The sequence below is a fragment of the Cucumis melo genome, chromosome 9 (genome assembly GCF_025177605.1).
Source record: "Cucumis melo cultivar AY chromosome 9, USDA_Cmelo_AY_1.0, whole genome shotgun sequence".
Taxonomy (NCBI): Eukaryota; Viridiplantae; Streptophyta; class Magnoliopsida; order Cucurbitales; family Cucurbitaceae; genus Cucumis; species Cucumis melo.
The window spans coordinates 6,643,662-6,715,750 of NC_066865.1; the positions used below are offsets into that span (position 1 = coordinate 6,643,662).

The following is a 72,089-nucleotide window of genomic DNA, read 5'->3' on the forward strand; positions in this document are numbered from 1 at the left end:
AGTTTGCAGACTCAATATGTTTATCAATTTGGGGACAAGATCGAGTAAGGAGCTAAGAACATAATCACACAAAATGGAATTGACTCATTCCCGACTTTTGAGTAAGTAGATGAGTGTTCCCTTAAATGGTGTCTTCGAGACTTGAACAAAGTGCTCTACCCTTTCTATGGCATGAGAGGAGTTTCTGCTTATTGGTTGAACCATTAACAGGTTGTTCATTAGAGGAGAACTGATATTTAAGAACTAGAAGTAACCCAAGGGTAAAACGGTAATTTGTCCCAGCTAGCGTTATGGACACTTGTGAATGACTAGCTTACTATTATTGGTCTATATACGTGGATACATAAATATATCTACAGTAGAAAGAGTTCAGTTGTGAGTCCTTAGTGGAGTGTACATAGTTAATGAATATCAATTAATGTGGTTAATGAGTTTAACCAATTAATCTTATATCGCTGTAGTTTCTGGTCTCTAGGTTCATTAGGTCACCTTGCGAGCTTGTAAAGGGTAATGAGGTTAATATATATTGATCGTAATTTGAAGTGTTAAAATTTACTTTGAGAATTAATATAATGTATAATGATACATTATAATATAAAGTTTATATTATAAATATAAATTTTGAATATGATTCAAAATTAATTTATGAGAAAATAAAATATTTGAATCAGTCCAAATATTAATTTAATGTGAATTAGATTCATATTAAAACTATAGGTTAAAATTTAATGCATATATCATACACATTAAAACTATAGGTTATAAGAAAATTTAATATAAGAATATGATTTAAATTTGGATTAAATTAAATATCTTATAGTTAATTTAACAATTAATTAACTGGAGAATAATTAATAGTTTAGTTTAATTTTATTCAGTTAAATTAAGGAATTTTTTCAACAATAGAAAAATTTGACAAACTATTTATATTCCATAAAACAAAACTACTAAAAGAAAATTTTTATTACACCTGATTTTTCTATGAAGTATAAATATTTTATCAATTTTTCTTAAACTAAAATTATAAATTACGGGACTTTTAAAAAATATAACAAAGCGGCAAAATTTTACAATATATAGAACAATTTTGAAAATGGAAAAAGCCCACCATGAAAAATACAAAAAGTGCCCCGTCAACTACGCCGCCAACGACACGCATAATATATTTGGTATACGATCGTTCATATTTGGCTATTGTTTGGTACACTATCGTTTAGATTTGGTTACGCGATCATTTAGATTTATTTATTTTTTGTATACGATCGTTTATATTTGCTAAACGATTTTTTGTAAGATTCTTTTGATACACGATCATTTATTTTTTTTGTACACGATCGTTTCATTCCTAATGTACGTAATGTTTTCTTTGCTTCGTACAATGAATTTTGGAGTTCATTGGTAGTTGGCAGAATTTTTCTTCAAAGTTCTAAGTAATTCTAAAAAGCTGGTATCATTCCATCCATACCAAACTTTTAAATTATACTATTTAATTAAAGTAGACAACTTGGTGTACTTTTTGCATCCTTAGTACAATGGTTTTTCAGCATCAATAAGCAACTTCTCAAATCCATTTAAGTCTTTTGAATACTCCTCATGAGCAACTTCAATCGTTTCTTTAACACTTCCAACATCATTCTCTTCACATGTAGGTGTATCAAATTTTGAAAATTCTCCATAGAAAGATGAGCTAGAAAGTTCTTCACCATGCTAAAACCAAAATTTATAACTTCCATCAATACCATTAACATATAAATGATCTCCTTTCTATCATGCTTTTCACAATTCCCACATTTCAAACAAGGACAACAAATGTAGGAGGTAGTTGTATTTGAAAATCCAAATTTGATGAAATTTTCAACACCCAACTCATATTTTTTGAATAATCTACTTTTGTGCATCCATGATTTATCTATAATTGTAAATCTAGTGAGAAATAAAGTAAATTAAATTAGTTGAAAAAGTCTTGTCGAGATTATTAAAAAAAAAAATACAGAGATTGAACAAACATTCGCTTAATAAGATTAAATTTTCCCCCAACTAATCAAATAAAGAAAATAAATTCCTACACAACATTAGGTTTTTCAAGCCCCCATCACAAATTTCCCTCCCAACGAAACAAATAAAGAAAATAAAGTTCATTTCCATTGAGACATTAAAACAAATATTTTGTGAGAGCCACAACCATTGAAGATCCATATGTTTTTTAGTGTCAAGTAAACGTATACTTGATGGTGTTTTAGTGTCAAGTAAACGTATACTTGAAAACGTATACTTGATGGTGTTTAAGTGTCAAGTATACTTATACTTGACGGTTTTTTAGTGTCAAGTAATCGGACTATACTTGACAGTTGATTACTTGACGCTTTTAAAAACGTCAAGTAAATGTTTACTTGACACTGTCTTAACGTCAAGTAATCCGATTTTTGTAGTAGTGAATATAAACCCAAGATAAACTTTGAATTTAATATAAAAGCCCAATAGGAATACTAGAATATATTTTTAATATTGAAAACAAATATTTTTAGTACAAAATAGGGATGTGTAAACTATAACACAAGGTTTAAGTTTATAGAGATTTACCTTTTGATGAAATAATGTATGAGACCAAAGTGTTAGCCTATGGTATCCCTTTGGATTCGTGTGGTAGCAAAACGAGTACTAAGGCTAGAATGGGAAAAGGATGACAAAAGAGGAAGGAAAAAGATTTAAAAAAAAAAAGAAAAAAAGTACAGCAGACAACTCTTTTGTTGTTTGAAGCAAAGATTAATTCCATAAACAAACTGTATCCCATCATCAACTATTACTTTTCATCATTATAATTGCCTACCCATTTTACCCAGTCAACAAGTCCATCTTATGAACTACATACTGTTTTTCTTCTACTCATTGCTTTGCTTCTACTAGACTGCTCTACATATTCCAATCAAAATAGTTTAAGAACAGAATCTTTCTTTAGCTTCATCAGCTTACTATCTTTACTTAACTAAATTAAGCATATATTCTATTAATAATACAAATAGAAATGCTTTTAATGGAAGGAAAGTACAATACTCAAGATGATATGTATCTCATAACGAATTGCATATATATATATAGAGAGAGGGAGAGAGAGATTTGACCATCAAAGCATAAATCACTGAACTTACAAACAACAGATAAAATAACTACTAGAATATCATTCCCATTCTAATCAAAGAGTTCCAAGATTAATGCTATTAATATAAGCCACTATAACATCATAGATCAAAAGTTAGAGGAAACATACCAAATTAGAGATGGCCGAATGGGAGACGACCGGATGATAAGTCCAGTGGACGACGAACTCAATACAGTCGAAGACGGAAGATGACGTTCGACAAGACGTTCGACGGAACGATGTTCGACAGAACAACGTTCGACAAGACAAATCGATAGGCAACGACACACGGTTCACAACAGATGATACACGAAGAAATTGAAGAAAAATTTGGGTAGGAGGCGCATGCGTCGGTAGGAAAGGTAAAAAGAAAATTTAGGGCTTAATTTAAAATTTTTAATTAATGAAATATTTAATATTTTATTTATTTTAATTACTTAGTAAATCTTGACGTTTTTAAAACGTCAAGAAATTTGGAAAATAACTCCCTCCGCCTTTTTATAAAAATTCTTGACGTTTTAAAACATCAAGAATTTAATTAATATAACTTGACGTTTTTAAAACGTCAAGAAAAAGTACATATTACTTGACGTTTAAAAAATGTCAAGAATGTTGAATTTATAAATATTCTTGACGTTTTAAAAAACGTCAAAAATTTAATGGATAATCTTTGACGTTTTTAAAACGTCAAGAAAAAATACATATTAATTGACGTTTAAAAAACATCAAGAAATCTGAAAATTGGTCTTTCATAAAAATTCTTGACAGTTTATTCTTCTAATCACCCATTTCTTAACTGTTCTTTTCAAAAAACGTTAAGAAATAAAAACCACAACTGTCAAGAAAGTCTTTTTTTCTAGTAGTGCTTCTTGATAGAAGTCATAATGGTGAAGTGGTCTAGACTTACGTGGACCCTATGATATGCTTCCATATCGTTGAGTTGCATGCACCAAATTGTGTGTTGTGACAGTTCGTATGCTTCAAACCCAACCATCATTGTGCTATACAAACCCTACATTACACCAAATTGATTTAATAGGCAAACACGATCAAGATTGGCGTAGAATTCATTTGGACTATATCACAATGTAGTATTCGCGAAATGATCTTTGTGTACGAGGAGAAGCAACACACGAGCCCAATGTATCAGATGACCTATTTTCCTTGGTACACATCAATTACAAGACGATTTACCACACCTGATGACGATTATTATTATTGCATGGTAAGAATTTTAATATGATTTATTTTATAATTCTATAATATGCACATTATTTAATTATATTATTTGTAATCGTTTAAAATAATTTTGTTCAAGACGTACATGCTTATTTGTTGAATAAAATTCACAAGATTTAAGCTTTATGTGTAATCAAATCTTGAAAAATATAGAATATATTATTCAATAGACCATACGATTCAATGTTGGCGATACAGATAGAAGACGCATTCGACGTAGACTACGATAACAGAGCAATGATGTCACAGAGGTTGATCAAGATAATACTTAGTTTGTAAATCAAATTTTAATATAAAATTCAATTTTAAATGTAGAATTATACGAAAATGCATTTTTGTTTGCCCCAATCATGGTCATATACAATTTTTTTTAACTTAAAAAAAATTGTAGGAAATCTTGTAACACTTCTAATTCACTACTTCCAAGTTCCAAGACACATCCTTCAACACATCTTTCAAGTATGCATTAAGTTGTCAGTATGATTTCAAAATTTAGATCATAAGAACGGCTATAATTAATTACTTTAAAATGTGATGAAAAATCAACAAGGTGAAGAAGGAATTTTAAATATGAGAAAACTGTCAAAATAGCACAATCTTGGATAGAAAAAATAAAAATAGTAAATCCCAAAATTATTTTGATTTATGGCAAAATCACTTGCCATATTATTTTTTCCAATTTTTTTGGCTCGAGTATACCCTTTGAACGATATACCTCTACGGATGACAATTGCTCATATACAAATACAATATATTTGTTGAGGTCAAAAAAATCAAATAAAATATCATGGGGCACGAATACAATCTATTTGTAAACACAATCACTTCTGGTAAATCTTAACTAAATACAAAAATATTTTATTGTTGCAGAATATTCAACCAACATCCCCTAAAGATATGGTTTTGGTTTCAACATCCACTAGTTATTGGGATTTAAATCAAGTAATTCATGATTTTTTCTATTTCATATTATTTATAAAAAATATATTAAATAATATATATTACAAATTTTTAATAACAATTCCAATCTACATTTTATATCATCCCCTAAAATCGTCAATTTGAATTCAAATTTTACCTCGTATTCCTAAAATAACTACAAAGATAAATTCAACTATTTTGTATTTTTTATTCTTCAAAGTATTTATCAAAAAATAGACATAAATAGTACATAATATATATTTGATATTTCAACATTATTTTTAACACTATTTTCCACTCGAAACCGTTAGCTTTAATTCAAAAATTTAATATTATTTTTAAATCCAAATTTTACTCGTTAATTTTAGATTGTTAGTTTGAATACCTAAAATTATGTCAAATATAATATTTGATATCTATCCCAATCTAATTCTTCACGTTAGTTTTAATTCAAATTTTTTAAATTATTTTTATCCAAATTTTACACTTTTATTTTAGATGATTAGTTTGAATCCTTAAAATTATGCCAATTTTAGTATTTGATATATATCTCACCCTAATTTTACACGTTGATTTTAATTTAAATTTCTAACATTATTTTTAAATCCAAATTTTACACGTTAATTTTAGATTGTTAGTTTGAATTTCTAAGATTATATCAAAGATAATATTTGATATATTTCTAATATATATTACACTCTAAAGCGTTAGTTTTAATTCAAAATTTAAACATTATTTTGTATTATTTATGAAACAATAATTTAAGATACAACACTAGGATGATTCAAATTGATTATGCAATTGTCCTATAATTGTGCTGAAAATTAAATATTACCAATTTAATAATATTTAGCACAATACTTTTCAGTTAATTATTTTCACATATTTTGAATAATTTTGCCTATTTTTCCAATTATTTTCACTTACTGAAGATTTAAAGGTACAGGACAAAAGGAACTAACTGTATTTTCTTTGAAGAAAATTTGAAGAACTCACAAAAATTTGAGGAGTTTGAATCACCTTTGAAGGAAATGATGAACAACAGAAAACGTTGAATCCCCTTTGAACGAATGGCAGAAAGCGGCATAAATCCTCTTTGAAGATGTTTCAAATGGAAGCGAACGGACAAACGCATAATACGAAGGGAAGTGAACAGACTTGAAGTGAAGGCAAGTAAAAGGAAACAGACGAAAGCAAACTCGAAGTAAAGCGACAAGAAAAAGATTTTGTTGATAATTGTTACAATGACGAGCTAGGTGATACATCCCTCCATTGTCTGGCGATTTTAGAATGTCTAGCAGACATGATTAGAGAAGATGAAGAGATCCCATATATCAGGGTCGACTGTGAAGGCATTTGGGTAACACATAAACATTTGGTAATATAATGTTCCTCCAAAGTTTCCCATCATTCATTCTTGTCATTGAAAAACATTCATTTTAAGCTTAATAAATAATATTATTGTTTCTTTCTTTGCATGGCACTTTTAATTCCAAGCTGGAAGACCTACTTGTAGTATTCAATAGTCCACTTGGCAGTTCTAAGCTCCGTTTTTTAGTATTTCCATTGAGCGATTAGTGATAGTTGTAAACATTTTCTTTTACATCTTGTTACAAACTTATCAAATCTTCATGTATGTTGATCTATATGTTTTGTCAACTTTCTGATGGATCTCACTAATGGATTATTGTTGTTTATGATTATTGCTTTTTCATTCCGCCTAAATAATTGATATGTTGATGAATAGTGTATTATACAAAAAATTATGTGTCATTTCATGCAAGTGGACCATCACTTACCAAACAATGACACTTGGAAAACAAGCTAGATTGGAAGCTGGTTGCTCGAGCGTACCGAGTACCGAGGGAGTTATTAATAAAGGTAAAGGTACATGTGGACCTACGGGGATGTCTAAGATCACATGGATTAGTTGTGATGGACACAAGAGAGTGGTTGAATACAATGAGCTCGGTCAGCCCATTGGTGAAAGCGTAACCAAGTTAAAGAGTTTCATTGGAACAACCGTGCGAGTTCATATTCCGATCAGTTACCAATCCTGGAAGGATGTACCTACAGAGCTCAAAGATAAAATTTGCGAACTAATCGAGGTAATTTTCTCACCCTTAGTTAGTAACGTTGTTCGCATTTTTTCACTAACGTTCATTATATAATGTCATGTAATAAGGTGGTTTCGTAGTAGACCCCATATCCAAAAAGAGTATTTTACAAAATGCGAGTATATGTTTTCGAAACTTCAAGTCATTGCTAACTACAAAGCATATATTACCATATAAGGAAGATTTGGAGAAACTAAAAAACCCACCAATAGAATACTCTTTCATCGATCATGAGCATTGGAACCTATTTGTCACTTCCAGATTAACCGAACAATTTGAGGTAACTATAATCACCATTCTCTTCATTCATATATGACAGTAATTATACTAAAATGTAGTTTATGTGTGAAGATGGTTAGCAACAAGGGTCGTGAGCGGAGAAAGAACAACAAGTACAACCACCGAATGTCGCGAAAAGGTTATGCAAACCTTGCCGAAGAAATGGTATGCAAGGAATAGTATATATGAGTTTGAATAATGCAACATGTAATGTGTTATAACTAATCATAATGTTCTTTCCTTTTTCAAAAAGCAAGCACATCTAGTGGTAGGTTAATTGATCGTGCTTTAGTATGAAAGAAAGCACGAACTATTAAAGATGGAGAGATTCCGGATACAAACACAAAGGAGGTGACCAATAAAATCGTAAGTACTTTCCTCTTGTAAGGGTGTTTTTTTTGTACTTACTAAAAATACTATAACCTTTTCATGATAGGACAACCTACTTGTTTCAAAACATGCTACTCATTCAACGAACAACATAACTTGTGACATACTATCGCAAGTCATCGGAGGGAATGATCCACCGGGAAGGATTCAAGGGGTGGGTCAATACATCACACCGAGTAAATACGTCCACACTGCAAGAGAGAAACGAAAGAAGGTTAGTAAAGAAGAAGATTATGCTGAAGAGCGAGCGAGAATGGGTGCTCGTATCTTAGAACTGGAAGCGGAATTAATGAACCATAAGAGGGTTCCTGAACTGGCCACAAAGGAGAAACTGACGAAAGCAAGATCAAGAGTCAAATGGCTTCTAAAAGCATTGACATGTCAGATGATGCAAATGACCATGACGCAGAAGAAGAAAATAGACAAGTTCTAGAAGAAGAAGTTGAAATAGAGGACTTGACAATAGAAAAACAAGATAAGGTAAAAGGCATCTACTTTTATTATTTTTACTCAAACGTTATTTTTTTAATTATTAAATATTTGATCAATTAACACTTATGTGCGGCGAAGGTTGGTGATGAGAATAAAGATGTTTGTGCATCAATTAGGACTTTGACAAAGTGAAGGTCAGTATGAATTTGATTCCTATAGTTCCCAAATTCTTAATGCAATATATTAATATGATCATATTTTCTTTCACTGTATATTATAGGATGGCACTTCTTGTCGACTTGCGATTGGGACTAAGGACAATGTCGTCGGTGCTGGAACTATTTTCGACTACGACATGGACGGTAACAACGTGAAGGTATCAGTGGACATGGTTGTCGATGGTAATTGCTTCATCCCTATTCCAACAAGGGAAGGTAAGACTATTCTTTCCTAAGAAGTTGGTTCACATTTGTTATGGCCTCGTCATTTAGTCATTCCTCTAGATGAGAAGGTAATGTGTTTTTTGAAGGGATGAAAACCCTTTACAGCAGAAAATTACAGAAACTCAATTTTAATTGGAACCTTAAAAATACCAATACATTGGCAAAAAATTACAAAAACAATTTTTATGGTTAAACATGCTTTGAATAAAAAATACAGAGAAGAAAACTTACGCTCGTTGACGACTCTGAATCTACCAATCACCAATTTGGGCACCACCACTTGGAAACCTTCCAATTCTCTTCAAGAGATGGTTTGTGGGAACCAAAAATTGGAATAAGGGAATGGAGATAATTTTTTTTTAGAGAGAATATTCTTTGGTCAGAGAGAATTGGGAGAGCAAAATTTTTCACAGAACTTCTTCGCAGAACCCACTCCTTGTTACGCAAAGTATTCCCACTTCTTCGGATGAAAGAAGTGGGAAGTTGGAGATAATAAGTGGGAACGTGGGAAAACCACCCACGTTCCCTATTAACTTAATAATATATATATTAAACTAATTAATTAATTTAATTAAATAATTAATTAATTTAATAATTAATTAAATTATATTTAATTAATATTTTCATTTAAATCATATCTAAATGAATATCTATCGCATAACCTATAGTTTTAATTTAATTAATTTAATTAAATCAAATTAAACTAAACTATTAATTAATTCTCCAATTAATTAATTTCTAGATTAAATATCTTATATTTAATTTAATCCATAATTTGAATCATATTCAAATATAAATTTCTCTCATAACCTATAGTTTTGATATGTATCATATACACATTAAATTTGAACTTATAGTTTTAATATGAATCTAATTCAAATTAAACTAATATTTGAACTTATTCAAATATTTTATTCTCTCGTAATTTAATTTTGAATCATATCCAAAATTAAATTTATATAATAAAGTCTAATAAACTTTATATTATAATGTATCAATATACATTATATTAATTCCCAAAGTAAATTTGAACATTACAAATTACAACCAATATAAATAAATCTCATTACTCTTTATGAGCTAAGAAGGAGACCTAATGGACCTACAGATCAGAAGCTACAACGATATGAGATTAATTAGCTAAACTCATTAACTACATTAATCAATATTCGTCAACTGTGTGTACACTCCACTAAAGACTCACAGCTGAACTCTTCTCACTGTAGATATATTTCTGTGTCCACGGATATAGACCAATACTAGTAAGTTAGTCCTTCACAAGTGTTCGTAACACCAGTTGGGTCAAATTACCGTTTTACCCCCGGGTTACCTCTAGTCCTTAAATACCAGTGCTCCTCTAATGAACAACCTGTTTATGGTCCAACCACTAAACAGAAACTCCTCTCGTGCCATAGAGAGGGTAGGACCTTTGTTCAAGTCCCGGAAACACCATTTAAGGGAACACTTATCTACTTACCCTAAAGGTGAGAAGGAGTGAATTCCATCTTGTGTGATTATGTTCCCAGCTCCCCACTCGGTCTTGTCCTTAAAATGATAAGCATATTGAGTCGGTAATTTGGCCACTCTCACCCGTACAAATCAAAGGATAATCCCTCGCAAACAAGAGTTCATAATACACTCAAAATTAAGACTAAGTCATCTAGGTCATCTTAATGAAATAGAAATCCAACTAGTTAACGGAGTTACATCTAGTGATTACTATTTCGTGGTCCAGTCTTATGCAAACTCATTGCATAGGATACCCTCACTCGCATGTCGCATACATGAACACATTGGATCAATGTGTTTGTATCAAATACAAAGTGAGTCGTATCCATAGTGTTAACAGGATAAGGTACCCAACCTTAACCCTATACTATAGACCCTTTAAGCTGATCTTGAACATTGATCCCCATATGTCTCTACATACTGTTCAAGACTCATCAAACAGCTTAGGATGTTAGTTTATTGGATTTAGATTATTAAGACAAAACTAATAATATAATCAATAACACTGATTGAAATTATATTAATAAAACACTTTATTAATGGCAGTCAATTGATTATATTTACAATCTACGAGTTTTAGGACATAAAACCCAACATTTTTCACATATGGATTTGGTTTAAATATATTTCATATGGATGACATTTTATGTTTGTGGCAGATGAAAAGTGTGTACCAAGCTGATCTGCGATTACCGTCATTGACACTGAATTACAAAGAGGGCACCAGTTACACTACGATTATTGCTATAGCAACTTGATTATATTAGGTCAAAAATTCAAATTCACTTACATGCTAAAGTTTTTGGGTATCAACGAAAATGTTGCATATTCCTCGAGACACTCCAAGAATTTTGTCAAATGCAGCCTATATCAACTCAATGCATTGATGCATTCATGTTGCAAGTTACCTCTTTTGCACATCACTTTCATAGTATAATAACATGTACCAGGCATTAAAGTCGATTGTGCTGTTCATATTTGTAGTCACCTCTACAAAGTGATGGAAGAGAAAGGAACGTTAGGATCCTACAAGTTTGTAGACGCTGGCTCTGTTACTAGTAAAACTTTGGGTTTTAACGACACTACAAATCAAAACATTGTGTCGTTAAAAATAAAAAAGGGGTAGGGTGGGAGTAAAATGTGTCGTTGAAAATAGAAGTGACACACTATTTCTTAACACAATTCTATTGTCACAATTTAATTTTTCTTGGCACATTTAAAGTGTCGTTAATTAACGAAAAATTATTTGTGTCATTAAATAAATTTTGAAATAAAAAAACCAAAAATTCAAAATTTTCCAATTCCCTCTTTGCGTGACATTCAAAAAGAGTTTTACAATTTGCTCAACATTTTCTCTCTCTCCCTACCAAAAAGTGGGAAACAACATAACTCATCTCCAAATCTAAGAGACTGTCATCAAACCCATTAATCTCACACCGTCGAATAAGCAAACGTCGTCGAACAAGCGAACATCGTCTAAGGGACTGTCATCGAACCCTCCAATCTAAGAGACTGCCGTTAAAGAATCTTGACTGCTTTGATTTCTCTTCTCCCCCGGCTACTAAAAAAATAGGTTTCAGACTACTAATCAAGATATTATGTCGTTGAAAATAAAAAAGACGGGGTGAGGTACAATTGCGTTGTTGAAAATTATTTATTGACACAATTTAATTTTTCTCGACACATTTAAAGCGTCGTTAATTATCAACAAATTTTTTGTGTCATTTAAAAAATTTTGAAATTTAATGTTTCCCTCTCTCACACAATTAAAATTATATGACAATAGAATATTTTCTCTCAACATCTTCTCTTTCTACCAAAAACGCAAAGCCTAGGCTCTCTCTACTTATATCATGCATATATTCATTATTTTTATAATTTTATACAGAATTAGAATCTAGACTCTATTACGAACCCAATACAATGAAAAACACTTAAAATGAAGTCCGAACAAAGAAAAACGGGTAAATTGAAGATCAGAGACCAATTGGTAAATAACAAAATAGATTCAATACTTCCACGCGTGTAAAACACCTCAAGGTCGCGAGTTCGAATCCCAACCGAGCGTATTCTTTTATTCCCCATTTTCGAAAGAATTCACGAGCGCACCTTCTTCGCTCTTCAGCCAATCTACACATGCCACGTGTCGTCTTCTCCTCACGCGCGCCCTTTGATGTATCTCATAGCTTGGAAATCATTTTTTCTCACATATTTTCAATGGCAATCTTAAATATATAACAACTTTCCTAAAATCCTCTCCTTTCCGTCAAATTGAGTGAGCGCCTGGCCCTGAACTTATGAGTTCGAAACCCATGAAGCGGTTATTTTCATTTCTTTTCTATATATAACTCATTTTTCGTAAATCTTAATCAATTTTAAGTTATATTGATTCATTTATAAATCCAACTCCAATTTTCACATAAATTTTCTCTAAATATCATTTTTTTCAGAACTCTTCCATCTCATTCTGCCATTTCTTCTTTAAAAAATATTTCGACAATCATTTATTTCAATGGAGAAAAAATTCCAACAAGATATTCCATCAATCTTTTATTAATAGAGGGGTAATCTTCTAAAAGGTACGAGGATCATGGATATTTAATTTCTTTAAGAGTTTCTTCCATTTTTCTGTTAATTTAGCATGTTTATTCTTTAATTTTTGTTCAAGAACGAATTCAATTCCATGTGATCTCTATGAAACAATCTTTTAATTTGCTCTTGATTGTTTAATTAGTATGCAAGATACATTTTGTTTAAAAAATTAAAGTGCAAAATTCAATTAATTATCTTTGTCTACAAGAAATATTTTTTGATCGAATTGAGGGTAATCTTCTAAGAGCTTGTAGATACAACATTTAGTCATTTATTTATTTACTTTATTTTACTTTATTTTTTATTTTATTTTGAAAGTTGGATTTGAATTTGAATTTAATTTTTTCTTTTTTTTTTTTTTTAAAAAGATGAATATCAGTTTCTTCTCTATTTTCCCTCAACTCACCCAATTTTCTCTCTCACTCGCACTTTCTCCACTCTCCTCTCTATTTTCCCTCAACTAACCCAATTTTCTCTCTCACTCTCATCTTCTCCACTCTCAGAAGATCCTCACTGCCCGAAGAGGATTTTTTTGGGAGGGTATTTTCGATTAAGATCAATTGGAAGGGTCGAAAAAAAAGCTATGGAAACTATGAAGGTAATTTTTTTTAATTTCCTCTCTTCCCCTTCCCTTTTGAGGGTTGAAAAAGAGCTAAGGAAAACTATTCTATCTTCAAAGGTATTTTTTTTTTAATTTCCTCTCTTCCTCTCTTTCCCTTCCCTTTTGAGGGTGTAATCAATTAAAACCATGTAGTTTTTCAAATTTGTTTTTGTTGTAATTTCGTTAATTAATTTTGAGTTGACTTCGATTTTGTTAGGGTTAGGCATGTTATGTTAGGCTTAGGCCAATTGGGTTTACTGTATTTTTATTGTTACTTCAAATTTAGGCAAATTGGGTTTGTTATGCTTTTATTGTTACTTCAAATTTAGGCCAATTGGGTTTACTGCTTTTATTGTTACTTCAAATTTAGGTCAATTGGGTTTACTGCATTTATTGTTACTTCAAATTTAGCAGGCCAATTAATTTCAATGTACTTCGAATTTGTTAGATTTAGGTCATTTAAGCTTAATGTCATTACTTGCTTTAATTTTGTTAGTTTTAGGTCAATTGAATTTATCGTTGCTTTAAATTTAGCAGATTTAGGCCAATTGATTTTCTTCAAATTTGTTAGGTTTAAGCCAATTGTGATTTAATTTGACTATTGTTATTTTTTTTGGTTTACTGTTTATTAATTGATTAGACTTGTAAAAGACAGAATAATTGTTAGGTTTGATATTTATTTCACAAACATATTATTTCTCAACCTGTATATTATATCCGATATATTATTGTATATTATATCCGATATATTATTGTATATTATATCCGATATATTATTGTATATTATATCCGATATATTATTGTATATTATATCCGATATATTATTTTATATTATATCCGATATATTATTTTATATTATATCCGATATATTATTTATATTATATCCGATATATTATTTTATATTATATCCGATATATTATTTATATTATATCCGATATATTATTTTACATTATATCCGATATATTATTTTACATTATATCCGATATATTATTTTACATTATATCCGATATATTATTTTAGATTATATCCGATATATTATTTTAGATTATATCCAATATATTATTTTAGATTATATCCGATATATTATTTCCAATATATTATTTTATATTATTTCCAATATATTATTTTATATTATTTCTAACATATTATTTTATATTATTTTCAATATATTATTTCCAATATAGTATTTCTCAACTTGTATATTATTTCTAACCTGTATTATTTGTAAATATATTGTTTGCTGTATTATTTGCCAAATCATTTGTCAAACTGAACCTGTATTTGTCATATTTTGCTATTATTATTATTATTATTATTATTATTATTATTATTATTATTATTATTTATTTTTCAATTTGTGTAATTGCAAAATGCATGAAAAATTAATTTGTTTTTTGCCATATGGATATAAAAATTTGAGACGGGAAATAAGTAATGTTCATTTATAGATTTTATGGTTCTTGGCTTGCAACTAGTATATTAAATTTTCCAATTAGTAACTTCATTTTTCCTCAGATGATTTTTTTGCTTTTTCGAACTTCTGCAAATCTATGAAATATCATGCTATATAAGTTTCATTATCATCTAATTTTAACATTTACGAATAGTGATAGACTAAATTTAAAACTTTGAGGATAAGATACAAAACTAGGACTTCTCAATTTAAGCCATTAAAGATTTACTTATGTGTTGTATGTCAATGATGGTGTTTTCTTGTGCTATGGTTCCCAGGAAAAAGCAAGGATTATTTAGATCAATATATTGTCTACTCGATTTTTTAGGTTGAATTTGATAGAAGAGGAACTACAAGAGATATTTGATAGCAACACTTCCCAATCCTCATGGTAAGAAAGTTTTGAAACTTACTTATTTTGCAACTGGATTTTATATATTATTTGGATTTTTAGAGTATGTAAAATTTTAAAGTGTTTGTTATTTGTTACATTGTTTGTTGTTTTCTCATAACATTGGTTGCAACTTTTGTTCTTGAAATAACTTTGAGAATGATGTTAACTTAATTTATCATGAACTCCGTTAGGGATCAAATAATGAGTTAATATATTGTATATGAAACAATAGTTATATAACTTACGTAGTTTGCTATTCATTATTAGGGCTTCCGAACTTGCAAGAAAGAAGAAGCCTTTGTGAAGGGTAATCAAGATAGGGGGTGGGGATTTAGTAAAAGAAAGAGGTAAGCGTGCTTTATGTTTTATAACATAACTTAACTATTTTATTTTAAGAATCATGTTAACATGTACTTGGGAATGTTGCTTTGACTATCCTGCAGTGGTAGCCATTGAAAATCTATTTTGTGCGATCCGCTTAGACATATGTTTCAGGAATCGTGTTGACATGTATTTAGGAACTTGATACTTTGTTGTGTTACTATTCTGCAGTTATGGTAGTCATTGTAAAACTATTTTGTAAGGAGGAGGAGGAGGAGGAGGAGAAGGAGGAGGAGGAGGGAGGGGAGGAGGAGGGGGGGGGGGCTAAGGGTAAGATTATGCTAAGTTTCAACTTGATGCAAACTAGAACATTGCTTGGTATGTAAAGATTGAATCGAAACTTACATTTACAACATTTATATACTATGCTTATGCCTATGCTTATGTAGTCAGTGTTTTTTTTTTAATCTTTTATATTCTTTATAAGTCTTTTATTAAAAACCTTGGTTGTATAAACTTTGGGCGCTTATTTTGAAAAATGTATTGGTTTGCTTATTAAGAAGGTGATTTTTGTTTGACATGTGCTTAATATTTATGCTTATGCATTTTCTGTAATGAATGTTGACGAAGGTTCATTTTCTTCAAACTTGTAGGTATTGAAGAATCCATGGACCATGATATCAATCAAGTTTTCATTTATGCATTAGTTTGATTAGATTAGGTCACACATACATGTAATATTACAGTAAATTTATCTTTTGAATTATTGTAAAATCTTTACCGATAATGTAAGTTATATGTTTTATTATCAATATAAATATCTTTCCAAACATATGTAGGTAATGCTGAAATTTAGTATTTAATTTTTTTGAAAAATGAAATATATGACAGAAAAATATGTGTTGCGAAAATGAAGAATAACGACACCAAACATGTGTTGACATATAAGCCTTTAGTAAACAAAAATAGTGTCGTTAAAGCACATTTCTTGACAACAATTTTGTGTAACGAAACATTTACAACGACAATATATTAGTGTCGAGTTATATTGAAAGGTGTCACACTTAAAGCGTCGTTATAAGAGTATTAATCACAATATATTGATGTCGAGTGATAGATAACGGCGACACATTTAAATTGTCAATGTAATAGTATTAATGACAATATATTTGTGTCGAGTGATAGAGTACGGTGACACATTTAAAGTGTCAATGTAAGGGTACTGATGACAATATATTTGTGTCAAGATATAGATAACGGTGACATATTTAAAGCGTCAATATAAGGTTATTAATGACAATATATTTGTGCCGAGTAATAGGTAACGGTGACAAATTTAAAGCGTCAATATAAGAGTATTATTGACAATATATTAGTGTCAAGGTATAGATAACGATGACACATGATTTGCGTCAATGTAAGGATATTGATGACCATATATTGGTGTTGTGTTATAGATAACGATGACATAATTATTGCATTAAGGTAAAGGTATTAACGACACAATTTTGGTGTCATCTAAGCATATTTAATGACACGTTTTTCAAAGTGTCGTTAAATAGACTTTCTTGACAGTGGCTTCAATGACGCAAAAATTGTGTCGTTGAAAGTCTTTATGACATAAAATTTGCATCGTTGAAGCCCAAATTTGTAGTAGATATTGCTTGGGACCGACCATCGTCAGATTTTGATGTTTCCATACAATTCAGGGTATGTGCATAACTTTTTTCAGCTAATGCACCTAATGAACTATATGACCTTCATTCTAAGTTTAATTCACACTTACCTGTCAATATAGAAACCATTGGTGTCTAGTTGCCATCGATTTCACAAGGGGCACTGCATATTGGATGGATCCTTTGAGAAACTGAATTAACAATGATGCCTCTGATGTCGTCCAGATGTATGTTGGAACTTTTATTTATGATAAAACAATAATTAGTTAATATGTTGCATATGAGACAATGATTGTATAACTTACGTAGTTTGCTATGCATTCTTAAGGCTTTCGACATTTCAAACAAGAAGAAGCCTATTTGGAAGATAGTCAAGGTATGGGGGGAAGAGATTTAGTAGAAGAAAGAGGTAAACATACTTTATATTTTGCAACTGTAACATAGGCATTTTGTTCTTCTTTTTCTCTGATGGATAGTGTCTGAAGCAAGGTGGCATTGTGGAGTGCGGGTATTATGTCATGCGATTCATGGGTGATATAATATTGTCAAGCAATAGGACAATCATTGAAGTAGTAGGTATTTCATTTTACCTTTTTGAACTACTTATGTTATTTACAACTATTGCATATTAAATCATTTTTAAATGATGAATAGATGGAAGGATCAACCTCAACATACTCACAGGACGATTTAGATGTTGTAAGAACATAGTGGGTTGAATTCGTAAACCACTATATTTTCTGTTCCCAATCTCAAAGGTAAAATTGGTAAACGAGACAACTTTATATGCTTTTTCGTGTGGATTTGATTACATAACGTGTTATTGCTATCCTGCAGTTATGGTAGTCTTTGAAAGGCTCTTTTGTTCGATCCTTTTAGACATATGTTTTAAGAATCATGTTTAGTTGCGTTAACTATCCTGTAGTTATGGTAGTCATTGATAAGCTAGCTATTTTGTTCAATCCGCTTACACATGTTTTAGGAATCGTGTTGACATTGTTTTGTTCTGTTAATTTCTCGTTGACCTTGTTTACTTGTAAAGTTTTATTTGTAGTATAGGTGTTTGTGGAAGGGAGGAGGGAGGAGGTAAGTCTATGTTTTGATTTATTAATGACATTGGAAGTGGGGAGCGGGGTGGTGGGAGTGCTAAGTTCACGTTTAAGCTCAACTTTGACTTTAGAAGGGGTGAGAAGGGAGAAAGAGAGATACCTTTATGTTTAATAATGACCTTAGAAGGAGGGAGTGAGTTGCTAAGTTTAGAAATGACTTTTTTTTTTGGGGGGGGGGGGGAGTTGGGGCTAAGGGTACGTTTATGCTTAAGTTTCAACTTGATGCAAACCAAAACATTGTTGGGTCTGTAAAGAATGAATCAAAACTTACATTTACATTACTTATATACTATGCTTGTGCTTATGAAGTCGGTGTTTTTATTTCTCTTTTGCGTCCCTTATGGATCTTTTACTAAGAAAGTTGGTTGTATGACTTGTGTCGGAGGGAAGTGATACATTTGTTTTTAATAATGACCTTGGAAGAAGTGAGTGAGATGCTAAGTTTATGCTTAAGTTTATAAATGACTTGGAAGGGGGGCTAAGTAAAGTTTGACATGTACTTAATGTTTATGCTTATGCATTTTCCGTAATGAAAGTTGACTAAGGTTCGTTTTTTTCAAATTTGCAGGTAGTTGAAGATTCCATGGATCATGGTATCGATCAAGTTTGTTTCTGCATTAGTTTGATTAGATTAGGTTGTACATATATATAATATTACAGTTAATTTATCTTTTGGATTATTGCAAAACCTTTACCGACAATGTAATTTATATTTTTTATTATCAATATAAATATCTTTCCAAACAAATGTGGGTAATATTAAAATTTAGTATTTAATTTTTTTGAAAGAAGAAATATATAACAGAAAAATACGTGCTGCGAAAATGAATAGTAACGACACCAAACATGTGTCTACATATAAGTCTTTATTAAATAGAAACAATGTCGTCAAAGCACATTTCTTGACAAGAATTACGTGTAACGAAACATTTACAATGACAATATATTATGTTGAGTTATATTGAAAAGTTAAAGCGTCGTTATAAGGATATTAATAACAATATATTCGTGTTGAGATATAGATAACGATGACACATTTAAAGTGTCAATATAAAGTTATTAATGACCAGATTTTTGTATCGCATGATAGACAACGGTGACACATTTAAAGTGTCAATGTAAGTGTATTAATGACCATATATTTGTGTCAAGGTATAAATAATGGTGACACAATTAAAGCGTCAATGTAAGAGTATTAACGATAGTATATTAGTGTCGAGGTATAGATAACGGTGACATCCGACTTGCATCAGTGTAAGTTATTAATGACAATATATTTATGTCAAGGTATAGATAAGGTGACACAATTAAAACGTCAATGTAAGAGTATCAACGATAATATATTAGTGTCGAGCTATAGATGACAGTGACATATTTATTGCGTCAAGGTAAAAATATTAAGGACACATTTTTGATGTCATCTAATCATATTTAACCACACATTTTCCAAAGTGTCGTTAAAAAGCCTTTCTTGACAGTGACTTTAATGACGCGAAAATTGTGTCGTTGAAAGTCTTTATGACGTAAAACTTGCGTCGTTAAAATCCAAATTTGTAGTAGTAGAAAACCATGAAGTGACAAATAAGTTGATAATATTTTTAAGTTCATGGAAACTGTGAACATTTAAATTACTTTTGCCAGCATTTTTTGAACCATATATTAAAGGGTCAATAATTAGATAATTTAAGGGGGACAAAAAGTTCAGTTAGTCTTTCATATTCTCTAATGGGGGGAGATGAACCATCAAATAAATTTATGACCCAGATAATGGGATGATTATCCAACTTCTTGCCTTTTCAAACCATTTCTTTAGTGATTTGAAAGGTTTTCTGTCAAAGAATGAAATAAAAAAGAATGAAATAAACTGTATTCAATTTAGATTCTAAGTTATATATACAAAATAATTCTGCATTGATTAAAACCCCAAGGAACCTGATTTTTTATCTTCCTCAGGATCAGTAGTGAAACTCGCTTCAATCTTCACTGTAGTAAACCACCTCCCTTCATCCCCAACCAATTTCTCAATTTCCCAATAAAAGATCTGCATATAAAAAGAGTGAAAATAAAACAAATCAATGACAAACTACCTCAATTGAAATGCTTTTATTCTTTCTATGTAATCAAGTATTTTAGATCTATTGTAATTTCTGAAATCTTGTTTCGTATGGGACATCACAAGGGTGCTAAGGTTGTTTCAATTTCCAATAAAAAAAAGTTCATTAATAAATTTGGCGATAACTTACATGATCCGAACTTGTGAGAGTATTGGGCTCCATATGAATCAACAAGAGTAAGCTTTATCAAGCTCCATAGTGTTCGCAAAAGAGAGAATGGACTGGTTTTCTGGGTCACTTTTTTTTTTTAACTCGGCTTCATGAGGAAGACAATGAAGATGCTTAAAACTTCTCTAGTCACAGCTAGATAGCCTCTGTAGATTTTCCTCAAGATCCTTGGAACAATTTTGAGCCGATTTCAGAAATCCACTCCCTTGATAACACTTGCATAATATCACGTAGACCGCTGAATTCGGGATAAAACCAAATTTTAACATGTCTGCATGTAGCATCATCAGGATGTGTTTAACTTGGAGGAGCCCTTGTAACATGACTACATAAATCACTTCATCTGGTTGCAAACCGTAACGTCTCATGTCTGAAAACAACTTCACTGCCTTAAAAAATTGCCCATCCTGACACAATCCATGGATTAAAGCCGTATAAGCGACATGATTTGTGAGTGAAGGCTTGCTTCCTCCTGCATCAACATTGCACCTGGGGGTCTGAAATTCAATCTTTTCCGTGAAAAGTCTGAGTGCATCTGAAATTCTGCCATCTTTACAAAGTCCATCTAATAAGCAACTGATAGTGTAACAATTTGGGGTAATGCCATTATCCAACATATCACTATAGAGCTTAAGAGCCTCTTTCATGCTACCATATTTGCAATGCCCATCTATCATTGCTGTATAAGTAACCACATCGGGAGAGAGGCTTTTGATAACCATTTCTGAATATATGCCCATAGCAGCTTGCAAGTTCCTTATCTTGCAATACCCATCAATCAGCGTTGAGAAAGTGATCACATTCGGTTCAACACCATTTTCAGTCATTTGGGAGCAGATTTCCAGTGCCTTTTCCATTTTGCCTTCTTTGCAGTACCCATCAATTAATGAGTTATATGTAACAGAGTTTGCTAGAATTCCCTCTTTCGTCATTTTCTCAAATATGTTACCTGCTTCTTCGGTTCGAGTCACCGAACAGAGACCTCTAATAAGTATACTGTATGTAAACACATCGGGCGAAACTTTATATCTTTCCAGCTCCAAAAAGAAAGCCATTGCTTCAGAAACATCTCCTACCTTACAGTAAGCATCAATCAAAGAATTATAGACATTTATGTTAGGAGTAACACAAAATTTTATCATATTCACAAAAAGATTTCGAGCAGCCTTCATCTCTCCAAATTTGCAGAGTCCATCAATTAAAATGCCAAATGTTACAACATCTGGCACCAAACCTTCACCCAGCATATCTTGATACAATCTAAGAGCTTGTTTTGCATTGGCCAACTTGCAGTACCCATCCATCAAAGTGTTGTAAGTATATAAGTTTGGATACACACCGACTTCCCTCATTGCTCTATGCATACTCTCTGCTTCCTCCATTTTGCTGTCTGAGCAAAGCCCACGAATAAGAATGGTGTACACGACAACTGTTGGCACAATTCCTTTCACTCTCATTTCATCGAACATTTCTTGTGCCCTTAAAAGATCTCCCTGACGGCAGCAACCATCAATTAGGGTGCCAAAAGTGATAACACTAGGAGACAACCCATTGGAAATCATTTCTTCATAAATCCTCCACAACAATTCAAACCTCCCAGTCTTAACCAAAACATTTAAAAGTACATTACAAGCCTGTATCGTGAGTGTCGCCCCAACTTTGTGGTACATCGACAAAGCTTCTTCTACAAGCTCCATCTTACATAAGACAATAATTAACTCGCCATAAACATTGGGACTAAATTTTGAGGATTTTAAGCGACTCAACTCACTGAATACTAACTGACATGCATGGTAAGGCTTGTGAGATTTTACGAGGTTTTGTACGAGATCTTTTAGCAAATACCTGGCATGGGAAAGTAGCTCAGATCCAACTAAGACATGAATGATTGCTGAGTAAAGCTGAATAGTCTTTTCTGGTGCCGCATTGAAGAATTCAAGTGCTTTCCTAGGGCTTCTACAGTTAAGTACGGTGGTAAGTAGACTGTCAGATGTTAAAGATGACAGAGAAACAACTTGAAGCATGGTTCCATTAAGTCCAATGCGAACAAGAACACTTTTCAATGGGAACTGGGTCATCAACATCCTCACATTTCTTTTGCAAACTGTCCATTGCATATCACAAATAGGTGTTTATCTACAGCCACCCATCATCAAGATAAGTGTCACATTTGTTGTTAATTACGTGTAAAAGCAAACCAAAATCAAATACAATAAATGTGGAGGCATTAGTATAAACTTGAAGTAAAAATATACATAGTTTCAAGGACAACAAGGAATAAATTGAATGGCAATCACCAACAAAATAAGATAAGACAATAGATAGTTTATAGAGAGTTGAATTCCGAAGTTCATTGCCAAATATATAAGGAAAGACTGCAATAAAATTATCTCATCTCAGTTACAGTCTCAATTATCTTTATTTCAAGTAGATTAATTGTAGTGTTCCCAAAATTCAACATTTAACTAGGGAACATTACCAACACCTGACCTTTAACTAACTCTACTACTTACAATAGTTAGGAAAAAAAATTGCCAACATAACAACATAAACGTAAACACTACCAATTTAAAGCACATAAACAATTTGAAATTTCATACAACTTTAGAAACTAATATACAAAACACCATAATCAAATTCAACAAACTTGCTAAAATTGACCAATTCAAATTAACATGGAACTCAATAGAATAAACAAACAAAAACCTACTAAAAAAATCCCATCTCCACGTAACTAGTAGTCAACCTTAGACTTCCTATTTAACATCACCAAGGTTGCAATACTCGTTAGCACCTACAAAATCCTATGGGTCAGTACACACTTGTACTGATAAGTAGCCCACACTTGAAGCACCTAACAACATATATACAACCATTGCAAAAACATACTACCACAATAAATGTCAATTACATCATGCTAAACCAATGAGTTAGATCATCATATATAAGGAAAATACAGTTTTAAATCAAACTTCTCAAATTCGATAAATTTTACCAAACCTTTCTCAACAAATCCCTCAAGACACGTTGCCAATTTGATCGTGTCAAGGGCCACTGACATTCCCTGCAGGCCCCAACGAAATATATCAAGGGTCATCATTGCCCTTCATTGACCCCATTGACTCCATCCAGGGTCATTAACGATCTCTGTCATTCCTAACTGATATATCCAGGGCCACTGACCTCTCTATCAGCCCCAACTGATATTACCCAAGCCCACCGACCTCTCTGTGGGCCCTAACTGACTCCATCAAGGGCCATCGACGTTCTCAAGAATTCTATTATTTTCCATTCTAAACTCATAGCACCAATCCTAATTAAGCCAAGACCAACAATGCTACTCTATTAACATGCTTTATGCCCAAAACCACATAAACAGTAACATGCACTCAACATTAAATCATGTGTATGTTCCAGCATTCTCAAAACATGCTTGTATCAACCGGCAAAAAGTAGCATTCCAACAGGTTATACATTTAAAAATTAATACGAACATTAAGGCATGCCCAACCATATCAGAACACATAACAGTTTCATAATAACACAGGTCATAATCATACATAATAGAAATACATGATGCATCATGCTAGCGTACAAGCAAACAAACCCAACAAGGAGAATTCTAGTTACCTAAGCGTTCTAAAGCACTTCTGAAATGACCAAAAGACTCCTAACATAATAAAACCAAGGTTAGAACTTAGTTCAAAACCTTACTCAAAGACTTAAAAAGTATACGGAATGAGTAGTCTTGCAAAGCTAAACTTAAATCTCTACACAAGCACCTCGAATCGAGTCCAAATTGTAAATAAAGAGTACCCATAAGTCAATGACTAATTTACAGCACCTAAATCTAATCTGAAAGGGCCTCTAAGTAGAGCTATAACTCAGAAACTTACCAAGACAAACTTGGCTCCTTGCTGCAAAGTATCCGAATCGAAACTATTCTAAACCTACAAAATAAAGGATTTCAAAGAATTAGAGACCAATCTAAAAACCTTTAAACTAGTCAGAAAGGAAAAAGAAATTCAGAGCATTTAGCCACTAGAACTCATGAAAACAACATGAACCCTAATTGGTATCCAAATACACTTAGCCGTTAAGAAATGGGTAATTCGGATCCAACATCGAAATACAATGGGTAAATGTTGAACCTCGCCGAAAAGGAGGAAAACGCTGAAAAGGGCTGCTGGAAGGCCGAGAACTGAGTGTCGTCAACCAGAAAAGTGAGCGTCTTGTTAAGTGCCGTCGCCGTCAAAAGCCACTGCCGCTGCACTGAGAGCTCAGGTGCGAGAAAGAGAAATGTGGTGGTTCAAATCACCCACCCTTCTTCCCCATCCTAATTTTTCTCCAATTCATTGCAGTTTTGTACGCAAAGCACACTAAAACCTTAAATAAGGTGAATTATAATAGTCTGCTTAAGGGAAATACAATAGCATGTATTTGTGACGTATAATATTTTAATTTGAAAAATAAATAGTAAATACGACTCGATTAAATAAGGGTTTTGAAATATTGTTTATGTAACTAATTAGATATTTTTAAATAGTATTTACTTATGTACATGTGCATTATAGCACTGCATAATTTTCGTCTCAAATGACCCATTACTTATTTTTAATTATGATGGATAGTAATCTTAGAGACAAATAATCAAATGTATAATAACATTTAAAAAATTTTCAAATGTAGCAAAGTCTATCAATGATAGACTTGGTCTATTGATAATAGACTCTGACAATATGATTGATAGATTCTGACAAATTTTGCTATATTTGTAATTTTTTATAAAATATTGTTATACATCTCAATACTTTGAATTTAGTTGCTATATTTGCAATGGTCTCTTTTTTTCACTAAACAACTGTGTTGTTTAAATTTTAGGAAAATCTGTGGAAATGGCAAATATAAGAATGAAAATTAGAAAAATAGCAAACTGTTATTTTTTTTATTTTTGTGTCTGAAATAGTTTCCCACTTTTTTGGTCCAAAATTACCCCTCAACGAATGAGAACCGTCCAAATTCAAATACAATATATTTAATTTAAGGAGATCGAAAAATCAAATAAAATATCACATATCCATTTGTGAACACACCCACTTATGATAATTATTAACTAAATAAAAAATATATTATATTATTTCAAAGATTCCTAAACATATTCAATTGATTTCAATATCCCCTAATTATTCTGATTTTTACCTTCAATGATTATATATTCAAACTTTAGCTATTAATGTAATGAATACGTCCTAAAATTTTAATGCAATGAATACTTCCTAAAATAATGATAAAGATGATGCAATAATTAACTATTAACAAAAACATTAAAAAAGTAACGGAAAATCATTTAAAAAATTCAAATTTCAAATCTCAAGTAAAATTCAAATTCAAATTCCAACCCTTTCCTACAATTATGGCAAATATAATGGAAATACTTAAGTTTAGAATCAAATTTCAACCATTCCTAAAATCATGCCAAATAAAATGTGATCTATGTTTAATTTTGCCAACCAACCGGAATTAAGGGAAACGAAAATAGAAGATTCACCGGAAGACAATCAACCGGAATTAAGGGAAACGAAAATTTGTACTAAAAGAAGAAGGTGGAAAGCGACGTGCGGGTGGAAAGCCATTTGAAAATTTGAAGAATGTTAGAACAGGAGAAAATTAGAAGAAAATTTTGAGAGTTCCGTATTTTTTACCGATACATGCAGAAAATAGAGGAAAAATCCAAAGGTTGAAGAAGGAACAGAAGCGTGAAACGAAACAACTAACCGATACTTTGGGTGGTGCAAATCGATTAAAAAAGGAAGGACGTGCAAACGGTGGAAAAGCGATGGAAGAGAAACCGACTGTGGAAAAGCGACGGAAGAGAAAGCGACGGTGGAAAAACGGAAGAGAAAGCTACGATGGAAATGCGCCGGAAAGCGTTTAAAAAACAGAAGAACAAATGCGCCAGAAAGCCTTTACAGAAGATGGTTTATTTTTTTGGGAGGAAAAATTATAAAATTGAAGGGAGTGCATAGTATGTATTATTTACAAGGTATTTGTGGTTTTTTATGCTATTGTATTTAGGAGTCTATATTGTAAAGTAGGTAGGAGCATTTAAGGCATAGTTATTTCATTTATTATGTGGAAATTAACTGTTTTGCTATTTTGACAATTTAAAAATAAATTTGTCAGTTATCCAAAACAAATCTTAGATTTTGCTATTTTTCTTGTCGCCCCTAAAATTTAAAAGAGATGGCAAAATGTATTAGTTTAGGCCCATTTGGTAACCTTTTTCATTTTTCTGTTTTTTAGTTTTAAATGAATGTGCTTGGTAACTATTTCACTTTTTTGTTTATAAACAATGTCTTTAAAATTACAAAGAAAATTTGAAAAATGAAGAAAAGAAGGCTTTTGTTTTTAAATAAGTTACCAAACATATATGGTTTTTATTTTTATTAAAAAAATTTAAAACATAATTTAAAAACCATAAAAAAAAACAAAAAATCAAAAACAGAAAATGAATGTAACGACCTTGTAAGTATTTGTAAGTATTTCCAAGTACGCTACTGCATGCAACTACTAAAATACTTATCTTTCATAAAACTCATGTAGAGAAATAATAAAGTCTCTTTATTAATAAAACTTTAATAGAATAGTTTTAATAAAATAATAAATCAATCGATAAATAGATAAAACAAATTTGGGTACCCTATCTAAGTTTAATTAAAAATAAAAAAAATAATCAAATAAAACCTAATGTTTTGCTCTAAAACCAGAAACATGATAAACATAACTCTATATGCAAAAGCTAACTCTGATCGTTTGGCTCGCCTACGAATCATTCTTGCCAATTTAAAGTCTTGTCCTTGTTGTTGGACTCGTATGGTAACCCTAGAGGGGTGAATAGGGTTTAATTAAACTTTTTAACAAATAAGTCTAAATTAAACTACTTAGATAAATTTTAAATTATATAAAGAAAATTAGCTAATATATATTAACTAACAAGATTGATAAAAAGTATGTAATAGAATATGCAATCAAATTAACTCAACCAAACAAGAACATGTAACTAAAAATTAAATGCAAAAATAATTAGAAAAGAGTTAGAGAAGAAGACACCGTAATTTATAGTGGTTCGGTCAAACTCTCCCTACGTCCACTTTCCCAAGCACCTTTTGGGATTTTGATTGAAAACATTCTTTTGACTCTTTTCACAGATTAGAGTCAAACCACTACTTGCTCCTTTTTTGGGTTCAAGAGCAAACCCAATCATTTCCACGGGTTAGGATCGAACCGTAACAATATGTTAAAGTTTTAACTTACACAAAAGAACAACTCTCTAAAAGACTGAGTATACAATTAAGCTCACAATAATTAATCCTCACAATACAATAAAAAATTCTCTTGAAAAGAATGAAAATTTGAAGCTTTAGAGAGAATAACAATGGTGGATTTTGCAACTTTTAAGGATTGTAAAGATAAACAAAGCTCTTAAAATTTTTTGGGGAAAATGAAGTATTTACAGAGAACGGAAAGATTGAAATCCAAAATCATTTTGGGTCATTGGATGTAAGTAAAAGAAAAATGAATGGTTGAGATTTAAACTCAATTAACTGTTATACACAACACAAATAATAATATAATAATATGTCTTTTCAAAACAATTTGTTTAAAGCCCAATAAAACAAGTTCACAATATTTCAAAAAAAAAAAAAACTAGTTGTTAGACACAAAGATAAATAATAATATAATAATATGTCCTTTTTAAAACAATTTGTTTAAAGCTCAATAAAACAACTTCACAATCTTTTTTTTTTTAAAACTAGTTGTTAAACATAGAGATAAATAATAATATTAAATTCATTTTTTAAAAAATTTATTTTTTAAAAAGCCAATAAAGAAACAAAAACAAAAATAAAAACAAAAGCCACATATATTACTTCTCCATTGCTTCAAGTGGCTTTCTGTAATTGGATTAAATTGATTATTTGGCCACTAAGTCACCATCTCGAGTATTTTTCCGTTTAAGCTTCTTTTAGCAATATTTTTTCGTTTGAACTCCGATTTAGGTGATTCAAAAGACGTTAGAATCATTGTTTCGAGCTCTACACTATGAACTATTCAAAATAATAAATTTATCAACAAAAAGATTTAGATTTGTTATCATAAAAATATTAATTAATTAATTTAAATTAATTAATTTGAGATTTAAGGGCCAAAAAGCCAACAATCTCCCCCTTTTTTTCTGATGACAAATCATTAAAGAAAAATAACTTGAAACACACGTAACCGTAGGAACACACAAAATCAACAAGTAATTCTATTATCAATTATATGTATATCAAGAATGTATATCACCATAATGTTCATGTATCTATTTTACAACAAAGATCAAATTTGAAAATAATTGAAAAGAGATACTTCTCCCCCTTAATTAATTCTTCCTCTAAAAAGAAATATGCATTATTAAATAGAAACAATTATGCAACAATGTCACAAAAAACATATTTTTCTTATACTTCTCCCCTTTTAGAATCATAAAAAAGAATAAAAAGGAAGTAACCTTTTCCTAACAAATTATGAACACATACAAAATGTCTAATTCTCCCCATACCAATATGCATTCGACAATAATGTCAAGTAAGATATAAAATCAAGATGCATCACAACGAATAATACCAAGCTCAAACCTATTTTTACAAAAACTTTCTTTATTCAAAGACTTGGTAAATATATATGCTAATTGATTATTAGAGCTCACAAACTCAAAAGTAATATGACCATTTTGCACATGCTCTCTAATAAAGTGATGTCTAATATCAATATGCTTAGTTCGAGAATGATGCACTACAAGAAATATCAATTACAATAGCATAAAAAAAAAACGTTATCGTTGATTTTCGATAGCGTTTTTGAAATGCTGTCGTAGTCGATGTTATTGAAAGTCCATGACTTTTCATAGCCTTTTTCCACCACTATGCAAAGCACTATAATATGTCCCCAAGCACAAATATGATGCTATAAATGCTTTTATAACATGAGAAAAATGTTATCGAAATATTTTGATTAGCGTTTTTTATTGCATTAGAAAATCGCTATAAAATTTTTCAATAGAATTTTCAATAATGTTGGAAAAAGGCTATAAAAGACATTTTATGGCTTTTTTTTTTTTTTTTGCATTTGAAAAGGGTTATCAAAACGTTTCAAGAGCTATTTTAATAACATTAAAAAATGCTATAAACAATTTTTTGTAGCATTTTATGAATGCTGTCATAGCAAAAAGTCATTGACTTTTGAGTTTTAATAGCGGTTTATGTAGAGCTATTAATAACAATATAAAAGGTAGGTATGTTTTAAAATCATTTGGCCTCATTAACATTTCATAATCACATTATTAAAAGAAGAATTACCATAGAACTATACATATGATATCTCATTGAATAATATATGTTATCTTCTATGCACTACAATTTTGTTTATAAAGGAAAAAAAATCCTTTGTGAACAAATCTAAACAAAAAACAACTACCCTGTTTCAAAAAACTCAGTACATCACAACAAAACTGATAAACTGAAGAAGAGAAGAATCAAAGTGAATAAATTCGATCATGGCGGCTTCGGTAAGTTTGGTTGATCATTAGATTCATAAAGCTCCAAAAACCCACCACCATTACCAGGTAAATGCAATCAATAACTCTCGCTTCGAAAGATCTCTTTTAATTATGGTGGAAAATTGGATGATAACAACACTTGCAATCTAATAAACAAAAATTATGAAGGAATTCTTAAAATAAAAATATATAGCTTACTGATTGATTTAACATAAATGGAAAAAAAAACGAAAGAGGAAATATTGATACTTATATTTTAATATAGTTTCAAGCATATTATAAGAGCACGTACAGGGATTTAGAATGTTCATTTTGCATTAAACTAAAGACCCTTACTTCAATCTGAAATTACAAAACTTCCTATTGTATTGTGTAAAAAGAAAGCAATGGTAAAATTTACCAAAGAACAGATGATTCAAGTGGGGTGAAGCTGAAAGTAAGTGATTCTCTATTCTGATGGACAAAGACAACATGTCTAGCCATTTCAAGATCATCCTCCATATCAGCTCAATCTAGGATCAACCATAGAAGATCAAATCCCGATAATAGAGCTGGAGGAAGGTTGATGTTCTTGGCTGGAGTTCTACGTAGGTCATATCTTCCCCTAAGATATACATAGAAGCATACTTAGAAATCTCATAGAACTCGGAGAAGTTTCTTAAATTTTAAACATCAAAACCTAGGAGGACAAGAAAATCAGAAAGTGGTCTAAAAAGATAAAGAGGTAAGTACCATGCTGGATTGACCGCAACAAGGGCAATTAGAGACATGGTGATTCTAGCCTTGGCAATGCTCACAGTCTGTTGCTCCATGACTTCATGAATTGTTGTATGATCAGTTCCTCCTCATCTCCCCTAAGTTCATATTTGCAGTACAAAACAGCTGCATAAACAAGTTCTACCATCAACCATGTAAAACACAAGATCATTTAAAAAGATAATACTCATAAAGAAAGAAAGTTGTGAATAGAATGGCCAAAATATTGCAAAAAGCACATTATATTGTAGATGAAATTTATTTAAGTAGAAGACATTGGTTAAAAAATGTCATACTCGTATTTTTTCTTGAAATGGGTGATAGACATGGTCTAAGAATGTATCTATAACCAAACCAGCACGCATAGCCCTAAACCCTGTATAAGGAATAGGAAGAAAAACCATCACCTGGACCTACTTGATAACACCCGAAAAAGATATGTGAACAAATTATTATCATAAACCAATACTTATAGAGAAAAAGGATTGCCTCTTTACAAGTTAATGAGTAGGTGTTAGATTAAAATTTTACATTTTGTTGACAAGAGACAGAAATTAAAACCATACAAAAAAAAAAATAAACAAAAAAAAAAGTTGAGGACCCTTTGAAGATGCTCTAATGTAACCAATATATGACGCTTTGACCTCTCTTATGGTAAATAGACGTCTCTTTAAAGATGCTCTAATGTAAACTTCACTGAAAGAAGGATGATCATGCATAAGGAAATTTGGACAATAGCAGAATCCTTTTCAAGCATAAAGCAAACTGTAGGCAATTCAATACAAAAGAGAATCTTGGATGAAAACCCAACGGATTAAACAACAACATTATTACAAATATCAATTTATCAGTTGAGCAATTTATTGTGTAAATCCAAATAGATGCACTGAATGACATGCACTAGCACATACTTCTATTAGGATTGATGTTAACTAAATTCTTATTTATTCATGAAGATTTCATAAGCATAGTTCTAAAATGTAACACATCAATAATAAGCTATGAATTAAAAGCATCAAGCTTGCTAAACTTCTCACCAAGTCTTTGAGTGATGATAGTGATAAAAAAGCATCATCCTCGAGTGGGCGAGATGTCCACACAAGTGAAGCATATTGCTTCTGCATGATTTAAAGAGTCACAAATACAGAATTAAATAAAAATTTGTACTTGTAATCGACAAAAAGATTGTTCATAGAGAAAACCTGCTTCTCTGCTTCTCTGCTTCTCTACTTCTCCTTCTTGAACCAGGGCCCAACCTTCGCTGCCTACAACTTTTAGATTTCTTACGCCAACCTGAAACAATAATGTGATTCATATAAAGTTTGCAGTAATTTTAATCTATGGAAGAAGCAGTACAATATGAACAGATTACCAACACTACAAGAAATCGAGCCTTTAATGTCGGTTTAAAACCGACATTAAAAGACTTTAATGTAAGTTGGTAACCGACATCTTTGCTTGTGTTATTAAAGGTGTTTAATGTCGGTTTAAAAATGACAATAAAGACCTCTTTAATGTCGATTTAAGACCGACATCAAAGGCCTTTAATGTCAGTTTTCAACCGACATCTTTGACAGTGTTATTGAAGCCCTTTAATGTCGGTTGGACTTTGGTGTCAGTTTAAAACCAACATGATAGAGGCAAACAATGTCGGTTTATAACTGACATTATAAATCCCCAATAATGTCTGTTTAAAACTGACATTAAAGCCTAGTTTTTGGGTCCCTTTTTACAAATTTATTTCTATTTAATTGTTGCATTCTTGTCCATTTTTTATAGACCGACATTGAATCCGTGTAGATAAATATTTTTCTCACGTCAACAAATCAATAAAATTAATATTATTTTAGAAACTATAATATTTTTCTTTTACATTTGTATACACAAAATGAAATCTTATTGTGTTTGTATATACATTCTACAATAGTACATGAAAAAAGATCATAATACAAGACTTAAATAATTAAAAATCCTAAACGCCTTCTCAGTCTTTAACATTCAACGGTCGCTTGGCCATCTTCACAATCGCTTAGCTTTCAACCCAATATGACTTAATCATTCTACAAACAATATCCAAGTAAACCATTTAATCTTTAGAATTCTAACAAGACAACTCTACGAAAAATATTAACTTGAAGTTAGTAATGTTGTAACTTGTAACTTGAAGTTAGTAAACAGAAGAAGAACTTGTTCAAGAAAAAACCACCCACAACTAACAAACTATTAACCCTTTGACCCAAACTTGAGTAATACACCATTATATTGGACAATTTCTACAAATCATGTGGTACTAGCAATTTCAATATGGATCCAAAATTATATTGCCTAATTTACAAATATGACTCAACAAAGGATAGCATTTTCCAATTGCCAAAGTTGACAAGTCAAATCTAACCATTGAAAATGATGAAAAAAATTGCAATGCAGAAATTAAAGAATTGGTAGTTAATCCTCACTTATGAGCATCAATCACAAATCTAATTTTGAATCAATAATCTACATCAACTCAAGATAGTGTATGCTTCAGTCAAATACCTTACGATCATCACTGCTTGATACAAGCATGGAAGGTTCAAAATGTGAAAAATCAACACTCCAAGCTCATTTTTCATGTTCTTCGTACTCCATAACACTCTAAAAGGAAAAGAGCCTGTTAAAAAGGAGAAGTATGATCAAATAAACCTTTATCACCCATGTGGTTAATTCTTTAATTTCAGTTTCAAATATCATTGTAATTACCAATTGTAAATTTGCAATGGAAGTTTATTGATGGAAGAAGGGAAATCTTAAAGGGGAAAAAGGACAGCTTGAAATATTAATAGTGAACCTGAGCAAGTGACTTGTGTGCTTTTGGATAAAGTGCTGCTACTGTTACAACTCCTTTGAAAATGGTAGCCACTTTCTCCCATACAAGCGTGAGGGCTTGTGCAAAGAACTCAACTAGAACGATGCCATTTGAGTTCAAAAACCTATTACATCATAAAAGTTACATTCTAAATTCCAAATATGAAAATTCCAAACATATACAAGGAGTAAAAACATGAAGGATAAGTCCACAAAAGTGCTCGGTCATTGTAAACTTAAAGAAAAAAAGGTCAATACATATTAGATCCTTGTAGATTTAAAATAATTATGCTCTTACTCTTCTCTCCCTATCCTTTGATTGAAGTTGGGGTTCTCTAGCTGACCTTTACCAGTTTTTGAAATAATAACAACCAGTGAAATGCTTGTTTAGACGGTATTAAAATATGAAACAAGCATATGTAAATATGTAATTGTAAATGAAATGCTTGTTTCATATTTTAATATCCTTGAGATAAAGATGACTACCAGCACAAATAAACTAATGAAATGCTCACCCATTAATAAAAATTATAAGATAAAATAATGAATGAACTGTTAAGAGACTACTGACTATGTTGAAGCTGTTCTTGAAACTAACCTGCTCGTTTGCACCAACTTGTTTTTGACACTATGTTTTGCAGTTGTAGATTACATATGTGAAATAAGTTAACTTTAATGAAATTATCATTTGAGAATTATAAACTCTAAATGATAAAGAAGTTCGACACTCACAAAAGGCTACCAGAAAATATACAAAACGGAAAACATTGCAACACCATAGGAAACCTGATGGATGACAACAAAGTTAGTCATTTCATGGCATGATGTAAATTATGAACAAGAATTTAACTTCAAAGTGGTAAAGTAAGATAAAATAATGAACCAAATTATTAAAAAGAATTGAATTGCATTGTCAATGTATTAGTAAAGTACCCATTTAGACCAAGCTAAGCTATTGCTAGGCCACCGGTCACACCGGTTTATCATAGAAAGAGAAAGAAGGGTAGGAAGGACATTTCAACGTAGACATAGGGGTAGTTGGAATGGTCAGTGGTCCCCGGGGGCACGTGGCAGTAGGGGAGGAAGGATATATAGTGAAAGCTTAGCTAGGGTTGGGGGATTATGAAAGAATGTTTTGAGTGGACTGCCTAGTTCATGAGTGGGAGAGAACAGTCCTCTTACTTGGCTGCACATCATTTTGTGAGAACTCTTTTGTAATGAATGCTCTTCCGCTATATATATATATATATAAATAAATTCAGTTTGACTCCATTGATCTGAGTATATTCAATACGACTTATTATTGTGTGTTTGTAGTGCTGCTGTGGTGTGTATTTATGTACTGGTGTGTGTTTGTGTGTCGTATAACCTTGACAGGGAGAAGGAAGTCTAACATTGGTATCAGAGCGAGTCGACAATCTGGGGGAGGTGGAAGAAGATGATGCAAAAGATGATAGAGGATCGACTGACCGCCTTAGAGGCTGAGATCGAGGCGATCAAGCAAGAAGTCCAGAGGCTACCATTGTTAGAGAAGAACTTGGAAAAAATGCACGCCATGCTCTCTGTGATCTACGAAGACCGCCAGAGACAAACCAGGGGGTCAAAACTAACTGGGATAAGCACCGAGAAGAGGAAGGTAAGGAACGAAGAAGGGACGCAAGAGGAAGGGGAAGAAGGTGAAACATCCTTAAGCGTTGAAACAGGGGGAGGACAGGAGAGGATTAAGTTCAAGAAACTAGAGATGCCGGTGTTTAACGGTGAAGATCTGGAAGGGTGGTTCTACAGGGCGGAACACTATTTTCAAATGCACTTGCTGAACGAACGTGAAAGCTAAAAATTGCAATAGTTAGCTTGGAAGGGAGAGGATTAAACTGGTTTAGATGGGCGAAAAACAGAAAACGATTCAGGTCGTGGAGGGAGCTAAAAGAGAGAATGTACAATAGATTCCGGTGTAGGGACTTCGGAACAGCGTGTGCGAGATTTTTGGCGATCAGACAGGTAGGCACGGTGAGCGAGTACCTGCAAAAATTCGAGGAATTATCGGCACCATTGCCGGAGATGGCAGAAGAGGTTTTGGAGAAAACATTTACAAACGGATTGGACCCAAGAATTCGAAAGGAAGTATTTTCTATGCGGGCCGTGGGCCTGGAGGACTTAATGGAAGCAGCCCAACTCGCGGAGGAAAAGGCCGAGTTGTCGAAGGGAGGCCCATACCCGTATTCATACTCGAAAGAGGTGGCGAAGACAAACCTAGGGTCCAGCCCAAAAACATTTGGGAGCCCAACGACGAAAATGGTGACACTGGCAGAGAAGGTTGTCAATCAAACATCAAATTCAAACACTGGTATCAACATATATACTACGAAACTTGTGGGTTCTGGTACGGTCGATGGAATTGTAAGCTCCTGTAAAAGATTAGCCGAGTGTATTGTCGCAGAAGCTACAAGCATAAAAGAGGTAGTGCGACTTATTATCTATGGTATCAACATATTGACCTGTGATGATTTAATGATGAGTAATGTGAAAGACGAAGCAATGATTAAAGAGGTCACCTTTAAACTTAGGGGAGTATGAAGACATTATCAAAAAGATTCACTCATATGTTCAGGGGAAGCCTGGAGTCTTAAGCTATTAAGCATATTAAAATAGTCATATATTTGAGCAGAGATCACTTACTGTACTGATGTATATTTACTAGTGTGAATCTTAATAATATTACTCATCTGAGTTGTGCGCAGCTCCCCAGACGTAGGCGATATTTGCCGAACTGGATTACCAATGTGTCATTTTCTTCTGCTGTCCCTCTAACTATTACAACAGTTAGATACTTTAAAATTAACTAAAAGTTTATTTGATTATCTCACACCGTATTTCACACTATAAGCATGACATTGTTTTTAACCTTAATAAAGAGAGTATTATGAAATTTTCCCATCTTAAAGTCATTCTCAAGTAAAAAATTGCTAAGTCTATCATATACCAAGCTCTTAGAGCTTGTTTTAAGCCATAAAGAGCATTTTTCAACTTATAAACGTGATTAGGTAAATCAAAACTTTCAAAGCCCGGAGGTTGTTCTACGTAAACTTCCTCCACAATATAACCATTTAAATAAGCATTTGTTACATCCATTTGATACAAAATGAAATTCTTATAAGAAGCAAAAGCAGCAACATTCTAATAGATTATAATCTAGCAACCGGTGTAAAAGTCTCTTTATAATCTATACCTTCTTCTTGACAATAACCTTGAGCTACAAGTCTAGCTTTATTTCTAATGAGATCTTCATTTTCATCCATTTTATTTCTAAAAACTCATTTAGTTCCAATTATAGATGTATTAGAAGGCCTAGGGACTAATTTCCAAACTTTGTTCCTTTCAAATTGATTTAATTCTTCTTGTATAACTAAAATTCAAAACGCATCACAATCAACATCTTTAAAACTTCTAGGTTCAATTTGAGACACAAAAGCAAGATTACTAAATAAATTAAGAGAAAAATGAGTTTTCACACCTTGCTCGGGATTGCCAAGAATTAAATCTTTGGGATGGAATGGAGCATATCTCCTCTCTTTAGGCAAGGATGAAGAATCATCTTCTTTCTTTTCTATGATGTTCACATCTTGCATATTTGGAACAATTTCTTTGCTTTTGTCACTAACAAGTAAATCTCCAAAATCTTTTTCTAAATCATCACAACAAATAGACTCATTAGAAACATTATTACAAGATTCATCAAACACAATGGATAGATTCCTCAATAACTAAAGTTTTCTTGTTTAAAACTCTATAAGCTTTACTAGTAGAGGAATATCCTAGAAAAATACCAACATCTGTCTTAGAATCAAATTTTCCAAGTTTTTCTTTGTTATTCAAAATAAAACATTTACAACCAAAAACTTTGAAATACCCAATATTTGAAATTTTGCCATGTCAAAGTTCATAAGAAGCTTTATCTAAAGAGGGTCTAACTAAAACTCTATTAAAACATAACAAGCGATGTTAACGGCTTCTGTCCAAAAATATTTAGGTAAATCATACTCATTCAACATTGATCTAGCAAATTCTTGCAAAGTACGAATTTTCCTTTCAACCACACTATTTTGTTCGGGAGTTTTTGGAGAGGAAAAATTATGAGAAAACCATTTTCTTCACAAAAAGTTTAAAAGCATCATTATCAAATTCTCCTCCATGATCACTTCTAATTTTAGAAATAATAAGATCCTTTTTCACTTTGAACTCTTTTTGCAAAAGTAATAAAACTTTTCAAAGCATCATCCTTATGTTTTATCATCAAAACCCGAGTAAATCTAGAAAAATCATCAATTATCACAAATGCATAATAATTTCTTCTATAGCTAGCAATTGTAGAAGGGCCAAATAAGTCCATGTGTAATAGTTGTAGGGGTCTAGAAGTAGAGATCACATGTTTAGATTTGAAATAGGACTTGGTTTGCTTACCCATTTGACAAGCATCACAATCTTTGTCTTTTTCAAATTTAAAATTAGGAAGACCTCTAACTAAACAATTCTTGGAAATATTTGAAATTAAGTGCATGCTAGCATGTCCTAGTCTTCTATGCAATAACCAAGAATTATCATGTAAAACCGAAAGACATTTATCAATAATAGGACATCCAAATCAAGAATATACACATTTTCATCCCTATTTCCAACAAACAAAACTTTTCTATCACTAACATTTTCAATTATGCAATTCTTTTTTTTATCAAATATTACTCTAGATCTTTTATCACACAATTGACTAATACTAAGAAAATCATTCTTTAAGCCATCAACTAAATGAACATTTTCAATCAAAGTAGATGAATCATTTCCTATATTACCCTTACCAATCATTTTACCTTTCTTTTTGTCACCAAAGGTTACCATGCCTCCATCCTTTTTGGAGAGAGAGATGAGCTTGGATCGATCTCCCGTCATGTGTCTTGAGCAACCATTATCCAAGTATCATTTGTTTTTCTTGGAGGCTTTCAAACAAACCTCATCATCATGCTCCTCTTCCTTGTCACTATGAGTCGTGAGACCAAGGTTTGCCATTTCTTAAACTTCACTTTCACTTTTGCTACTATCATCCTAAGTAGCCTTCATTGCCTTCTTCTTGGATTTCTTAAATGATTTGAGGAGAGGGCAATCCATTCTTATATGACTCAGCTTTTTGCATTGGTAACAAATCACCTAATCCTTTTTGCTTTTCTCACCTTTTGACTCTTTTTGGGTTGATAGATGTTTCTTGAAATATTTCTTCCTTTTTATGAAATTTTTGAACTTACATGAGAAATAAGCAATGTCATCTTCATCAAGGTCATCCTCATCTTCAAGCTCTAAGGAGATGGTATTTAATGCAATGCCTTCTTCTTTTTGGACTCATCCTCCAAATGCTCCTTCATAATGATCTTATGAGTCATGAGTGAGCCAATAAGCTCCTTTAGTGGAAGTCTGATGAGATCCTTTGCATCTTGAATTGTCGTTACATTAGCTTTCTAAGTCTTAGGTAAAGACCTTAGAATTTTTCTAACATTTTTCGAAGTTGTATAGACGTTACTAAGACCCTCCAAAGCATTTATAAGGTCCACGAATATCTTCTTCTTCTTCTATTTGGTGGTTTGAATCTCCACCAGCTTAGCTTTAGTCCTCATTAAGGACTCTACGTTCTTTTTCTTCTCTTTAAAATGCTTGGCACAGAGTCGTCCTCCTCGCGACCTTTTCCTTTTCTTTTTCTCTTCTCCTCATCTCTCTTCCTCTTCTCTTCCATCATGTACAATTTGTAGGCATGCTCCCTTCTTCTTCTTTCTTTATCTTCTCTAATCCTTTCCTCTTATTTCTTGGCCCTTTCTTCTCTCTGGGATTTTTCTTCTTCCCTTCTTTTCTTTTATTTTTCTTCCTCGCTTCTTCTCCTTTTCTGCCTTTTTGCGATTCAGTGCTTAAATAAACTGGCAAACTTTGTCAGAGTATTCCACCAAAACTTCTATCCCTTCTAGCTCACATGCCCTTCTACTCTTAGGATAACTTTTCCTGTGTCATGCTGCACGCGCTTATGCCTAGGTTGGGTATCATTATCAAGCTTCATTGTTCCCAAGCTTGACATAAGATCCGTCAAGCCATGATATATGGCTTCTTCTCGCCTCATTCATTCATTTGCTTTGAGAACGGAGTCCATGGTGCTTTCTCTTGGTCTTTGAGCCTACACCGAACGGAGCAGCCATGGGATGACTCTTCTTGTGTTTTAGGTTTGATGATTATCTTCTTTGCAGAATCCTCAGGTCTGGGTTTTTAAGAAGAAGATTTCCAATGCTTATTGGATTTGGATCGTTTGGTAGGGGAATGCTTAGATGATCCTTCCTTCTTTTGAAGGAATTTGGAAGTGAGGTAGGTTTCATAGTGTTTTTGTTGTCTGTCATCCATTGAAATGAAAGAAGGAAGAAGTTTCTTATGAGTTTCCCGAAGAGTAGATGAGTTTTTCGATGAAGGTTTGGGGGTTCTGAGAAGAGAGAAAACTCACGCAAAGGGTTTGAGGGTTTCGTAAAAAGGTTAAGAAAGATTTCACTTCGCTATTTATTAGCGAACTTGTCATCATTACATGGTCACGTCATTTTATGCGACCTAACACAAGGTCAATTCGTCTCTTCAGAAGCCCAAATGACCATTTTAATAATGATGATGCTTCATTTTCCCTCACGCGACACATAGTTTCCTTGGCGATTCAAAATTTTAAGTTAGGAAAATTAATACCTTGTCACCTACTTATATGCCACGTAAATTTTTATCCAACTCCCTCTCGGTTGATGTTATCCCCATGTATTTCCATAGGCACAAAACACACTAAACTACACTTTGGTACAAAGTGGTAAAGATAAAGCTGTAAATAAAGCTATAAAAGAAAGCGATAAAAGGAAAGCAATAAATCGCGTATGAAAACATATAAAGAAAATAATAAAGGTAAAAAGAAAGAAAGAAAACAAAGCATTAATGCATTTCAAGGTAAAGTTAATTAAAGCATTTACATTAAATCCATAGAGAATTTTACATATTATTCATTTTCAAGGTTTGCCTTGAGTCTTTGTCTATTTACCTTAAACACATTTGTTCCGTCCAGCGAGGTGATCTCCACAGCACTATGTAGAAAGATTTCTTTGATCATGAATTGTCCTGACCATCGCGAACGAAGCTTACTCGAAAATAGACGTAGACGTGAATTGAAAAGGTACTACTCTTTGCCTAACCGCAATTCGTGTCTACGGATACGGCTATCGTGCCACGCCTTTGTCTTCTCTTTGTAGATCTTGACGTTCTTATAGGCTTGAAAATGCCACTCTTAAAGCTCATTCAATTATAGAAACCTTGCCTCTCCTGTGGCATGATGGTCAAAGTTCAACTTTTTGCACGTCTATAACGTCTTATGTTCCAACTCTAGTGGTAAGTGGCAAACCTTCCCAAAAACTAGCGCACATGGAGATATTCCAATAGGTGTCTTGTACGCGGTGCAATATGCCCACAAGACTGAATCCAAGTGATCTGCCCAATCCTTGTGGGATGAGTTTACCACTTTTTTCAATATCTTCTTAATTTCTCTGTTGGACACTTTTACTTGACCAATTGTTTAGGGGTGGTAGGTGGTGACAACTTTATGGTTTATATTATACTTCGCGAGCAATTTGGCTAAGATACGATTAATAAAGTGAGATCCTTCATCACTGATAAGGGCTCTAAGTGTCCCAAATCACGTGAAAATGTTTCTCTTAAAAAATTTGCTGACTGTAATTGTCACACTCTGATCCAAAAACAATTTGCAAAAACAGAAAGTAAAGCGGAAAGAAATGTAATTTAGGTTGAGTCTTTGAAGTTTGGTCATATCGCCTAGTCCACTCAAAATCTTAACACAATAAACTTTAACTATTAGGCGATAAGAACATCATAACGCCATAGAGTACGAAAATCCCTTCTTTTATTAGCTTAAACTTTAGCATACAACAATATTTACATCGTACCTTATATAAAATATAACACAATTAAACGCTTGACAATTTCTTCTCACGTGGCAAACTTCTCACTCTTTCCTTACTTTAGCCTCAATGCCTTGTCACTTAGGGAGGGAAAACTTAAAACATAAGTCAAAAGACTTAGTGAGATCTTTTAGAAAACCTTTTAGAAACACATTTCTCAACATAAACATTTTAGTTAAAATAGGCTCATCGCCTTGTTTCACAATAACATCATTGCATAACACACATTAGTCTGTTACCCTTCTCATCGAGAGCATAACCATTCCTAACACCAAGACTCATCATCATGTGTTTAGGCTATTGTGATGGCCTTTTAATCAACAACATCCGAGAATCATCTGGCTCACTCCTCGTTGCTCAGGCTGCCTAACACAATACACATCTTTTATGCATTGGCTGGCTTCACTCTTTTATGTAGGCCTTTTCTACATGGCTGTCTAAAACCCTTACGTGTACATAATAATTAGCTCAATGATAGGCATAAGACTAATGTTTTAAAACACATTTTCATATTCATAAACAACATGAAACTTCTTTTTGAATGAATGATATTCCCATAGTGAAAGCACATGAACGCCGTACAAATGGAATTCAATTTGTAAAACCAAAAAATTCAGAGAAAAAAAAAACTAAACATGCTAAGGAGGAAAAAGGGAAAAAACTAACCTTTGTAGAATCTCTCCCAAGAAAACTTCTTTGACTCTCCAAACACCACGAAGTCTTCCTCGTTATTCTCAAGGTGAAAATCAATAAGGAGAGTTGTAAGCTTCTGTGATTTCGTTTGGGAAAGGAAATTTTTTTAAGAGAGATTTCTTTTTCTTTTTGGAACAAAGAGATCGTCGAAAAAAATGAAGAGAGCAGAGAGGTTAAAACATTCTATATAATCTTAACCATTTTTAAGAGATGGAGGGGAAAGTTATCAAATAACTTCCTCCCTTTCTCTCACGTAAAATAACTCTCTTGGAGTTATTCTATTATTTAACATTATATCAATTAAAATAATATAAATTTAAACAATATTATATCTCTTATACTATAAACTTTATATTATATCATATATAATATAATAATGATTTAGATCTCTCATATGACTTATAGTTCTAATATGAACCGAATCCATATTAATTTTAACCTATAGTTTATTTATGAATCTTATTCATATTATTATTATTATTATTGTTATTATTATTATTATTTGAATCATATTCAAATATTAACTTCTTTCATAAAAACTTTATATTATAATGTATCAAATACATTATATTAATTGTATAATATACAATTTATTTCCTTTAATCAATTTGAACAATTCAAATCAAACTAAAATAAATTTGATTCTCATTTATCCTTATTGAGCCAACAAGGAGACCTTATGAACCTACTGATTAATCTCTATTCATTAACTATCAGTCATTCCACTAAAGACTAATAATTGCACTCTACTTACTGTAGATATTTGTGTCCATTAGGTATAACCAATCAACAATACAATGACCCTTCACAAATTGCTCGTAAGTATAACTAGCCTAAAAATTACCACTTTGCCCCTGTAGTTACATCTAACTCCTTAAGTACTACCAATTCCTTTAATGAACAATAAATTATAGTCCCACCATAACTGAACTTCTCTAGGGCCAAGTGAGGGTGTGACGCCACATTGTTCAAGCTCTGGAATCAACCCTTAAGAGAGAAATTTCTCTACTTACTATATCTATAGAGAATGAGTGAATTCCTTCTTCTGTAGTTGCGTCCCTAACTCCCCAATCAGACGAATCCCCAAAATGGCATATTGAGTCGACGACATAGGCCACTCTCATCCATGTAAATCAAAGGACCACCTTCATGGGCAGGAGTTCACAACTCACTTAGGATTCAAAGTCACCTATGGCCATCCTAAAGAAATGTGGTCTCAACTTGTAACAATGTTAATAAGAGAGACTATTCATTTCATGGTCCAATCTTATACAAACTCTTTGTATAGAATACCCCCGCTCTAATGTCTCGACATAAATGATTAGGATCAAATCATTTGTAGTACTTTAAAACAATTGTAACAACTACAAAGCAGGCCTTATTCGTAGTGTCACCAAGATAAGATATCCAGTATTATCCATCTACTATATACCATTTAGGTTATCACTTAAACATGATTCACTTATATGTCTCCACATGCATGTTTAGGTTACAGAAGATAACCTTGGGTGTTAGTTTATTGGTTTTGTGGGTTAATGCAATTAAATGTCAAATAAAATAAAACACTTTATTTTATTAGATAAATAAAATGTTTGTACAATACAATTACAAACTACAAGACCACGAAGTTTAGGACATTAACCCTAACACTTTTAACATAAGCCTTCTTTTGAAATATCCTTGTGTAAAACATCATTACAAAACAACATGAAATTATAAGAAAGCTTAAAGTACAAAACACATTTCAAAATCAATCACTACACTTGATTTCCTTTAACTTAACCGTCTGACTTCAGCTCCTCTTCTCGCCTAGAGCTTCCTTCACAACTTCAATACTTAGGTGAATTCTTAGAAAAACCAACAACCCTTTTAAATCCCCTTCAACTTTATTTATACTACTTTTAAACCAAAAGTCATCCTTAAGCTTCAAAATTTCGCCAGCTCCTACTGACAACTTTACACGTGTAAGCTTAATATTTTACTTAATCATGCTTAACCATTAACCTTACACGTAAATCCATGTCAAATCAGATTTGACATCCTTTCGCCTGGATTCATTTCCCATGGCTCCCAAAATGCCTAAAAGTCCTTAAACGCTTAGCATTTTCTTGTCTCACTTCATCTTAACACAGTCTTCAAAACGCAAGCTTCTTCTCAAAATTCCTAATTAAACTTAGTCAAAAAATTGACCATTCAATTACGAACATGGGTCTTAGAGTAATCATATCATTCTTTGTGCAAGAGATGACTTCAACCCACTTTGAAATATAGTCCACGACCAACAAGATGTAAATATGGCAACCAGATTGAGGAAATGGTTCCATAAAATCTATTCCCCACACATCAAAGAGTTCAATCTCTATGATTGGTTGTTGAGGCATTTCATTGCGATGAGACATATTTCCTATCCTCTGACACTGGTCACACTTAACCACAAAGCTTCTCGCATCATGAAAGAGAGTAGGCCAGAAATATCCACTCTGCAAGACTTTCACAACCGTCTTTTGTGCACCAAAAAATGTCCTCTATATGGTGCTGCCTGACACTTGGCAAGTATCTCAGTGGTTTCATATTTATGACACACATTGTCTCTATATTTGGTATGGCCCCAATTTATAGAGAAAGGGCTCATCCCATCGATAGAAACAACACTCATGAAATAACTTATTTCTTTTCTGGCTGTTGAAGTCTTACGACCATGTTTTGCATACCAAATAGTTGATTATGACTGCATATCAGGATTCTTTTACTCCAACTTGGAAGTGTTGTTCATCAGGAAATCCATCTTCAATTTATCTCTTATCGCGTTGAAATGGTTCATTGCTAAGACGCAGCAAGTGATCTGTCACCTGGTTCTCGGTACCTTTGCGGTCTATAATCTCCAAATCAAACTCTGGAGAAAAATACCCATCAGATTAACCGTGACTTGGCATCTTTCTTTACCATAAGATATCTGATCACAGAATGATCAGAGTGTACCTAACTTTAGAGCCAACAATATAAGTCTTAAACTTTTTAATCGCAAACACACTACCGCGAGCAACTCCTTCTCTATAGTAGTGTAGGTCTCTTGGGCCTCATTGAGAGTCTTGCTCAAGTAGCAAATTGGGTGGATTACTTTGTCTGTCTTTTGACCTAGCATAGCCCCTACCGCCACATCACTTGCGTCACACATAAGTTCAAATGGTTGTGACTAGTCAGATGTGATGAGGATAAGCACTGAGGTCAACGTGTCTTTCAAAGTCTGAAACATCTACCTGCATTTTTCATCAAGTTGAAGGGTTGATTGATGCATCAAAGGTTACTGAGAGGCTTAGCAATTTGAGAGAATCCCTTGATAAATCTTCTATAAAATCCGGCATGTCCCAAAAAACTGCTCAATGGTTTGACGACTGTAAGTGGTGGCAACTTATTGACCACATCTAATCCTGCTTCGAAAATCTTGTACCCAAGCACAATTCCCTCTCTGACCATGAAGTGACACTTCTTCCAGTTTAAAACGAGTCGTGTCTCTTCACATTTCTCCAAAACTTCTTCCAAATTGTTCAGGCGTTCTCTGAAAGAGTCCCCAAATACTGAAAAGTCATCCATGAATATCTCAACTGATCTCTCTAGGAAGTCTGAGAAGATAGCCATCATGCATCTTTGAAATGTCCTTGGCGCATTGCACATGCCGAAAGGCATGCGACGAAATGCAAATGTGTCATAGGGACATGTGAAAGTAGTCTTGTGCTAGTCTTCAAGTGCAATTGTTATCTGGTTATACCTAAAGTAACCATTCTGAAAGCAATAGAATTCATTTCAGCAAGCCTGTCCAACATTTTAATAAAACTTTGAAAGAATAGTTTTAATAAAATAATAAATCAATCGATAAATAGATAAAACAAGTTTGGGGGTACCCTTATCTTATTTAAATTAAAAATAAAACAAAATAATTAAATAAAACCTAAATGTTTTACTCTAAAATTAGAAACATGACAAACATAACCTTGTGGGCAGAAGCTAACTCTGGTCCCATGGCTCGCCTACGAATCCTTCTTGACTTTTTTGTCTTGTCATTTTTCTTACATGAAAAACATAACATAGGAAAGGTTGAGTTTAAAATACTCAGTAAAGAACCCCTACTACTAAGCATCCATTTCCTATAGATGCATTGTACTAGTAAATCATGCATTGTTAACCCACTCTACTGTAGACAAAAAGTTTCCATGAAATCTAGTGAATCCTAAAGGAAACACAAAACTAGTGAATCCCGAAGGAAACACAACTGCTAATGGACATATCACTACAAGTAAGGGCTAACTACTAGTAAAACATATAACGCCAGACATATTTGTCCTATCATGAATAACAAGTCACCTCAAACACTAGTTCAATTATAATCTTTAACTGAGTCACATGCTTATTTCAATCATATACTATAATCCAGTCATGTACTTCACTAAGGTCACATAATCATAGTGAACTCTGTAACAAATCATGCCACATCATAAATTTGTTCTAAGTCACCTAACTCAAAGGCGATTCCAGAAGTAAGGTTACTTGCCTCAATTAGCTCAACATAAAAAGCAACCACGACCTTCAACAAGACTCTTAACTAGCACCTACACAAATAATTCCAAATTCAATTTCGAAGCATTGGTTGCAACCCATTTTCTAATTTACCAATCTTAAATCCAAATAACACCAAAATTTCCTACCTTCCGAAGTTACCACGAAATGATACTTAATGGGTTACCAAAACAACCTAAGAACACCATTTATCTTTAATTCGAAGGGATAAGAGTCCTTTGTAGCGGAAAAATAATTAACAAAACCATTAAACTCAAATTTAATTGGAATTTAGAAAAACCAGTACATTAAAAAAAATTACAGAAAGTAAATTATTGTAACTTAAAAGCTAAGCATGCTTTTACATAGAAAAAAATAGTCACAGATAAAAACAATATTTACGTTCATTGAAATCTTTGTATCTACAAAACGCCAATATTTGGATCACCATCACTTGGAAACCTTCCTAATCTCCGAGCAATTGAGATTTTGGTTTGTGGAAACCAAAATCGGAATGAGAATCATAAAGAATTATATAAGATCATTGATATTTTCTTTCACACAAAAAACGATAAAGCCATGAAAAACAAAATTTGCATCCCCTTCAATCTTTCTAGCGTTTATACGCAGAAACAATGAAGAAGAATATGGGAGTTACTTTATTTATTTAATAAAATAAATAATAAGAATTTAATTAAATAATTAATTAATTAAATCATATTTAATTAATATTTCATTTAAATCATATTTAAATGAATATCTCTCATATAACCTGTAGTTTTAATTTAATTAATTTAATCAAATCAAATTTAATTGAATAAAATTAAACTAAACTATTAATTAATTTCTCAATTAATTAATTGCTAAATTAAATATCTTATATTTAATTTAATCCAAAATTGAATCATATTTCAATATAAATTTTGTGCATAACCTATAGTTTTAATGTGTATTATATACCTATTAAATTTTAACCTAGAGTTTTAATATGAATATAATTCACATTAAATTAATATTTGAACTTATTCAAATATTTTATTCTCTCTTAAATTATTAATTTTGAATCATATCCAAAATTAAATTTATATAATAAAATTTAGTTAAAATATAAATTCTATATTATAATGTATCACCATACATTATATTACTTCCCAAGTAAATTTGAACATTTCAAATTACAACCATTACATATAAATCTCATTACTTTTTACGAGTTAGGAAGGAGATCTAATGCACCTACAAATCAGAAGTTACAATGATATGAGATTAATTGTCTAAACTCATTAACCACATTAATCAATATTCATTAGTAGTATGTACACTCCACTAAAGAGTCACAGCTGAACTCTTTGTAGATATATTTATGTGTCCATAGATATAAACAATTAACAATAAATTAGTCTTTCAAAAGTGTTTGTAACACTAGTTTGGTCAAATTACAGTTTTTCCCTAGGTTACTTCTAGTCCTTAAATACCAGTGCTCCTCTAATGAACAACGTGTTTATGGTCGAATCACTAAACAGGAACCCCTCTTGTACCATAGAGAGAGTAGGACCCTTTGTTCAAGTCCCGAAGACACCATTTAAGAAAACATTCTTCAACTTACCTAAAAGTCGGGAATGAGTGAATTTCATCTTGTGTGATTATGTTTCCAGCTCCCTACTCGATCTTGTCCCAAAATGATAAGCATATTGAGTTGGCAATATGACCACTCTCACATGTACAGATCAAAGGACAATCCCTCACGAATAGAAGTTCATAATACACTTAGGATTAAGACTAAGTTACCTTAGGTCATTGTAATGAAATAGAAATCTGACTAGTTAACGGAATTACATTTAGTGGTTACTATTTTGTGGTCCGATCTTATGCAAACTCATTACATAGGATAACCTCATTTACATGTCACCTACACGAACGCGTTGGATCATTATGTTTATGTCAAATAAAAAGTGACTCGTATCCATAGTGTTACCAAGATAAGGTACCTAGTCTTATCCTTATACTATAGTCTTTAAGCTGATCTCGAACATTGATCCATGTATGTCTCTACATACTGTTCAAGACTCATCAAACAGCTTAGGATGTAAGTTTTTTGGATTTAGGTTATTAAGACAAAGCTAATAATATAATCAATAACATTTATTGAAATTATAATAATAAAACTTTATTAATAATGGTTAACAGGTTATATTTACTATCTACGAGTTTTAGGATAAAAAATCCAACAAAATAACTTATTTTTTTAATTAGACACTTGAAAATATAATCCAAACACACTCTAAATTTAATTTAATTTAACTAATTAAATGAAAACTATAGATTATATGAGAGATATTCATTTAAATATGATTTACATGAAATATTAATTAAATATAATTTAATTGATTATTTAATTTAGATTAAATTAATTAATTATTTTAATTCTAATTTAATTTATTTATTTTAAATTAAATTAATTAAATGGAAACGTGGGTGGTTATCCCATGTAGTCTAGAGATTTCTCAACTCCCTCTTTTTCATCATGAAGAAGTGGGAGGCAAGAGGACGAAAGAGTTCAATTTTTCTCTAGATTGTTTTTGCGTACTCTATCAAATTCTCTAAAAAATTGTTCTTTGTAAGACTCAAAATTTTCCTTTCAATTTGGTTCCTACAAACCAAAATTTCATTCTTAGAGAATAGAAATGTCTCCAAGTGGTGGTGCCCCAATTTGGTATTTGACAGATCAAGAGTTGTCAACGATGTAAGTTTTCTTCTCTATAATCTCTAATTTTCTTATAAGCATACGTAGACTTTAGGCCATTGAAATTTGTTTCTGTACTATCGCCAATGTATTTGGTATCCTTTAATTTCTCAATTAAATTGAGTTTACGATCCTGTTAATTTCTTCTGTGTTTGGGTTCTTATCCATTTAATTGGTATTAGAGCAATCTCAATTTTTCATTGGGAATTTTAAAATTTTGCATTCATTTGGTGGGATTTCTACATTGTGAATGTGGGTAATTTTGCAATTGAATGTTTATGTAATTTTTTGCCATAGATTTACGGTTTTGGTAAGACCAAAATGTAAAAGCCTTTGCGTTTTTTTAGCATTTTAATTTATAAATCTTGTAATTTAGTGTCCAAAATGGTACCAATTTTGCCCAAAACGGACCACCGAAGGGCCTCCAATTGGTGATTATTCGACACTACATAGAAACCGAGGCAGAATTAAAAACAATCTGTAGCACGTCTAAAAGAAGGAGAAGGGTTGTCACGATGACGTCATCCTGACATCAGCATCCACAAAGAAAACACAGCTCGAAGACTCAGCGGCTCGACTCGGCGCAGTCTCTATTTTATGACTTGCACAGACAACTTGCGGTTGGCTTTAATTCAAGGTGATTGGCTTTGATTTGGCATTGATTCAACAATTTGGCCCGATTTGGCCCGATTCACCATCTTGCACATGGTTTGGCACCAGTTCAGCTTGGTTTTGGGTCGGTTCTTCCATTTTTTGACCGGTTTAAAGTTTTTAGGCCCAGTTTGAAGCTTTGTAAAGGATTTGGGACTAGTTTTCAAGCTTTAGAACCTATTTTGGGATGAATTAAAGCTTAATTATTGTAATTGTTGCTTTATTTATCTTAGGGGACAATTTTACAGGTTCAATTGTTATTTAAATACTTTGTGGATTTCATTTAGATAAATCTCACCTTAGGTTAAGCATGTTCATGCATTTTTATATATTATAAGTGTTATAATATATGATATTGATGCATGATAATAAATTTTATGAGTTATTTAAAGTATATTGATATTTTAAATATATGAAATTGGATAAGCATGATGCATGATATTACTTAGTTAAATATAATTTTTTTATATTTAAATTAATGTCTTGTGTATACTTGATTGATTTTCATGAAATGTTTTTAATATTATATTTAAATTAATTAAGATGAAAATCAATTTGCATTAAGCATATTACATTCATAGTTTAACATAATTGTTATATTAATGTATTGTTTTGTATATAACATGGTTTTTTATTTAATTATAATTTGATTTTAATTAATTAAACCATAGTATGCATATTATAGGCGGCTCATTAACGAATTTTATAATAGTTATAAAATTTGATAATTAGAAACCGTCAACCTATAATAAATAGTTGCATGCAAACACAGGATCTTAGGGTTAACTTGATTTAATTTTAAATTGTTTAAAATTAAATACACCTAAGATCACGTTGATTCTAATATGATTAGAATTATTCTTATTTTAGTTTTAATGAAACTATATAGGACAAATAGGATTTAAGGTTATAAGGGAACTCCACCGATAAAGCTTTATCTAAGGTTGGAGTACTTAAGTTGACGGTTTACGGAACACCTCCTACCTGGGAACTGACCCGAAACCACCGTTGAAGTAACCTTATTCCTATTAGCATAAGATTTCACTAGGTAAATTAAATGATTTAATACACCTAAAAACATTAGAGTCAAGTTTTATTATAAGAGTAATAAGAATAGACTTAGTTAGATTCATTTAGTTAGAATTTAGATAAGTACAACAAACCCTAAAGTAATAGAACATTTTAGTGGGAGAAAAATGGTATATATGATATATCAATTTTTAGCTCTCACATCCCAAAAAGTTCACACATGAGATCTATACTCGGCTTCGTGTCGCCCTGAGCGCTGCCTCCCTTTGGAAAGTGTTTGTATGAGTCAATGACAAAGTGAATAAGAGAAATGTTCATAGTAAGTGGGAGAATGACGCGTGTCAACGTATCCTACGATCTCCTCCATTAGGTTGCACAATGAGATTTCTATGTCCTATCTGCGTGTCATCCTAAAGCGACCATCTCTTCGGAGGACTTGATCATAGAAGTCGGAACATCGCAAACTCCAGAAAATCTTCAACATTTGTCTTTCCTTTCGGTAGCCTGTTGAAGCATACCTCTGGGATCTGAAAATGGTAGGATCACACTTATAGGATGAATTAAGTTAGTTGATAAGTCCTTGATCGAACAACGGTAGCTAAGAACTATAGAAATAAAAGTTATTATGGTATTAGTAATTAGCTGAGATTGTCTTAATTCAGGAGAGGAGTAGTTGATCACCCTCCGGTGGTTGGCACTAAACTTCTGAAGTATTGTTGCAAAAACTAAATCATTCTTTCATTAGGGTTCTTTGATTGTTTGTTTTTGCTGAGTTGATTAGGTTATTTTGTGTAATCGGTTAAGACAAAGATACTAATACGGTCAATTGTTTGTTATTTCAGCATGTATTCCTTATTAATTGCACTACTTAAAAACGAAAAATTAAACGATGAAAATTATGCGACGTGGAAGTCAAACCTGAATATGATTCTGGTTATTGATGATCTACGCTTCGTCTTAATGGACGAATGTCCTCTTTTCCCTACTCGAAATGCATTCCAAACTATCAGGGATGCATATAGCTGTTGGACAAAGGCTAATGTCAAGGTCCGGGTTTATCTCTTGTCCAGTATGTCTTATATACTAAGCAAGAAACACGAGACCATGGTCACTGCACATCAGATTTTCAAGAGATGTATAACGGACAGAAAGAAGGAGAGGCAAATGTTTCCCATTTCAAGAGGTTTCAAAAAGGTTCATCCTCTGAAACCAAGTCTGCACCTTCATCCTCTAGGTTTAAGAAAATCCAGAAAAAAAAAAGGAGAGAAGGGGAAATGTCCTGCTGTTGTTTCTAAGGGCAAAGGGAAAGCTAAGGTAGCCGACAAGGAGAAATCGTTCCTCTGCAATATAAATGGACATTGTAAGAGAAATTGCCCTAAATACCTTGCTGAGAAGAAGAATGAAAAAGAAGGTAAATATAATTTACTTGTCTTAGAAATATATTTAGTGGAAAATGACCAAAATGCTTGGATACTTGATTTAGGAGCCACTAACCATGTTTGTTCTTCTTTACAAAAAACTAGTTCCTTCTAGCAGCTCGAGGAGGGTGAGATGACGCTCAAGGTTAGAATGGGAGATGTCATTTCAGCTCACGCAGTGGGAGATGCTAAGTTGTTTTTCATAAATAGATTCCTATTTTTAGAAAACGTATACATAGTTCCTAAGATTAAAAAGAATCTTATGTCTATTTCTTGTCTTATTGAACAATCATATAATGTAACTTTTTCTTTGAATGAAACGTTCATTTCTAAGAATGGTGTACATATATGTTCAGCGAAGCTTGAAAACAACTTATATGTATTAAGACCTAATGAAGCAAAAACAGTTTTAAATCATGAGATGTTTAAAACTACTAACACTCAAAATAAAAGGCAAATAATTTCTCTAAATAACAATACCTATCTTTGGCATTTAAGATTAGGTCACATTAATCTCGATCGAATCGGGGGATTGGTAAAGAATTGACTTTTTACTAAAAAGGTTATAAAGCTAAAGAGCCCCTAAAACTTATACATTCAGACCTCTGGGATTCTATAGATGTAAAATCTAGAGGAGTTTTTGAATACTTAATCTCTTTTATAGATGATTATTAAAGGTATGGTTATTTATACTTAATGGAGCATAAATCTGAAGCTCTTGAAAAGTTCAAAGAGTATAAGGCTAAAGTTGAAAATCTATTAAGTAAAAAGATTAAAATACTTCGATCTGATCGAAGTAGAGAATACATGGATTTAATATTCCAGAACTATATGATAGAACATAAAATATATTTCCAACTCTTAGCACCTGGTATATCTCAACAAAATGATGTATCAGAAAGGAAAAATAGAACCCTGTTAGACATGGTTTGTTCAATGATGAACTATGCTCAATGGTCTAGCTCGTTTTGGGAGTATGTAGTAGAGACTGCAGTTCATATCTTGAACAATGTTCCCTCAAAGAGTGTTTCTGAAACACCTTTCGAGTTATGGAGAGGACGTAAACCTAGTTAAGTCACTTTAGAATATGAGGTTGTTCAGCACACGTGTTAGTGACAAATCCCAAGAAGTTAGAACCTCGTTCAAGGTTATGTCAATTTGTTGGTTACCTTAAAGAAACGAGAGGTGGTTTATTCTTCGATGTACAAGAAAACATAGTGTTTGTATCGAAAAATGTTACTTTCTTGGAAGAAGATCACATGAGAGATCATAAACCATGAAGCAAATTAGTATTAAGTGAAGCTGCTGATGAATCAACAAAAGTTGATGAAGCTGGTCCTTCATCAAGATCCTTCATCAAGAGTTGATTAAACCAACACATCAGTCAGTCTCGTCCTTCTCAATTGTTGAGAATGTCTCAACGCAGTGGGAGAATTGTATCACAATCTATGTTACTTTGGTTTAACTGAAACTCAGGTATTCATAGTAAATGATGGCGTTAAGGATCTGTTGTCCTATAAACAAGCAATGAATGATGTAGACAAGGACCAATGGGTCAAAGCCATAGACTTTGAAATTGAGTCTATGTACTTCAATTCAATGTGGGAGCTTGTAGATCTATTGGTCCTTGTCTACATCATTCATTACATGTTTATATGTAATGACCCAACTCCTTATACTAAGTCAAAGCCATTACAAATTTTAAAAGACAAAAGAAATTTGTAAAGTTTGGATAGAATGAAACAAAACCGCAAAATTTTTTATTTAAAAGCCTAAACAACTGCAATTAGAGATAAGTTAAAAATAACATCCTAACTCGGGCCCTATCTAATTTTAAAGAAATAAAATAACGAATAAAGAATAGACTAAAATGAAGCGTTAAAGCCTGAACTACGACATGAAGCAGAAGCATAAGATCCCTATGGCTCGCCCGGTCACTTCTGGTCGTTCGCCAGCTTGCCCTTACCTCTACCTCTGCCTGAAAAAAAAATGAAATGGAAAGAGTGAGTATAAAATATTTAGTAAAGGACCCATTATTAGTCCCGCTAGGTGCCTGTTAACTTCCTATTAGAGTCCTGAAAATGGTACCCAAGAACTGGCACGTTCTCGAACACGTGCAACATGTGATCCCGTAGGAACAAAATCTGGTCTTCGGTGATCCAAAGGAACACCTAGGACAAACTGGTCTGTAGCGTACCCGGAGGAGACACTAAGACAATCGGGCTGCGAGGATCCCATCGAATCACTCGAATCATGTCTATATCAATGCCAGACTGGCGGTCCCGTCGGACTACGCAGTCCTAAATAGGTGGTGATCCCGAAGGACACCCATGCAGGTACGACTCTAATAGGATAAGTTAACATGCACCCTAACCATAGCATACACGTAACATAGCATCATCACTTCATCATGTCACATCATATCATCATGTCAAATCATATCATTATGTCATATCATATCATTATGTCATATCATATCCTCATTAATTGTCATGCCGTTATGCAATCTAGTCATCAATGTGCATGACTAAGAATGTAGGCGATCTCTTAATTCTACTCGTAGATCTAGTAGTAGAATCTCTTACTTGGAGATTTGCTCAATGAGTTCTAACCGCAAAGTCACGCTTTCCCAGCAGCGAAGTCCTACTGGTTAGAAACACCAATTTTCATAACTTAATCATCAATCGACCAAAGACTCCAGACATTCAGTTGAAGTAACTTACATTAGGTCGAGGTTGCGACGCTTGAGCCCTTAACTGGAGAAATCTCACGCTTCAAGATCAATTGGTCCTACATGTTCCTTAAGAGAAATAATTTAATTTTAACCTTAAAATTAAATTATTTGAGATCCAACAAATTTTAAATTTTTAGTTGGGTATTCCAACCCAATCAAACTTACCAAACTAGGTGAAAAGGACCGAAGTAGGTTGGCAGCTCAAAGACAGGCGAAGCGGCTAGGCGGCTCGGACAGGCGGCTCACGCGCGTGCAAGCGACTCAACTACGACGCGGACAGGTGGCTCACACGCGTGCAGGACGACTCGGCTACGGCGCAGACGGGTGCGGGCGCGAGTCGGGTTGCGGAGGAGAGATGCGGGTCGTGTCGGATTCATGAGGAGATGGAGGCGCGGGTGCGCGGGTCGCGTTTTCGGGTTCGGGCGATGGCTGAGATAGTTGGGCTTCTGCGGCGACTTGTGCGGCCGACGGCTTGTCCTACGGCGGTGAGCGACGGGCTGTGACTCAACGCAGCAGCTGACGACGGCATCCAGGCGGAGGAGGCGCGGGTCAGGTTTTGATCTGTGGAAAAGGGCGCGGGTCGGCTCAGGTTTCGCCTACCGACGGTCCGTTGACGGAGACGACCACGACGATGACGGCTGACACTTGCACGCTTCGACTACGGCGGTGGCGCGACGGTTCGCAAGAGGAAGGCGGCGGCGCGACGGCTGGAGAAGGAATCTTAGGGTTTCTTCCTCCGTTTTTCTTTTCTTTTTCTTTTTTTTTTCTCTTGTGCACGGGTCCCTATGCCTATTTAAACACCAATAAGGTACCAATAAAATTTCTCTTTCCCATTTTCCTTATTTTATTTCAAACAACAACTTCTCTCTCTCCTCAAATAAATCTCACCAAAACCCCTTTTAAAATCAACTTCAACCAACACATCAATCTCTTTTTATCTTTTTTTTTTCCAAATAAGAATATCACCATTAACCTTAACTAAATGATTCAATTTTCTCTCTCCTCACCCAATTATCTTTATCTTCAACAAATATCTCTACCAATTTTATTATCCAAATAAAGTAATTATATTATCCTCAAAACTTAATCAATTACACAACCAAAAATATAATTAATTAAGTTTCCTCAATTACCTCCAAAGTTTCAATAATTACACTTAAGATAATAAACTAAGTTCCAAATTTTGGGGCGTTACATTATAGGACAATGAATTCTCAATGCCATTGTGGGTTTCTTTCCTTAGATCTTGCTATTATAGGTTTCTTTCATAGATCTCATTGATAAGCACCCACTATGTTTATTAGATGCAAAGCAAGAGATCCTTCTAGGTCCTTGCAAAAATTCACAAAGAAAGCTAACTTAGATCAAACCTAGAATCTATGATGATCACTCTTAGATCCTAACACAACTTAGTCCAGAATTAGCTTGATCAAGACTAATCCAATTAATTGATTTGAATATCATAAATCTAAAGCAAGATTTGAAAAGATAACACAAACACCAAAAGGTTTGAATAAGCACAAGCTTGTTAATATTGATATTCTAAATTTAAAGAGCATTACACAATCCATTTTATAGGTCAAATGGTCATGTAATGGTGGAAGCTCAAAAATCATTCAAATACACTTAAATAGCAACCGAAGAAAATAAGATCTAAGAACTTAAAACGAAATTGCATACTAAATTATAAGTCAAATTGAAAAACTAAAAATATAGATAGTCTTCAAAATGCCTTAAATGACTCCTTTACAAGGCGGCAACATTGATGTGCCCGTTTGACATGGTTTGACATCACGTTTTTTCATGAAGTGCACAATTGACAGCATCTTCTTCACAAAATGTGTAGACTTTTTTCGTCATCCATGTCATCTTCCAAACTATTGAACTTTTCATGTATCCATTTCTAATTCATTCTCATCTTGACTCATTGAACTAACATTGTATATAATTATTTATCGGTTGAAGTCAATTTGCTAGCTTTTGAAGGTGTAATGTGAAAATCTCATAAATCTTCTTTGCCTTACTTTTTGTAGTTGCTCATTCGAGCACATGCAAATGTTCTATGATTGAATTCACATCATCATTGTCGTGGATTTCTTTCATAGATCTCACTATTGTGGTTTCTTTTTTGAATCTCATCGATGTGGTTTGATTAGATTCTGGGGATACAAATCTGAGCAATGGTGCAACGACACAAATACACAGATGCGTAAATAGGCAGAGATTGGGTTTATATCAAATAATCTATATATTCGAGTTTATTTCAAATATTCATATATGTTCAATAATCCATATATATTCGTATTTATAATCCGTATGTATCAGGTCAATCTAGTCTAAGGTTGAAAATGAATGGACGACAAATCTGGGTGTATTACCACACATACGATTTTCAACTCCAAGTAATAAGATCTAACATTATTCTTTTAATATATATTATTATGTAATTATATTTAGTATATAATATATTCTATTGTATATTGTAAATTAATACCGTTTTCCCTACACTACATACCAATTATGCACTAAAACATGCGTATATATTGAAGGAGAAAATTTTATTGAACAATTTTGAGCCCTTATATAAGAAATTGAGTTTCACAAATTTTGTTTGCTTTTTTTTAATAAGTTGATCTAGTTTTTAGCGTATAATATAAGATATATATTTGAAAAATAAATAAATATACACGAGTATATATGAAAAGTATGTATAATCATATAACTCAATAGAGTTTCACAAATTCTGTCTACTTTTTTTAAAAATAAGTTGATTTAATTTGTAGCCTATAATATATTTGCAAAATAGCTAAGTATACATGAATATATATGTAAAGGTATGCATAATACATAATGACAAGACTAATTAATGTCATATTGTTCAAACCTATATTTAAACGTAACCATGAAATTAACTTAACTATAATATATATGAGATAATACCATAAAGTAATAATAAAAAAACTAAAACAAACTATATGAATTATAATAGACAAGCTAAAATAAGTCAAAAATATTATATAAAAATTGCATTATAATGACATACATATTGGATATTGTGGGAATATCCAATATGTGTAATGTGTTGTAATTCAATCGGTAAACACAATAATTTGGCTTCAAACAAAATCATCCTATTTAATTTTTTAGGACATTTTCAAAAATACTAAAATAGTGAAACTATTTATAAAATAGAGTAGAATTCATCCAATTTTCTCTAGTTAAGTTTTTTACTATATTTTGTAGATTTTTTTTCTATCTATAACAATTCCTTTTCACTTTTTTTAGGAAAATTGTTAAAAATAAAGCACTTGACAAAATATTTACATTTCGTAGAAAAATCAAATATAATAAATTTTATCTTTTAATGGCTTTGTTATATGAAGTCTACACAGTTTGTCAATTTTTTCTATTTTGGAAAAGCCCTTTTATCTATCCAATTCAATTTCAACCAATAAACGCACTTTATCTCTCCAATTAAACAAAGTAACAAAATCTCAACAAATAAATGTATTTTATAGATCTCCATCATTAAGGGTGCTTTGTATATGGAATTTTGTTTTCAATGCCAATTTTTCTCTTCCCTCCCTAAGAGGAGTATTTTGTCCGAAATTAAACCTAGAAGTTGTTGGAATTTATGTCCTAAAACTTGTACTTTGTTATTTGATTCAAAAAAATTTATTATTGAATGCTATAATCTTAAAACCAATAAGTTAAGGTCTCTAGGCTATTTTTACTGAGTTTGTCAATACACTTGAACTTTATGTAGAGACATAAACATAGATTAAGTTCGAGTTAATAGCCCAAATAGTCTATAGTGTATGAATAAGGTTAGGCGCCTTATTTTGGAAAAACACTATGGATGCGGCCCGCTCCGTAGTTAGTACAAACGATGTAATCCTGAATTGTTCATGTAGAGACATAGGAGTTGGGGCATCTTATGTAAATGGTTTGCATAAGACTGGAACCCCGAAATAGTCACTTTTAGTTATAACACCGTAAACTATAAACTGACTATTTCAATTATGATGACCTAGGTAACTTGATCTTAATCCTGAGCTAACTATGAACTTCTGTTCATTCGGTAGTATCCTTAGATCTACATAGGTGAGGGCAGCTCTTCATCGCTGACCCAATAAGCCTCCCATTTCAGAGATAAGACCGAGTGGATAGCTATGGACATAGGGTGCAAGATGGAATTCACTCCTACCAACTTCTGGGATAGTAGATCGATTGTTCCCTTAAGGACTGAATCCAAGTCTTGAACAAGGAGCCCCACCTTCTCATTGGTCCGAAAAGGACTCAGGTTTATAAGGTTGGACCTTAAACCAATTGTTCAATAGTGGATCAGTGAGTCTTAAGGAGCAAGATGTAATCTCGGGGGTAAAATGGTATTTTGACCCAGCCAAGATTACGAACAACCTGTGAAGGATTAACTTACTCATCATGGTTATATCAGGTGGACAGAAATATATCTATAGTGAGGTGAGTGCAACTAAGAGTTTTTAGTGGAATGACTCTTGAGTTAACGGATGTTGATTAAGCTTGGTCTAAAAGAGTTTAGCCAGTTAATCTCGAATAGTTGAAGCACATGAGCTATAGGTCTATTAGGTTCCCCTACTAGCTCATATGGATTCAACTAAGACATTATGTTGAAGTAATTCGAATTGTTCGAATTAGGAAAAGAGAGAGAAACCGACAAGTATATATGATATAATTCGATAATTATAAACTTTAAACTTTATATTCAAATATGATTTGAATCTTAGAAAAATGAATACGAATTCATACTCGGAAAGGTTAGAATTAGTCAAGATGGGTAGAATAGCAAAAAGTCAAAAAGTTGACTTTTGACTAAGAAAAGTCAAAGTTTGACTTTGACTTAAATTGGTTAAATGACCAAATTGCCTTTTGACTAATTTCTTTATTAACTAAATGTTAGTGTGAAATGTGACAGTTTATTATGAATTAGAAGCCACTAATTCCATTAAGTAGTTAATGGATTAATTAGGTGTTGAGATTATATGAAATAAATTGCATGCATTTTTCATGTAATTTTAATATATAAACTTCTCATTACATAATGAGAAGAGGATGATGATTTCTCATAAAATCTCTTAACGAAATACCTTCTTCCTTCCATCTCTCTAAAAGTTTCTTCACAGAACGAGTCCCACAACTCGGTTCTTGGTCCTGAGATTAGTAGGTCAACATAGTGGTTGTCCTTTGCTCGTGATCTTCAGGTAGAGAGGAAGCTTTGGATCGAAGAAGGAGTTGAGAACTACAAAAGTAGGCTCATCGTTTACCTTTTATATTCTTCGTTTAGGTCTATCGTTTAGTAGTTGCATGTTAATTTCTAAATCGTTTAGATGCATATAGAGTAAAGCATGATCCTAAATCTTCCGCTGTGCATGCCATCTCTGATGTTTTTTTTCCCTTCAGAAGTCTCTTTAGAAAAATTAAAAATATAAAAAATATTGAGGTTTTTTTTTTAAATATAACAAACCAACAAAATATTTATACTGTATAGAATAATTCTGAAAACGAATAAAGTCCACAGACCCACGATGGAAAATACCAAAAATGTCTCAGTCAACACATGATTAAACGGTCAAACGCGCATGAGTAATCTTCTTCTAAACGATCATTTACTACAATCTAAATGAATGATCTACTATCGTTTAGATCATGATACATGATCATGTAGTTATTTTTTAACGATAGGAAAGAAACTTCAAATTTAAACGGTCGAGTTGATCATGGCAAATGATCTTGTTGATAATGAAAAACGATCGTGATAACTATGGTTAGCAATCATTTAGATCATGTGAACACAATCGTTTAGATTGTTTTAAACAATGGAAAAAAGACTTTAAATTTAAACGATCATATTAACCATGATAAACGATAGTGTTGACAATAGTAAACAATTATTTAGATCATGTCAAAATTATATTTAAATGATCTTGATATTCTCGAATATGAGGAAAATGAAGTAGCTTCAAAGAATCTGGCCAAAAACGACAAAGATAAAATAGGATATTCAAACAAAAAAATAAAAGAAAGAAAATCTAGAGAAGAGATGAAGAAATCTAGGAAGAGAAGATAAATAAATCACAAATAAGAAAAAGAAAAAGAAATGTTGAATCGTCTGCAATATTCAAGAGCAAATTTGAAAATTATGAAAATATTCTACTAACTTTAGGAATTTTTGCTTTTTGTTACACGATCCACGATATTTTTATATTTTTGTTACATTTATAAAATTTAATCAAAAATATTTATGAAATATGCGGTCAAAGAATGGTTTGCTATGTAAAAATCTCTATTATTATAACTGTCGAAGGGGTATATATATCATTAATAAGAAAGCATGAAAATAACACAAGAGAAAGTAAAAAAAAAAATTATGGAGTCCTTTCTATAAAAGAAGGAAATTGTTGAGTCAACCGACAAGGAAAAACATAAATCTGAGCCACTATTTTAAACAGGTCAAGTCTAGTTACTTTGATTTATTTTTGGTTTTATGTTCTTAAAAACCAAAATACATATATATATATGTGTAAGAAACAACTATGAATATGAATATGAGATACACTATCGTTGTATTTTCAAATCCATAATAAAACACAAACTTTGACTTTTGAATCCAAATTAATTTTACAATTTTAAATTGAAATCAATATACAGAAGAATTTGTTTTCTATTGATTTTTTGTTTTTTAAAACAATTTTGGAATTAAGAATCAAACAAACCCTAATTATTTCTTCTATCAGAATTGTAGACATTGCTAATATATAAAAGAGAGAAAAATTAATAAAAAAAATGTATTTTAAACATTTTTTTAAATACCATATTTGATCATATACTTTTGACTTTGTTTGATTTTAAATTAGTCCATATTTTTAACAAATCTTGAATTCAATCCCTGCTACTAATTTATAACTTATTATTAAATAAAATTCTTTTGTTATATATCATTTAACACTTTCAACCTAAGATTTGATAACACATTCACATATATTATATTTTCTTTTATTATAATTTAACCAATTTCAATAAAACTTAAATGCTCGGAAGCCAAATTGAATATATATTGAAAAAATAAATGACTAAATTGTACATTAAAAAATATAAAGACTAAAATGGAACAAACACTCTAAAGTAAAAATATCAAAATGATGTCAATGAAAACTTAACTCAATTGACACATTTGCATGTACTCGAGGATAAGGGGTCTTGGATTTAAATCCAATACCTCCAATTTGTATTAATAAAAGATCAAAATGGTATTTCTAACTCAATTAAAAAAGAAAAAAAAAACTCAAACTTTATTGACCAACATGAGTACTGAAATAAAACTTAATTATCGACCCTAGCTAGAGAGACTTGATTTTAACTGTGAAATATGAATGGAAGACGATTATGAAGAGCATGAAGAATCCCAAACAATGTGGGAGATTTGTTGTTATATATGTGGATCAAGATGAGAGGTAAAATGAGGAAAAGGGAAGTTTTGTAGTTGGGTGCAGTAATAATGTTGTTCTTGAAGAAATTTACTTCTTTGTAGGGCTAACAAATTTGGATGTTGAAGTTGCTGCATCTTATGAACCTCAGGCTTTGCCAAAGCTAATGGTGCATGCAGCTCCTTCACTTGATTTTGAAGTTGAAATATTGAACCAGCGCACCCATAGATTGGGTCTCGGATTCTTGCATTCGCTTCGTATACCAAACTGCTCGCAGCATCCGCTCTCCAACTCGCTCTGGCAATTCCTATATAATTATTTGTAGTATTTCATTTTTACATAATTAGTATGCTATATATTAGATCTTTTTTATTCTAGAGCAATGATGATGTTGTTTTTAAATTTTCCATGTATCCCCGATTTCTTTTAACATGGTAAAAAAAAGTCGAAATTCTCTTTACAAAAATACGTAACACAGTAGATTATTCCAAGTTTGTATATGTTTTCTTTCTCATATATGTCCTTTGATCGAGCATATAGCAATTATGATCGTGTTTTAATTATTGTAATACTTGAGGACATCTTACATATGTTCTCTAATTGCATCACAGTAGGAAAAACAATTTTAGAAAAATTAATTAAGAAAAAGAGAGAATTTATTGATTGACAAACTATGAATTAACATTAAAAATATGGGTTGTTCCGAGATGCCCCAAATTTTTTTCTTCATCAAATTGTACTATGTAGTGTTGCAATATTTTTCTTTATTTACTTATTGTTGATTCTAACACTAACGATATCAGAAGGATATTATTTTCTAATATAGCAAAAAAAAAAAAAAAACAAAAAAATATTGATGGCATTGCAACATTTCTGTAAGTTCAAGTTGCAATTTGAATGAAATTAAGAAAAGAAAAAAAAAACAATGAATAAATAAAATTGGATTATAAATTGTTTTTGGACGTAGGTGTTTACCTGGAAGAACTTGATGACGTTGCCCGCACCATATATTCTATGGACGGCGGCGAACTTGAGAGGGTCCGTCGGAGGAAAATAAGGTGCTAAAATACAATTATCGACGCATTTCCGGCGGAGGATCTTACATGCAGCACAGGGGCTGAGAACCACCGTACACGGCGGTGGCGGCGATTGCATAGTGTTGCTGTCGTATGGAGCAAGCAATGAAAAAGGGATAAAGGTTGAATAAAGGTAGTTGGAATATTGAACATTGAAAAAACGATTCTTCTTTGCCTTCATAGATCAACTTTTCCACACGTTCGTTTATATCAGTTATTTTAGTTTTACATTTATTTAGGTTTAAAATAATATTTTGATCCTTTTTGTTTTAATTTTATTTTTTTGTCGTGGAGACAAGTGCGAATTTAGTATTGGTAGCTCTTTTAACTTTATGCTTTATATATATATATATAAACATTATTATCAATATTAGTTTTTAGACTAATATTAAAATTATCGTTTAGTTTTCTATAAACTTCGGTTCTAATTAACTTCATCTTTTACGTTCTTTTAGTATAGAATTCACGTCAACAAAATTTTCAGACCGGAGAGAGATGGAGAGCAATGAACTTTTATGTCCTTTGTTGTTCCAATTTTAATGTATGAACTTTTAAAAGTAAAATTAATTTTCATCCATCAAATAACAATAACGATACTTCTTTCATATATTTTCAATATTATCTTCGTGAGCAAATTTCTTAACCTCTCAATTATTCTTATTTTAGAGTATGAACCTTCCACATATATATATATATATATATATATATATATATATTCAAAGAATAAATTTTTTCAAAAAAAAACTACATTACGTATACGTATAAATTGACCATAGAGACTAATTTAAGATTTATTGAAAGCACATAAATGGAAGTTAATTGTCTCATTTAAATGTATAGTAAATAAAATTGAACAATTTTTAAAATAAATTAGAATGATAGCTTTTTAAGAAAATGATTAGAAATAAAATATTTGACAAAATATTTATATTCCATAAAAATCAAGTGTAATAAATTTATCTTTTAGTAATTTTATTCTATAGAATATGAATAGTTTTGTCAATTTTTTGTATTTTTGAAAAAATCCTATCTTTTTATATATTAATTTAGGGAGTTTTTTAAAGAAAATTTTCATAAATATAACAAATTACTATAATTTTATGGTTAAGAAAGCCCGTAAATTTAACCATTTTTTAAATATTCTAGTTTAGCGGCAATTCTTTTAGTCTTTTTTCTTTTCCTCTTTTTTTATCACTACGATTTATTTTTATCATCATTCTTTTTTACTCTTACTCTTCTCTCTTTTACGTCGTTTAGATTTGGTTACCCAAATCTGTTTTCTTTTTTTTTTCTTTTCTTTTTCTCTGCCATTTCTTTTTATGTCTTTCTTTTTCTCCTCTTTTTTTAGGTCGTTTAATTTATATAAAGAATGTTGATAAAAATCATTTAGATTGAAGTATAAAAAAAATGATCGTATACCAAAAGAATTTTAAAAAAATCGTCTAGCCAAACGTAGAACAATCATGTACCAAAATAATCTTTAAAAAATTCATTAGCCAAATGTAAACGATAGTATACCAAATTTTGAAAAAATTCGTTAGCCAAATCTAAACAACTAGACGATCATGTAATCAAATTAAACGATAGAATTGAAAAAATAAATCGTTTCGATTTGGGTATCCAAATCTAAACAATCGTGTACTAAATATATTTCAAGTTGTTGATGGTATGGTTGACGAAACATTTTTTGTATTTTCCATTATAGGCATGTGAGCGTTAATGTAAATATTTCGCTTCGTTATATTTTTTAAAAAAACTCATTTGTTAAGAGAATAATAAAAAACAAAATACATGAACTCATGGAACATGAATATAATATTTATGGACTTTTTTATGTATTTTTTATTTATTGCTTCTGTCTCACTTTTACCATTTTTGGTATCTCAAAGATGCATTTAATATATGCATTTCAAAACTAAACTGATAAGTAACCAAAATATGATTTGAGTCAAATAAATCCAAATTAAAAATCAATTGTTCTTTTTTCTACGAAACTTAAATTTCTTGCATCCTCTCCCGATTTCCGACATCCCACCCTTTATTTATTTCTTTTCAAATTGGAATCTTGAAGCAAATCATAATAATGATATTAATTTACAATATGGCTCCCCATCCTATTTTTTTCAAATCGTAATCTTGAAGCAAATCATAATAATCACATTTAGTATATTAAAAAAAAATAGAATTAACGTATTGATGTTAATATTTATGACAAGATAAAATAAACTAGAAAAGTAAATAATTACGATGCAATGTACCAAGAAAAAAAAAGATTGGAAGGAAGAGGAAAACACCTTGATCCAAAATGGTGACGATCAAAATCTTAAAATCAAAATGATTTTTTTTTTAATAAAATATCAATTTTCCATCGAACTTTAATTAAAATTAAAATATTAGATTATTAAAAGTAATTAATTATCTTATTTGATATTTTGGTCATCCAAATATAAAAACCACCTCATAATTCTCTTAGACAATTAATAGAATCATAACTACTATGATTAAGATATGTTATTTGTTATGTCCTAACACTAAAACAAATGTTTTTTTAAAGTTGATGGACTAAAATAGAACAAAAATTGAAAGTCGGGAGATTAAACCTTTTTTTTAATGTAAATAGTAAGACTATAATGTAAATAGTAAGACTATAAATAGAAATCTATTACTGAGTTTCTATGTCTTTTTGACTTTTTTATATTTTTTCTCAAACAAAATATAAAACAATAATTACTTTTTTTGAGTTCAATAATTGGTTAGAGTTAAAAGATCCAACCTATCATCTCTCACAAAAAAATTATATTAAATATATTTTATTTTTTATCTAAAAAAATATAATTAATACAATGTTTTTTATACAATTGTGGATTTATTTTATATTATTGTAAATCTACGATTGAGTATAAATAGTTTGTCAATTTTCTCTATTTTAAAAAATTTTTTTATTCATGTTTTTATTTTTTTAAAAAAAAATGTATACAAATTAGTATTGCAGAAATATATTTTGAGTTAGTTAGTAGAGATCGGAACATTTAAATTATACACAAGTTGTTATTGAGATATACTCAAAATGAGATCAACATTTCTAAATTGTAGATAAACAAATATGAAAATTGCCAAAAAAGAATTATTTTTAGGGATATAAAGAGTTCAGGGATGGGGTTTTAAAAAGATGATCTTTAGGACAAACAATCATGTGAAAAGTCTATATTGCCCTTAAATAATTAAAAAAAAAAAAGAAAAAGAAAAAAAAGCCTAAAAACCAACTTTATGCAATTATTCTCCTTCTCCCTCACTTTTGCTGCTTGATCAGTGACCACACACTTCATACGGCAGCACATAGACTACTGAACAGAGTTGGTAACTTAGACATCCGCGACCACAGTTTCAATGATTTGGATGTAACTACTTCATCCTCAAACTTCAACAGAAACTTAAATCCTTATTTTGGTTTTAGGAGATAATTTCTAAGTTGGTTATTGATATTTGCTGTTGCTATTGAAGTACTCTTTTTCTTTTTTTCCTTTTTTTAGGTTTTTAAGTTTTCTAATTTGTAAATCTTTATTTTGATTAAATACCTATTATTTTGCATATACATCTCGCACATTCATCAAAATTATTGAAATTAAATTAATCTAAACTTAATACATGAATTTGCATTATTAAATATGCATGAATAGTTAAGATACATAGAATAGTTAATCACTAAATACATTGATATATGAATAGTCCATGTATTGATATTTATTGTTAATGACTTTTAATATACTTTTCTAATAGTATAAATATGTGTAAGGTTTCTCATTTGTAAATAAGAAATAAAGTAAGAAATTCAAGTTTAAGAAATATTATTGTTCTTTCTTCTTAATTGTGTGAATAAGAGAACAATCTTCTTCTCTTGTTTCTTGATTTGTATTGTAAGGACCTATTACGTTTCCAACAAGTGGTATCAGAGCTTCAGTTAGATATGGTTTCAAATGGTAACATGTTGCAACCCCAACTTCCAAGGTTCAGCGGGAAGAATTTTAATCAATGGAGTATTCAAATGAAAGTGTTATACGGCTCTCAAGAATTGTGGGATATTGTTGAAAGAGGATACACTGAAGTTGAGAATCAGAGTGAGCTCACAAATCAACAACTTGTTGAGTTAAGAGAAAATCGTAAGAAAGACAAAAATGCTTTATTCTTCATTTATCAAGTTGTTGATGAATTTATTTTCGAGAGAATTTCAACAGCTACTTCTGCAAAGGCAGCTTAGGATATTCTACGATCTACCTATCAAGGAGAAGATAAGGTAAAGATGATAAGGTTACAAGCTCTCAGATCCGAATTTGATTGCATTAAAATGAAAGAAACTGAAACTATTGAAGAATTTTTCAATCGTATTCTTGTAATTGTCAATAGTTTAAGATCAAATGGTGAAGAAGTAGATGATCAAAGAGTTGTTGAAAAGATTCTTCATTTCTCTCAAATTCAATGCTTTAATTGCAGAAAGTATGGTCATTTTCAAGCAGATCGTTGGGCACTAAAAAATGGAGTTGAAAATACCACCATGAATATGCATAAAGAACAAAAGAAAAATGATGAAGGCATTCTATTCCTCGCATGTAGTGTTCAAGACAATGTTGTAGAGCCTACATGGTATCTTGATAGTGGTTGTAGTAACCACATGACAGGAAATAGAAGTATGTTTGTTACTTTGGATGAATCTTTCCAAAGTGAAGTGAAGACTGGTGATAATACCAAACTACAAGTCAAAGGCCAAGGTGATATTCTTGTGAAGACAAAGAAAGGAACAAAACGAGTTACAAATGTGTTCTATGTTCCAGGTCTAAAGCATAATCTTTTGAGTATTGGCCAACTGCTTCAACGAGGTTTAAAAGTTTCATTTGAAGGTGACATATGTGCAATCAAAGATCAGGTCGGTGTTCTTATTGCCAAGGTAAAAATGACTGCTAATAAGATGTTTCCTCTTAACTTTACATATGGTCAAATATCTTGCTTCAGCAGCATATTGAAGGATCCATCCTGGCTTTGGCATTTTCGATATGGTCACTTAAACTTCAAATCACTATCTTATTTGTGCAAAAATCATATGGTGAGAGGTATACAAAATATCAACCATGAGACAAATATTTGTGAAGTGTGTATTCTTGCAAAATATCATCGAGATTCATTTCCAACTGGGAAAGCTTGGAGAGCCTCTAAGCCTCTCGAGTTGATTCATACAGATTTGTGTGGTCCTATGCGAACAACAACAAATGAAGGTAATCGATATTTCATAACCTTCATCGATGATTTCAGTAGAAAGTTGTGGATTTATTTTTTGAAAGAAAAGAGTGAAGCACTTGTATGTTTTAAATCCTTCAAAGCTTTTACTGAAAATCAAAGTGGTTACAAGATAAAAACTTTGAGATCTGACCGTGGTGGAGAATATATAGTTTTTGGTAATTTTTTCAAGGAGCAAGGAATTCATCATCAAATGACAGCTCGAATGACTCCATAAAAAAATGGAGTTGCAGAGAGAAAAAATAGAACAATCATGGAAATGGCGAGAAGTATGCTAAAAGCAAAAAATCTGCCAAACGAATTTTGGGGAGATGTTGTTGCATTTACTGTTTACATTCTAAATCGAGCTCCAACAAAGAGTGTTCCAGGTATGACTCCTTATGAAGCATGGTGTGGTGAGAAACCATCTGTTAGTCATTTGAGAGTGTTTGGGAGTATAGCTTATTCTCATATTTCAAATCAGCTAAGAGGCAAGCTTGATGATAAATCTGAAAAATGCATTATGGTAGGTTATAGTGAAAATTCTAAAGCTTATTGATTGTATAATCCTGTGTCAAGAAAAATTATTATAAGCAGAGATGTGATTTTCAGTGAAGATGAATCATGGAACTGGAATGACGACGTTGATGAAGCTAAAAGTCCATTTCATGTTAATATAGATGAAAATAAAGTTGCTCAAGGATTAGAGCAAGCGAAAATTCAAGGGGCTTAGTCATCTTCGTCCTCAACGTCATCTTCCACAAGTGATGATGAAATCTCACCAAGGAAAATGAGGAGTATTCAAGAAATTTATAATACTACTAACAGGATTAATGACGATCATTTTGCTAATTTTTCATTGTTTGCTGGTGTTGATCCTGTAACTTTTGATGAAGCCATCCAAGATGAGAAATGGAAGATTGCAATGGATCAAGAAATTGATGCGATAAGGAGAAATGAAACATGAAAGTTGATGGAGCTTCCGACAAACAAACAAGCTCTTGGAGTAAAATGGGTGTACAGAACAAAGTTGAAGTCAGATGGTAATGTTGAAAAATACAAGGCAAGACTTGTTGTAAAAGGCTACAAGCAGGAATATGGTGTGGATTATGAAGAAATATTTGCCCCCGTGACAAGAATTGAGATCATTCGATTGATTTTGTCATTAGCTGCTCAAAATGGATGGAAAGCTCATCAAATGGATGTAAAATCCGCTTTTTTTAATGGACACTTGAAGGAAGAGATATTTGTTGCATAACCTTTGGGCTATGTGCAAAGGGGAGAAGAAGAAAAAGTGTACAAGTTGAAAAAAGCCTTGTATGGATTGAAGCAAGCTCCGCGAGCTTGGTACAGTCGTATCAACAGTTTTTTTCTAAAGACAGGATTTCGAAGGTGTCCATATGAGCATGCACTCTATGTCAAAGAAGACAAGTATAGCAAATTTCTCATCATTTCTCTTTATGTTGATGATTTACTTTTTACTGGAAATGATAAATTTTTGTGTGATGATTTTAAGAATTCCATGAAAAAGGAATTCGAGATGAGTGATATGGGTCTCATCCACTACTTTCTCGGAATTGAAGTTAATCAAAATGAAGGAGAAATTGTCATTTCACAACAAAAGTATGCTCATGATTTACTAAAAAAATTTCGGATGGAAAATGCTTCACCTTGCAACACTCCCATGGATGCAAATTTGAAATTGTGCAAGGATGATATTGGAGAAGCAGTCGATCCAAGTTTATATCGAAGCTTAGTTGAAAGCTTAATGTATTTGACAACAACAAGACCTGATATTTTATTTGTTGTAAGTATGTTAAGCAGATTTATGACAAACCCGAAAAGAAGTCATTGGGAAGCAGGAAAAAGAGTTCTTCGTTACATTCTTGGCACCATTAATTTTGAAATTGATTACAAGAAAGTTTCAGAATCAGTGTTGTTTGGTTTTTGTGATAGTGACTGAGGTGGTAATGTGGATGATCATAAAAGTACATCTGGTTATGTTTTTAGTATGGGTTCAGGTGTTTTTTCATGGACTTCAAAGAAACAATCTGTTGTTGCCCTTTCTACAACCGAAGCAGAATATATCTCGTTAGCTGCAGCTGGATGTCAAGCTTTATGGCTTCGGTGGATGTTAAAAGAATTGAAGTGTACTAAAAAATGTGAAACTGTTTTATTTTGTGATAATGGATCTAGCCTTATCAAAGAATCCAGTTTTCCATGGAAGAAGCAAGCATATTAGAATCAAATATCATTTTATCAGAGACTTGGTTAAAGATGGAGAAGTGATAGTAAAATATTGTAAGACTCAAGATCAAGTGGCTGATATTTTTACAAAGGCGCTCAAGTT

The 72,089-nt window shown here is 32.0% G+C and overlaps 1 protein-coding gene across 4 annotated transcripts; it reads right to left on the reverse strand.

The window, feature by feature from the left end:
- Positions 1-20,360: 20,360 nt before the first annotated feature.
- LOC103501683 (pentatricopeptide repeat-containing protein At5g61400) lies at positions 20,361-25,292 on the reverse strand. 4 transcript variants are annotated; one of them, XM_051089434.1, is made up of 5 exons: positions 25,046-25,266; positions 24,791-24,844; positions 22,740-23,030; positions 20,856-22,591; positions 20,361-20,653 (listed from the first exon to the last, which is right to left on the reverse strand). In XM_051089434.1, the coding sequence occupies exon 4, from the start codon at positions 22,589-22,591 to the stop codon at positions 21,020-21,022; it is 1,572 nt and encodes a 523-aa protein (XP_050945391.1). In that variant the 5' UTR covers positions 22,740-23,030; positions 24,791-24,844; positions 25,046-25,266; the 3' UTR covers positions 20,361-20,653; positions 20,856-21,019. The 4 variants fall into 4 exon arrangements, with proteins under 4 accessions (XP_050945391.1, XP_016903044.1, XP_016903045.1 ...); XM_017047555.2 differs by having other exon boundaries at positions 20,856-23,030; positions 25,046-25,292; XM_017047556.2 differs by having other exon boundaries at positions 20,856-22,998.
- Positions 25,293-72,089: the final 46,797 nt, after the last annotated feature.

Bases quoted from the DNA above. Each gene is read 5' to 3' on its own strand.
- LOC103501683 (XM_017047555.2), bottom strand. From the start codon at position 23,011: ATGCAATGGACAGTTTGCAAAAGAAATGTGAGGATGTTGATGACCCAG.